The 72,089-nt window shown below is 36.1% G+C and overlaps 4 protein-coding genes and 1 pseudogene across 5 annotated transcripts in view; 2 read left to right on the top strand and 3 right to left on the bottom strand.

Annotated features, from left to right (window-relative positions):
• The window catches only part of LOC113322173 (protein LATERAL ROOT PRIMORDIUM 1-like), a 5,150-nt gene extending 1,642 nt beyond the window's left edge, over positions 1 to 3,508 (top strand). The window contains exons 1-3 of one of the 2 annotated variants that reach the window (XM_026570209.1): positions 1 to 94; positions 383 to 685; positions 3,099 to 3,508. The exon at positions 1 to 94 is cut by the window's left edge and continues 1,642 nt beyond it. In XM_026570209.1, coding sequence (XP_026425994.1) covers positions 1 to 94; positions 383 to 685; positions 3,099 to 3,121 — 420 coding nt within the window. In that variant the 3' untranslated portion in view covers positions 3,122 to 3,508. Of the gene's footprint in view, positions 95 to 382; positions 865 to 3,098 lie in introns of those variants that run through there. The other variant, XM_026570208.1, reaches the window with a different exon arrangement.
• Positions 3,509 to 25,449: 21,941 nt separating this feature from the next.
• LOC113322344 (phosphatidylinositol 4-phosphate 5-kinase 6-like) lies at positions 25,450 to 30,493 on the top strand. The gene is made up of 8 exons (XM_026570417.1): positions 25,450 to 27,083; positions 27,714 to 27,881; positions 27,987 to 28,152; positions 28,246 to 28,362; positions 28,479 to 28,672; positions 28,793 to 28,929; positions 29,022 to 29,097; positions 29,319 to 30,493. The coding sequence occupies exons 1-8, from the start codon at positions 25,849 to 25,851 to the stop codon at positions 29,605 to 29,607; spliced, it is 2,382 nt and encodes a 793-aa protein (XP_026426202.1). The 5' UTR covers positions 25,450 to 25,848; the 3' UTR covers positions 29,608 to 30,493.
• A 661-nt stretch (positions 30,494 to 31,154) lies between these two features.
• LOC113321482 (fructose-bisphosphate aldolase 3, chloroplastic-like) lies at positions 31,155 to 33,971 on the bottom strand. The gene is made up of 5 exons (XM_026569397.1): positions 33,666 to 33,971; positions 32,793 to 33,062; positions 32,556 to 32,665; positions 32,161 to 32,251; positions 31,155 to 32,021 (listed from the first exon to the last, which is right to left on the bottom strand). Exons 1-5 carry the CDS (start codon positions 33,828 to 33,830, stop codon positions 31,473 to 31,475), a joined length of 1,185 nt encoding a protein of 394 aa, XP_026425182.1. The 5' UTR covers positions 33,831 to 33,971; the 3' UTR covers positions 31,155 to 31,472.
• Positions 33,972 to 46,585: 12,614 nt separating this feature from the next.
• On the bottom strand, positions 46,586 to 46,685 carry LOC113325521 (annotated as a pseudogene).
• Positions 46,686 to 55,407: 8,722 nt separating this feature from the next.
• LOC113320688 (40S ribosomal protein S26-like) lies at positions 55,408 to 56,162 on the bottom strand. Its single transcript, XM_026568577.1, has 4 exons — positions 56,133 to 56,162; positions 55,923 to 56,015; positions 55,716 to 55,800; positions 55,408 to 55,602 (listed from the first exon to the last, which is right to left on the bottom strand). The coding sequence occupies exons 1-4, from the start codon at positions 56,133 to 56,135 to the stop codon at positions 55,439 to 55,441; spliced, it is 345 nt and encodes a 114-aa protein (XP_026424362.1). The 5' UTR covers positions 56,136 to 56,162; the 3' UTR covers positions 55,408 to 55,438.
• Positions 56,163 to 72,089: the final 15,927 nt, after the last annotated feature.

Below are 72,089 nucleotides of genomic sequence, written 5' to 3'. Positions count from 1 at the left end.
CCATCTCAGAATCAAACTGCATCTCATACTTCTACTTCTAATAATAATACTCCACCTAGAAGCTTTGATACCAGCTCTAGTCACCATCACCAAGGTCTGTCATTCTACATCTTCTTATTATCTGAATTTGCTTACTTTATTTATTTTTATTAACATTGTTTTATGTCATGTTAGTATCTTTTTATTTGAGTAGAAAAGTTGTTCATTTAGAAAATTCTCTCAAATATGAATTTGTTGTGTATTGCTCTAGTACTACTGATGATCATAAGCAAATGAATTTTCTACTGAATCAAGATTGGAATGTATTTTGCTTTTAAGTCTTTTATATAAGGTAGAATGTGAATGGAATCTGAATGAATTGGGTCATTAATTGTATGTGCAGATCCAAGCTTTCGAGAAGCATTGCCGAAGCAAGTCAAAGCACCGGCAGCGTTTAAGTGTGTACGTGTGTCACCAATTGGGGATGGGGAAGAAGAGATAGCGTACCAAGCTATTGTAAAGATTGGTGGGCATGTGTTCAAAGGATTTCTGTATAATAAAGGAATAGTGAGTGGTAATGAAGGTCTTCCAAACATATCCGAGTTGCATTTGGGGGGTAGTGGAAAAAATTGGCCTTCTTCATCACAAATTATAGATCATTCTGATGTATATGGTGGAGCTGCGACTGGATTGCTTGGATCTGGAGGTATGAGTTTCAGAATACCTGCCATAAATTAATATAAATTTTATATACAAGTCTGTAATTGATGTTTTCAATATTTAGGTTACGTTCTCTAAAATTGATAATGCCTAGAATTCCAGTTGTAAGTGAAGTGTTCTTGTAAAACATATATCTCTCTGATTTATAAAGCACTCTTGTTCTCATCTTTGTGGATCCTCATTTCTCAGTCCATAGTCGTTGTTTGACACCAACACAATTCATGTGGTATTCTAATAGCAAGACCTTATAGTTTTAAGGTGTACAGTAACTTTAGTTCTCTTTTTTAAGGTGTAGTTGCATTTATGTTCATCTGTCTCCACGCTAGAAAATGTCACTTAGTACCTAGCTAACTGTCCATGTTACTTATTTTTTACAGATGAATTATTTGTTTTTCGTAATAACTATGCTTCCATACAAATTAATTATCCTAGTCTGATCCCAAGTCGGTCTTGGTTCCCCAAAAATTAGCTGTAATAGTAATGCTAGAAATAAGAGAAAAACCTTTCTTAAAGAAATTCTTACAAATTTAACATGTAGTGTAACATTTCATTAATAGCATAGTAGTAGTTGTTATGAGGTCACTGTCGTTCAGAGAAATGAAAGAAAAGTATTATATGGATGCCTTTTTCCTGCCTACCTTTTGTGTTTCCACATTTTCCCCCCAATATAGAGATTGTGCCATGTACAGTTTTCAAATGAATGACGTTTTTATATTTGATTAATGCATTATCAGCAAAATCCAGCTCTAGATTTAATTTTAATCTATTTTGGTTGTTGTAAAAGTTTATATTCCCCTATTTTTCGGAATGGTGTATGATGATGCGTAAACTATGGTTCTTATGCATGACCTAATTTGAATACTTTGAATTATTCCCACCCTCCTGATTCTGTTGCCATTTCCCCATATTTTTAATGATATCATGATGTGTTCAACCATGCTTCACCTCATTGTTTTTAGCACCTAGTGTGATTGGTCACTTGGCTTAATGTCTTGGGGTACAATCAGCTTAACATCCTATTGAGCATCTGTACACTCATACTTAGGATAGGCAGGGATGGCTGCTTTTTCTGTGTTAGTATGCTTCATTGCTGTTAGTATAAGTCAGGACTTGGTCAAAATAGTTTGATGCTTATGGAATTTGTAAATCTTTAGTAACTCATGCTTTTCGTTTTTCATGCTTGTTCAAATGTTGCATGAATGTGGTGCTGTATGACATCATACTTGACAAAATGAACCATTTGGATCGTGTGAATAAACGTTATGCTAGGTGTACATTGATCTCTGAAATGATGTTTCACTTAGTTACACTACTTATCAAGAGCTGTATGTGCTCTTTATATTCCTATCCTTGATGGGAAGTTACACTTTGTGTTAATGCTAGGCTGTAAAAAGATTAGTTGTGTTATTTCTATTTTCTCTTATATGTTGGTAATCTAGTTGGGTCTCCCAAGTTTCTGCACACGTATATATTGTGTGTATAGGGCATTCTTATTGTTCTAAGAGATTGGAATGATTACCTTTGCCATGTCCGAACCCATTGTTTATATCTTCTGCCTGTGTTTGCTGCTATAATAGAACCACACTGACAATCATGACGCCGAGTGTCATTGGTAAAGTAATGAATTCGTGAGGCCTAGGTCACAGGAAATATATGTATATATTCAGTTGAATCCTTTTAAGTTGCAGGATAATGCTTCCAGTACTCTCATAGACTGCACTGGAGTATTTGTTATCAATTATTAGGCGTATATAATACTTTCGGACATGTTAATGTCAAAATTGAAAAGCCAGATATACCTTTTAGTATGTTTTTCATATTCTGAAGATTTTATGTGGAGAATTGCTAGATACACAAAGCTGTGGTCTTGGTACTCCATATGTTATGTAATCCTAGATTCTTGAAGTAAGTCCAAGACTCTAAACTTAGGTTTAGTTGAACTTCCCTGTCTCGGTTCCTTAAGTTTATAACAATGATGGTAGTTTGCCTCAAACCTTAGTTCTTAACTATGAGATCCATCTGTGTTAAACACATTTATCGAACTCCTACATGTATATATGTTAACAAGGTGCATAGAATGGATATATTGTGTGAATATTTCTGACTGACTGGTATGGTTTGCGAGATATTTTGGTGTTCACTGATATTGTTTGTATATGGGTGTTGATAAGCAAGTGTCCATTGATCTCGGAAATGATGTTTCTATTAATTACTTATCCAGCCTATGCACTCCATAAATGTTCTCCCGTGTCATCCTCTAAACCTGATTTCGCTGTCATCTTCATACTCGTATGAGGGTCCTGCACACCGATGTTTTCAAAGATTCAAGTTTTTAAAGACGGATTTTCAGTTCTATGCTTGGTCATTTAATATTGTGTTATGACTGTTACCTTTTTCAGTTAGAGTATGGGAGAGAGTTTAGGAAAAGGGAGAATAAAGTGTTAGATCACAAGATGACAACCGCTCACTGTTACTTTTATCTCCACTTTTGAGGAAGAATCATCTGATGCATGAGCAATGGATTTCAAGGTCTGCAAGCAAGCTTATGATTGATCCTAGTTCCGATTGGTGGCGGTTATGGATGATGATGTGCAAGAAATGTATCTACTTTGTTCAAATTCAGAAGTATGGTACAGCTTACAGGAAATGTAAAATGTTATTAATCTGTATGATTCAATATCTCTGTAAACCAGGTTGGTGATGAGGTGTATATTTAGTGAGCCATGCTGGATCAACTGCAAATTTGTTGGTTTAGATAAATTTGACCTGGTCTCAGTTGGCAATAGTTTGACCTGGTAAATTTTCTAGAGATGTCGCTGCAGCAACGAAAGCCAGAGATGCTTTTCCTGGGGCTACTGCATGCTTCAGCGCCTAAGGCCTACAGACGCTGGTTTAGTGGTTTATAAGCAGGAATTTTATACATGATACGGCTGTTCTTATGTCAAGCCCTTAACTTGGGCGAGAGATTGGATTATCACGTGCACACAAATTTAAAAGTACACAGAACAGAGAGTATATAAAAGTGGGAATTATATAAATGCCCATCCTTCTCGTGGACTTCAAAAATATCCTTGTCCACTATATTAATACCCATAATCTAAAAACAAGGAAATTCGATTAGAAGATACTTCCTTTAATACCCCTAATCTATCCGGTACTTCTTCTTCTTCTTTACTAAAAACCGAAAATCAACTTCTTTATCGTCATCTCCGCCAGTACATCTTCAAAATCGCCTCCGCCACCACCTCCACCATCATCACCACCTCTGCAACTACTATCAACTCCGCGCGCCGCCAACAAAGTGATGCCCTAGAAAATAACGATGTCAGATTTTAGCATTAGGTTTTGCTTCTTCTTCTTTAACGAGATCCCTCAACATCATTTGCAGAAGATTTATGCTGAATTGATGTAAAAAATGCGATGAAAATCATCCACAACAACTAAAACAAGATACATCAACAAAAAGTGATATTAAAAGATATGTATAATCTAAGTTCAGTTGAGTTGATTTTTAATTGATCAAAATCGTGATTTTTTAAATTCAATTGAGTTATGTTCGTATGTTAAAATGTTTTTTTAGAGTTTCTGTGTCTGAATCGGATTAAGATGTATTTTGTCTTTGTTTTTGGAATTGTTGATTTAGGAAGTTGTGTATCAGTTCTTGCGACTGTTTTATGTTGGTGGTGATGGAGTTTGAGATCAATTTTCCAATTAGTTAATCTAGAGAAATTAGGATAATCCAGGGTCATATACTGTTGTTATTGTAGATATAGTGTTAGTGGATGTTGTGGTGGTCATAGGTGTTGTTGCATCTGGAAGTAATTGTTGTGATTTGTTATTCTTGTTACGGTGGTGGTTGATGTGCTTTTAATAGTGCTGGTGGTAATGGATCTCGTGGTGGTGGCACTGGTGGTGATTTTTGTGTTTGCAATAACGATGTTGGTGGTGGATTTTGGTGCAGTGGAGGTGATGATGGTGGTCAACAACCAATGTTTGTGTATCAACAATGGAAAAATGGAATCAACAACCAATATTTGTGTATCAACAATAGAAATTGATCTTAGTGTAAGAAGTCAACAACAAATATTTGTGTATCAACAATAGAAATTGACCTTAGTTTAGGGAGTCAACAACCAATGTTTGTGTATCAACAACATAAAAATGGAATCAACAACCAAATTTGACAAATATTTTTGAACTTTTGATTTTTTGGATCAACTTCAGTTGTTGACACCTAATATTCATGGCGGCGGCGGCGACGGTGGTGGCAACAACAACAATGGTGGTGGCGTGTGGCGGTGGTGGAATATTATTGGTGGTTGTATTTAGTAAGTGGTGGTGGTGGAGTGGTGGTGGTGGTGAAATGGTGCTGCTGGTGGATATGAAATAATAGAAAAATCTATTTTTTAATGGATAAGATTTTTAAATGGAAAATAATATTGTAAGTGAGGGTATTAAGGTAATCTATTTTTTAATGGATAAGATATTTAAATGATAAGAGTATTTATATTGTTGTATAAGGGTATATTTATTGGGTATCAAAACTAAGGATATTTAATAAATATACCCTTAGACTGGCTCTGACTAGGTCTTAATAGACTCCAAATTCCAAAGTTGCACTCCAAAAAATGTTGCAAAATGCAATAATTCAAGTAACCTGTTATAGGGGATGATTCCATTGGAGGGGCTGAACCATAATAATAATGTCTAGCAAATTGGTTAGGGGGTGTCCTAGTTTATGTTAAAGGTCTAGATTACCCTTCCATTTTTAAAAGGACTAAATTGCCCTCCCATCTATTCAAACCTAATCATTAAAAAAAATGAAATCAAAATCAGTGTTTCTTTGATTATCGTCATCAAATATATTTAAACCTAAAAAAAACCTATGATTTCTGGAGTTACGGTTGGTTATTCTTCAATTACCAACCGTAAACTCGATTCTGAAGGTGTTACGGTTGGTTACTGAAGAACTACCAACCATAAATCTTAAAAACTATTTGGAATATCCAATTACGGATCATTTTTATAATTTTACGGTTGGTTTCGATTTTAACAGTACCAGCCGTAAAAATTCCTTAGTAAAAAATAAGTTAAGTTTTTGAGTTTGATTACGGTTGGCTTTGACTTGAATGTTATCAATCGTAAGTAGTTACGGTTGGATACTAACCACCGACAAACGAACCGTAACCTATTTGCGGCTCGTCTCGTAAGAGAACAATCCAACTGTAACTGGTTTATGATTGGGTTTTTCCAATTTTAACCAGTTACAGTTGGATGTTCATCAGATACTAACCGTAAATGGCACCTATGGTTGGATTCTATGGTTAATTCCAACCGTAAATGGCTCATACGGTTGGTTTTTATGGTTAATCCCATCGTGGGTTATCTGTAAAATACGGTTTCTCTATCATATAGAGATTCACCCACCTCCAATTTGCCACTGAAATCATTCATTTTGTTTGAGTAAATCTAAATCTAGGTTTTTGAAATAAATTTCTAAAAAAAAAACCTAAATCATTTATTTTATCTCTCCACTAAACCTAACTCTTAAACTGATTTAATTTTTTATTAAGTATAAAAAATGTTCATTAATCTAATGATTAGCTAATTAAATTAATAACACTAACTAAATAAGGCTTCTAGCCGTTATGAAAATTATATAGATAAGGGGTTTTGAAATTACTACATGGTGACCCTTTTTGTCCTATTATATCAGCCCCTCTAATGATTTCTTCCGCCCCTATAACAGTTTACTAATTCAAAGTTGAGTCTGTCTGGAATGGAAATTGAAGTGGTTATTTCCAGACGGAAACGGGTGTTTATTTCGTTTTCTTTTCTTTTAAACCTTAAAAAGGAAAGGGTACCTAGAAAATCATTAAATTTTTCGTTTACGAACACACAATCTTTATGTTCAGATATGAAATTCATATTAATGATTGTAGAACAAGGAATTCTTTGGATGATCAATTAATATACAAATCTTCAAGGCCAACTAAGTATGTACTTGAACCTTCGATTTCCGAATTTAATCAAAGACAAAATCTTGTATGATCCATATTCTAAGACCTGAATTCAACAAGAACAAGTCTTGTTAGATCTTTACCATCAAGATAAAAACTACTTGTGATATTTTAATTACATACATGGAAAAAACAATATAATGTGCAGAAGAAATAACACAAGACACCATAAATTGCAGTAAAATTCTGGAACCTCTTCCAGTTCAAACACCATACTATATTAAACTATTACAAAAACTAGACTCTTATATGACTTCGGACTAGATCGTAGTTGAGGCTGAATAAACCCTACGAGTCGTGCTCCTTACGTCTTTTGCATCTCACAAGACCCTACGCACTTGATTTCCTAGCAGCTAACTTCATTTATATTCTTAGGAGTTGCTCCCCAATACTTCGGGAAGGCTAAATCCCGTTTTATTCTGCACAATACGGTTTTTTTTGTTAACAAAATTTCTAGTGTTTTGTGTTATTTTTTATTAATATTATGTTATTTATCTTTATAATTGGAATATCAGAAGTAGTACATTAAACAACCTATATAATTTTTAAGCTCAAATTGTAGAGAACCTACAAGACTTTCTCTTGTGATTTCGTTTCTTGAAAAATATCTTCCAAGATTTGTTCTTATTAGATTTCGGTTTATATACATTTAGAGTAGTTGACTTTTGGATATTGATTTTTTAGTAAACTTTTTTACAATATTGATGGGTAAAAACGATTTACTGATTTTTGAGGAAAAGTGGAGGGATGTGCAACATGTAGATCCTCAATTGAGCAAATTTCCTAACCTTTAACAGATGCACTGCACGGGAGCGCTTTGAGTTCGAGAGACCAATCTGTAAGACTCCGGACTAAACCAAGATAATGGCCGTTCCAGAGTCAGCTCGGTCACAAAGAAGGATGAAGGTCGATTTGTAGGAGGGAAGCTGAGAGTTGTGTGAAATCAATGATGATTGAAGGATTATGGATGTGTTGGGGACTTCTGCAAGTTTGATCAACGTCAGTGAATTCTGATCAGATTGATTGAGTTCTGTTTAGATAAGATTCGACTAAAAAATTTGTGCTCAGATAAGTTAAGTTACCAAATCATAGATCAATGAATCTATTTATATGGAAGAAGTAATTAACATATTATTCTCCAGAAGTATGACGATTGCAGAGGAGTGGAAGAATGGGGAATTAGAATCGTGTTTAACCAGTTCTATATGCGTGGGAGAATTGGTTGATTGTCCATCTACTACTTTGCTAACTCCTTCAACTGCTTGGACGACTTACTCACATTTCTCATCGTGAATCTGCGCACGTGATGTAGGCCACCAGACCAAAACCCTAGTGAATATCCCCCTACGTGACATAATTGATGTCTCATGAATGCGAAGTCTGCAAGGCAGACGTGTATTTAATTGGTCAATTGTTGACTTGGATATACCATGAGTCTTAGTCTTGATGAATCGAGAATAATGGACGAATGTGATATACTTTGCGACTCATGGATTGAGCATAAGGTGTCTGCTGCAGCAATAATGCGTGGACGTTGAGTCTGATGAATTGTAATTATTATTCTGCCAGCTGAGGCACTCTGATGAATTTGGATCGACGAACGTCGGTTTAATGAGATTGCTCAATCATGGACCTATTCTGATATGTCGAGTATTCGACAGAAAATCTGCTGAGTTATTGTAGAGTGCTCATTCCTGGTCTAATATATCATGAGTTGCTGAATGACAAAGTAGGAATTAGAGTATCAGTAAGTATTGCACTCGATAGTCGTCCAATGAAATATTTATGGTCGTCCAAGTGGATGACCTCCCAAATCATGTTGTATCTCGGATAGTCGAGCAACAAAAATGCTGGTAGAAGGACCTAACTTTTAAATATTAATTAAAATATTGATAGATGGATCAACATGGAAATTATTGATGTTTATCATAATTGTCATAAATCTGAAACCCTAATTTGGAAGAACTCTAGATCCAGGAGATGAAGAGTTGTCCAATGTGGGTGGAGAAATATTGACCCACCAATGGGTGTGAGGACCGATCAACCGTTGTGGAGAGACCGGCTAGGCGGTGTATGGATAATTGTCCAACTGGTGGAAAAGGATTCACCAAAATATGGAGAAATATCCAAGATATGGAGGATTATCCAAAATAATGAAGGAGTGTGAGACCGGACGACCATGATGGCCAAGGGATCGTACAAGTCCGGCCATGGTGGTGCACATGACACTATGTCCCACGTGCGCCCACTCATGAAAGATTTAAGTATTTTGTTGGACACTCGTGCAATATTTTGTATTTTCAGAAGAGTTTGAATTTGACTGAAACTCTTGATTTTTTGCATGAATGAGCAAGTAGGAATTTGCTCGCACGTCCAACATTAAGATAATAATCTTTTAATATTTATCGGTGAAAAAGATCTAATAGGCGCGGGACTAAGCTTTTTTGGAGAATTGAGCAATATTTGAAGAAATATAGAAAACTAAGAGTTTTCAATAATGTGTGAGTTCAAGAGTTATGGAATAGTAATAATAATAACAATGACATGGAATGTAGAGTTAGTTTGCCCCCTTGTGACACAATCTCACCCCCCCCCCCCCCCCCCCCGCGGCTCCTTTGGCTAGGTTACCCATGAGGCTTGCTGGTAGACTTGCACAACAACCTGTTCAATTAATGTAGTAGTATGTTGTTGGAGCTTAGCTTGTTAGGCTTCCAACTAGTTTCATGTAATAATCGTTATCCAATAATATAATAATATTTTATAAAAAAATGATTATATAATACTCTTTAACTAATAATAATATTGCATAGATTAGGTATTATTATTCAAAAAGGTGTGGGTGCCCAGCTTGTTGCTAGGTTACCACCCAAAGTTTTGTACGAATCCTTACCGGATTAATTTTAAAGTTAATAATATAATAAAAATAAAAAAATTAATAAATTAATAAATTAATGTTGATTTTATGAATAATATTAATAATAAATAAATAAATAAAATATTAATAATAATAACTTTGTTCCTGGCCATGTCGTCGCTGCTGCTATTATTCGCAAAACAAGAAATACTTGGACATATGCTCTCCACGTGGCTATGGGTTTGGCGTGTTGGCCTTTTCCACTTTAGGAGAGCTCGGAGCGGATACAATTTCCTTTCTCAAAAGACTGAGGAATTGCATGGATAGACATGATGCCAATTTCAAGCTAGGCAATTCTCTTTTCCATAAGGTAGGGATTGTTATTCAAAAAGGTATTGGCGCACAGCCTGTTGCTAGGCTTCCCACCAACTCTTTGTAAATTTCCTTTGTTTGTATATTAAAAAAAATATAATAAATAATAATAATAAAGGCCCCTTGAGGCATCGTTAATAATAATAATAATAATAAAGGTGTTAGCGTCCAGCTTGTCGCTAGGTTTCCCACCATCTCTTGTAATGTTGATTTTGATTCTTAATAATATGCCCCTGGGGTGCCTTTTATAATAATAATAATAATAACGGGTACCTAGCTCAGCTGACCATCCCCGTTCCCCAAAGTTTCATGCGTTCCAGGAGGTCCTAGGTTCGAGTTCCCAATAGCGTAATATTGTAGAAATTAACATGGAAGGTAGAGTTAGTTTACCCCCCTTGTGACACAATCTCAGCCCCACGTCCGCTACGGCTCCCTTGGCTAGGTTATCCATGAGGCTCGCTGGTAGGCTAGCACAACAACCTGTTCAATTAATGTAGTAGCATGTTGTTGGAGCTTAGCTTGTTAGGCTTCCAACTAGTTAATGTAATACTCTTTATCCAATAATAAAAATAATAATTAAATAAAAATAGTGGAGAGGCGTGGGACCGACCACGCCGCGGCATGGCCGTTCGGCCGGTGGGCCCGGTCCCGTGCTCCTCTTTTAATATTTATTATAGTTTATTTTCCTTTCCTATTTTGCATAGGTCTCCATATATCCTCGTTCGTCCATATTTTGGATGCTCGTGCATCATTACTAAGTACACTCGCACCATTTTTTGGGGGGCTTACTCGTTGGTGGCCCATATGCCCGAAAAGTGAATATCTATTACTAATCCATGGAATTCAGTTGAGAAAAGCCGTGAATGGAAGTAATGAAATATTGTGATGAAAGTAGAATATTTTCAAGGAAATCAATTGATGAATATTGCACTAGAATTAATTAATTGATGGTTCTATACGAGCGTGCAATCTATCTAGGAGCATTACATTTATTCTAGAGTCGAGGTATGAGATAGTAAAAGCATCATACTCGTATTGAATATTAATTCTGCATAGTCAGGGAACATTTACGTCATCCTGAAAACGTTATTGCTCTATATTAGTGGTCAATTCATCTAGGAGTCGTCCAACCATTCTCTGTTTTATATAAAAGTGTGTACTAGAATTGCTCAGTATAAATGATGAATTATGTAAAAAAATTTGAAAGCTCAGCTGAGAGGTTTTAATAATTGCATATTCATATATGCTATGAAGAGGCTACACACTCAGTCAGAGATCATCGTGACATGAGCTTTCATGTCTAAATTCTAAAATATGAATTTCATACATTCGTCTTAAGCTAGGTCAGAAATACACAAAATTACGATTTACGATTTTAGCCTTCCTCCAAAATCCACCGTCAATAACAAACAATGTATAAGGATCTTTATTGTTGATCTATACTTAGTGATTGCAACAAGTTTGTCCATACAGGTTTCCGAACAAACAAGTTGGTGGTATGCTTGGTATCGTCTCCTTTTCAGTTACTCTTTGGGACAATGGCTTGTAGTTTCCTGATGCAAAACTGGATGCCAAAAAATAATAGCTTAGTTGATCACTGATTTGGTACTCTATTGTAGTTTGAATACATGATCACGTCAAACAAAAAACTACACCGATGGAAAGTACTCTCTTGATCAGATCACCATGCTGATTGTTTAGTTTTTTGTATTCAAACTTGTCTAAGAAAGAAAAGAAGAAGAACTATTGATAAAAAGTGGGTGTTGCGCTGAGCTGACACACCAAGTAATCCAATACCTTCATTTGCATAATAGTCCTGGGTTCTTGCACTTCCATCTGGAATCTATTAGCCCACCATCTAAGATTTATTAATCGCGTATAAGCACCTTATTAATGGTCTAAACCTCCCAACTCTATATGAAAAAACATATTCTTAAATATCTATTAACAGTCCGAAGATTTTGAACCTCATCATAATTTCTATATTTCCAGAATGAAACGGCAAAAGGAAAAAAAGAGACTTTTGTTTAAGTTTCCGGACTATTTAAAGGATTGTTAGTTTAAATTTTTAATAATCCATACGTATTGTTTCCATGTTTTTGTGGATTTTTTTTCCCTAAAAAAATTCTTAATTTTGTGTAAGGTTCCCCGAATTTATTCAAGAGTATTTTAGATAGTGAAATGTTTCTGTCATTTTAGTGATAAGGGAAAATTTGGTGTACTTATATCCAATCAACTGTTCATACATGATAGAGCCGTGCCCACTTGGTATGTACATGTTTTTGTTTGGTAACGACGGATGTCGGTTGGTTCATGTTCTTCTACTCAATGAACAAAGAGGTACGAAAGGCCTACCTTGCGTCTGTGTTTCTCTTTTTTTATTTTACCTTACCGCTCTTATGTTCAGTAACCTCTAACTACTTCGTATTTCTTACTAGAATATAGAGAGGAAAAAACAGCAACATATCTTTCAAAGTGCAATTGCAAGTACGTAGTACCTATCCACGTTAGATCATTAAATTAATAGCCTCCGATACGGCTCTTTTCTGCGTAGCAGTAGCAAACTAGTGGGCAATGTGTATAATTGAACCTCTTCGAATTTGCAAATTTGTGCAACTGTCTATGGGAGAAAAAAATAAAGGTAAGCAGTAAGTATGTCCGGTATCCAGATCGGCGGAATAACTAAAACAAATAATATGAAAAATAAAAAGAATGAATGCAAAATTTGACTCTTGGTTTGACATTCTCACTTAATTAATGGCAACCTAGGATAGGGAAACGACCTTTAATATGTGCACACAAGTTTCGTGAACTTAGTGATATTCACGTTCTACTTCTTTATCCCCACAAACTTACAGGTTTACCTCTTTCCGTTTTACTTTTGGTACTAATCCATTTTTAAATTTGTATCCATCCCATACTTCGTTTTCATGGCGTGTCACTGTGTCTATGTCTGTTAAAGAAGATTAGGGTTCTAGGTGCCGCAATAGGTGGTTAGTATAGGGCAAACTTAATATTTATTATGCAGTAGCAGCAGCTTTATTCATACTTGTACGCTGCATAATTGATTTTGTCTCTCTTTTAAGGATTGGGTAGTTAAGTAATAATATGTTGTTGGTTTCTCGGTTATCTGTTTCAATCAAAGATCTTTAAACACCACCTTTACATTATTTTGCGTTCTAGAGACAGACAGAGAGTTTTTGAACGTGGTTTACATATGGGTAGTGTACTCATGTGATGTGCAGAGGTGAGAAAGGGACTCATTGGAAGAGTCAAGTGACTCAAGTCTTGGGGAATTTGAGACTGTTACTATAGAGAAAATGACTGCATATGGGCTTGCTCCTCAAATTTAATGGTGAATAGATAGCTGTTGTCTCTCCGGCCAACACAATGTTCTCTGGCTCCTTCACCCTCTGTTGCACGCTAGGTAGTGCATGTGCCACCATCTGTCATTTTGCTTATATTAGGGGATATCCTTTTAGTAAAGCTTTGTACATGATGTGTTGGGGGATCAAGCACTGAGTATAATTTGGGTTAATAATGTAGGTAGTGTAAATACTACCTCCATGAATGATATGTTAATGAAATAACTTGGTAGTTGGTACTATGCATGTAGTAATGGGATGGTATCCCAATCCCAAAAGTAGGAAGTAGGGTTTTGTTAGTAAAAAGGGAAGCATGAACCAAACCAAAACAAACACCATGATCAACAAAAACCCTATTCTCATGTTGTTTCTTTCTCTTAGCCCTCGCTTTCCCTTAAGATGTGGGCTAATGTGTTCCCATCTGGCAGGCAAAGTTAGACGCCCACAGTCTATGCTGTGTGTGTGTGTTTTTATGGGGTTTATTGTATTACAAAATCAATATTGATGAGAAGAGGACATACTGGACCACTTTTATAGTGTTCATGGCATATTTTCTTCCTTTATAAAGTATAAACAATCACCATGATGCAAGGCTTATACTGCAAGCCACGGTTGAAAATTAATTAAATACCGTAAATTATAACTCTAATCACATCCACACTGTGTTGGCTTCTCCAAATCTCCCATCCTGTTTTACTTCTTTCAGGGGAGTTTAGTTTTTTTTTTTCCTTCGTTTCTAGCTATCAGATAAAATGGAAAAAGGGAAAAAAATACCGAGAAGGATTACGGTAGATAATGTTGTTCTCGATGCGCAGGGTTATATGCATTCGATGCGGTATCCGGATGTGAACACTTACACCACGAAAAAAATTAGAATTTACAGGATTAATTCTATGCACGTCCAATCCAATATATAACGGATTTATAATTTAACATCATCCAATCAAACATTGGATAAACGTGTCGAATATATGTAGATGAATAAATAAATTTTCATTTAATTGTGTGATCCACTTATATTTACAGCCTGTGTTTATGGCAGATTAAATGAAATCTATAAGGCTTACATATGCAGGAATATGTAAAGCAAATATTTGAAACCAATTTTTTGGCTAACTCGATGTTCGGAAGTCAAATAATTGACTCGTAGGAGAGGTTGGTTGGGTAAGGATCCGGCAAGAAAAGAGCACTACCAACTTCTTTTAACATATTATTGCTCGCATTTCAAAGATCACATATAAAATAAATAAATAACAAAGCACAAGCTATCCATGGGGCAATGAATTATTTGATTTTTTTGTAAGTCTTAAAATTTAAAGGTTATATTAAAGTTTAAATCTCTTCGATTACAAAGAGTCTACTACCTATAAGGCTATGTGGTTAAACGAAGAAAGACTGAAAGTAATACTCTCACTAGGTGGTTAAGCAAACAAAGGCAGAAGAAAAATCATCACACTTCAATGTTGACAAGTCTCAAACATGTTTACGAGTTTCGAACGCAGTTCCTTAGTATCGTCGCCCAACGACTTTACTGTTATACCATAGCGACATCATGAGAAGATAAAATCATTTATGGCTTGTTTAGTGAAGCGTAGAGTAATACCTACTAATCTTACAAATATTATTAACCAAATAGGTCTTGATGTCCAACGGATTTTTTGAGCCGGTAATCATATCCAATCCAAAATCCAACATCAGATCCATTAATGTATGGGTTGAACACCCGCCTGCAAGATATTGGATAGGCTAAATTGGATCGGCAAAGGCTAGAGGTCTGCCTCAATAGTTGGCAACATTCAGATTGGAGGTCTAGACTAAAAAAAAAGTTTCAGAGTTATCTTTGGCCCAAAATGCCAGAGAATGAGCACATTGGTACGTCTTCTTCGCTGAAAATAAAATATGCAAGCTACAAGACTTGAACTAAACATAGAAATATCTTCAAATAAAGCATCCTTCCGTTGATTGCTTTCAAAAAAAGATCCGAGAGAATTGGTCAATCAGGCTTTTGCGTCACTTTCCATGATGAAGTGAGTAATTTGTTGTTCCACTGTTTTCTTCAAAACTGTCCATATGGCCCTGGTTTCTACTTCATCTAGAGAATAGACTTCAAAGGTGATAACAACACAAAAATATGGTTTTCCAGCAAAGTCGCGCATTATATAACATGCACCATTATCCAGAGAGACATGATCGAAAGCGCCATCAGTATTGCCTTCCATCCAACCATATGGAGGAGGAATACATGTAGCGACACCAATGACATTAGTGTAAGGGGAAGGGGATACAGAGGGATTCCTAGAAAAAGTCATGGCTCTAGCTCTAGTAATAACTATAGAAGGATTCTCCCTTTTCTTATTGAACATCATATTATTCCTACAATTCCAGATGGACCACATAACAACAACAAAAACTTTTTTTGACTTGTCGTAAAGAGAGATAGTAGCATTAACAAGCTAATAATCAAGACAATCAAGCAAACTAGAGTTATGGAAGTTCTGAACAGGAAAATAAAAGGAAGAAGAAAGCCAAACTGAAGTAACAAAGGGGCATGAGATCAAAGCATGCATAACAATTTCATTATAGGATAAACATCTAAGACAAATTATAATATCAATATCATTCTAGTTCGCAGAACAATTCTAGCGTGTAAAACATTTCTAGTAGATTTTTAGATGAAAATCTGAATATCATGTGGGCTCTAAGTTTCCATATGAAATTCCAAAGAGTGTTGCTTGGTAAGGTCTAAGACCTCTGAGACCCAAGTAGACAGATTTAGAAAATCTACCATTCTTTGAAAGATTTCAAACCCTCCTATCAGGAGTACAAAAATGACTTAAGGGAATAGTAACAATCTTCTCCACATAATCATTGTCAAAATGGGTGTTCAATCTAGAGATATTCCAAAATCTAGAATCAGGGTCAATGAAATAAGACACTTTAAAATTGGGGGAATGATGGATAATAGGATTAGGTCTTGCAGAGCCTAAAGTAGGAATCCAATTATCACACCAGGGATCAATAAATTGACCATCACTCACAGTCCAAGAAATGAATGGTTTTATGAGCTCCTTAATGGTATGGAGACATTTCCAAGTCCAAGAGCAAGTAGAAGGGCAATTAGTATTCAAAAAATTAGTATTAGGAAAGTATTTAGCTTTAAGAATGGTTCCTAAAAGAAAGTTATGATTTTTTAACTAGTTTTTAATCATTCCTAGCTAGCATAGCAAGCTTATTCGACTCAGCATTTCTAAAACCCATGCCACCTTCACTCTTATGAGAGCATACAATATCTCAACCAAGAAAGTGGGGTTTTGTATCTTTGGGGTCTAGAGTTTTCCCCCACCAAAATTTACAGAGATGAGAGACCATTTTCCAAAAAGGTGCTTTAGGAATGAAAAAAGTTGTCATTTGGTAAATAGGAATGGCTTGGACAACATGTTTAACTAGAGAGGTTTTGGAAACTTCAGATAAGAATTTATGAAACCAAGAGGTAATTCTAGCATCAAAAGATTGTAGGATGCTCATATGAGTCTGGATTTTAGACTTCTGAAAACTAATGCGAATGGAATATTAAGGATATAAGAAAGTTGTTGGATCAAATGAGGAGGCAATTCCCTACTAAAAAGCATCCCAAAATCAAAGTTAATTTCCTGACCAGATGTTGAACGATATTTATACAAATAGTCTTTAATGGTAGTAAAATCATGAACAATGGCCTTTGAGAAAAGTAAAGAATCATCAGAAAACATCAAATGAGGATGTGTGTGTGTGGAAGTGGGAGGTGGTGGGTGGCGGGCAGGGGGTGAGGAGGGAGGTGGGGGGATTCCTACAAACCTTAATTCCTTGCACTAATTCTAGTCTGGTAAGTTTATCAATATAGGAAAATAAAGCTTCAAAACAAATAATATAAAGGTAAGGGGATAAGGGATTTCCTTGCCTAAGGTCTTTTTCAGGTTTAATCATGCAGTGGGGTCTCCATTGAGTAAAACAGAATAATAGGCAGCGGTCATGCATTGGATTATTGGAGATATCATACCAGTGGGGGTCTCCACTGAGTAAAACAGAATAAGAGGCAGCGACCATGCATTGGATTATTAAATATTTCCAGTGCTCACATAGACCCATTTTTCTGAGAACTTTCTCAATAAAATTCTATTCAAGCTTGTCATGAGCTTTGGACATATCAAGTTTGATAGCAGCTAAACCTTCTTTCGCATAATAATGGTTCTTTGTAAAAACCACCTCATTAGCAATGAGGATATTATCTGCAATGCTTCTCTTATGCACGAAAGCACTTTGGTTTTGAGAGATCAACCCATCCATGAGAGGTTTTAGTCTATTAGCAGAGTTTTGGAAAGAACTTTATAATCAAAATTACACATACCAATAGGTCTATACTGAGACACAACCTCAGCCATATGAGTTTTGAGGATAAGAGCAATATTGGTGTGACTTAGGAAATTTGCCACATGGCCAGTTCTAAAATAGATTTGCACCATATCAATGACAGAATCCCTAATAATATCTCGATATTTTTAATGAAAAAGACTTGTAAACCCATCTGGTCCTGGAGCTTTGTTTTTCCCCATTTGAAAAGCAACATGTTTTATTTCTTCAGGAGATAGAAGGATGTTTAAAAGATTTTTATCGTTCATCAAAGAAAATTTGGAAAGAAGGTCAACTAGGACTTCTTATTGAAAAGATTGAATATGCATCTCAGTCTCAATCTCGATCATTGAATTGGAGTCTTTCTTTTATCATATGTAAGTATGGTCTGTATAATAATAAAGAAACATATACAAAGCGGAATATCTGCTCCGACAACAGTTTACTTAAATTGGCCGTGATCTTAGAAGATTTTCTTTAGTTGATGCATTGCCAAGAAAATGGGAGATCTTGGTCTATTAAAAGTTCAGAAATGGAAGGTTGGAATAGTAGAGATTTTTAAAATATTCAACAAAAGAGTACCAATATTACTTATGTCAGATAATATATCTCCGGAATTATTTTTTATGCAACTAATAGATTTTTTTTTCTTTTTCTTGAACAAGATACAATTGATATATTAGCTGACAACAGCCGATAAAAGCTAACGTGGCAGTAGGTAATCTCCTAATTCGTCAAGACAAATTATAACAGTCCCTATTTTAGAAATTACATTCGATTTATTTAAAAGATGGAATCTAAAAGGGATGATTTTCGCACACGATGTAAGTGCATCTCCAACGGGTTTTGCCGTATTTCCAATTTCAACAATTACATAGGAGTTTTTAGGTTTTATCTAGAAATAAAATGGTCTCAAATGCAGAAATAAAGACAGAAATGTAAAATTGTGTAGTAGACAATAATTTTCATATCTTCAAAGAGGTTTTCTAATTTTAGAATATTTTTTAGAAAATATGAAACTCCTAATCATTCTTCGACTAAATTTAATTGTTACCATTAGTTTTAAAGTTTTAATTACACAAATATTACAATTTTAAAATTGTTATAATAATTAAATTCTTACTAATAAGCACATTATTTTGTTCAAAATATACACTTATTTCAAGATACATGCCTTGATGTCACGGGAGTCTCACCTTTTGCAGGAGATGGTCTTCGTAGCTTCGTTCCGGAACATGCTATTGCTGCTGCGATTAGCTGTAAATGCACTAAATATTTAGACAAATGCACGGCTCATGGATATGGCTTTGGTGTTTTAGCTTTCTCGATATCAGGTGAATTAGGAAGTGATTTTGTTTTTTTTCTGAACAAATTGAGGAACTGCCTAGCCAACTATGATGTTAACTATAAGGTAGGTAGTTCTCTCTTTCAACGTATTGGAGTAGCTATACAAAAAGGCGTTGGGGCGCAATTTGTTGCTAGGCTCCCAACCCTTCCAAACAATTCTGTGTAGTTTCTTTTCTCAATTTTCTAAAAATAAAATAATCCAAAAATCCCCTGCGACTCTCCTCTTTTTTTTTTTATAAAAATAAAATAAAATAATAATAGTTACATTAACAATTTAAAATAAGAATAAAAATAACAATAACAATTATTAAATTTTTTTAGATGTATTGTTTTAGAATTAAATTTATTAATAATACTTTAAAATTAAATCATTTTTAAACCAATAAGTTAGAATACCACCATTTTGGATGGTATACATATGTTTGTCACTCGCTACAACAACTTCGGTTTAGTTAAAAAGTATTCACTAGGTTGAAGCAATTCATAGGCATGTAAAGGATGTCACCTAGGGGAATCATGTTGCGCAGGATCTTGCGAGATCCAAGAGATGTAATGGAGCACAACAAACGATAAACTACTCGTATGTTCGATTCGGTCCCAACTATATTCCTGTCTGAAGTATGATAGTAGGTTAGTGTTTGTAGCGGCTTAATAGAGTGCGTTGTTCAAGTTTTGTACTAGTACCGGGGGTCTTCTACACATTGCAGTTTTCCTCGTTAACAAAATTTATGGTATCTTTTGTTATTTCTTTTCGCATTATATTGTTTATCTTTATAATAGAAATTCACAAGTAGTACGTTAACACAAACAATATTTAAGCCTAAAAGACTATACATAACCTATAAGATTTATTCTTGATAATTCGTATCTTGAAAGATAGATTACAAGATTCGTTCTTGTTGGAAATCGGTTGATTTATGAGATTGTCCAACAAAACTTGTTTACATATCATGTATCAGATCTTTACTGTTGATCTGTACTACAGATTTTGACGAGTTTGTCCATACATGTTTCCGAACAAAAAATTTGGTGGTGTACGTGGTACCCTCTCATTTTCAATTCTTAGATTTTGTTTACGTTTGAATCAAACACAATCTTCTTTTGGGTACTTGAGTTATCCATTATAGTTAACAATGCATCACTGCATGAGGAACAAATTCAGTCTTTTTGCTATAATTTTGCCCGACTGACAACAAAAAACCACAAGTTAATTTGTAGTTTTTTTTTTGTTTTTGTTTTTTCGAAAAATAATGATTGTATTGAAAGAAACAAAAAGGTGTACAAAAGATACGACAAGAATTATGATATCAAGAGAGCTCGGATAATAAAATCCAAAAGTCTTCAATAACAAAGTCGCACAAGGTGGCACCCAGTCGAAAAGTCAATTCCAATTAAAGATCCACAAACTAAAAGGAATAATATTTTCAAGATGAAAAACTTTCACCATGAGAAAATTGTAGCTTTGATGTTGCATGTCAATTGATGGGAGTTCTGAGCTTTATCACTGAAAATTGGACTATTGCGTTCTTTTCGAACAAGCCAAAGTGCAGCATGCAATAATAAATAAATAACACCACTAGTGTCCCTCAATTTAGTCTTCTTCTGATTTTCTACTAGTTGAACAATGTTATTTGACATAGTCCATCACTAAACAATACGATTGAGGTACTAATCCTTCCAACACTTTTAAAGTATAGTTGCAATTAAGAAAAGAATTGAGAAACGGATTTGTCAGTTAAATTACAAAGCACACACAATCCAGACGTATTTATTTTTTTCTTCCCAAATTGTCCCTCGTTTCTATTTTATTAAGAATGGCATGGCTTCGAAAGATACAAACCTTCATAGGTATTGTAGAATACCAAAAAGATTTACTATGAAAGAAAAACGAGGCTTTAATTGTTACTTTATCCTCCAGACACAAAAGATAACAATTCTTCGCAGAACATCCTCCAATTGGTGTAGATTTCCATAGAATATTTGCTTGGTTGGACAAGAATTTATAGGGGCCATTATTCATTAATAATACCAAATTGCAGATTTTGTTTACCTCCGTTGTCAGTAAGACTCTTTTAAAGATTATGTTTTTAATATCATAGGAAGTGTAACAAAATCACCGTCAACGGGAAAAAAAAAAAGCATAAATATATAAGTGGCAATACACTTGTATTAATTTATTGGGAAAAAAACTTATTTTTTGTAAAATTAGAAAAAAAATCTCAAGTTAAAAAAAATACTAACACAAGATTATGGTGGTATAGATTGCTTAGTCGTATATGAGATCCTTTGAAACAATTTTAGGACGGGTTAGTGGGTGTAAGTCTAATTGTCAGTCACATAATCATTACATTCTCTATTTAATTCTCGTAAGAGAAGAAATTTTCAAGTTAAATCAACGTGATTATAGAAATGGAAAATACAACATGAAACGTTGGGATGCCCGAATCTATTTATATGCACGGTCCTTTAAAGAGTATCAGTTTGACTCTTTCATTTTACCGGTTAGGCTCTTTCATTTTACCGGTTAGGAAGTAACTAACTACAACTCTCGTTCTGGATAAATACAACCTAATCTTAAAATCGAAAATACCAGTAACTTAATATTTTCTGGGTAACCAAAACCCACTTTCCTATTCGCCTCTTGTTTTCACCAGACGGGACAAACCCTCCGGTTGGAGTTTGGATTTGAGATGGACTTAATTTTACAGAACCCTTCGGTAAGAGTTTTGGAATTGAGACGGACGGAATTTTCCAGATCACATAACATGATTTTGAAATTTATTCTTCACCTCTCAATGCTAATTATCAATCTCAATCAATTTACGATGTACTACCAAAGACTTTTACAATTGATGCTTCCAAGATGGAAAAATTGGACATGGATCTAACCGATCGAATCCTTCTTCTCCACTAATCACCATCTTTATCATTATTACTTTATATTTATTCACGTTCAAAATTGAATAGTACGAAAAAGCTGGCAAAATCTATTTTTATTTAACAGATAGGGTTTGAGATTAAGAACTAACTTTGACTTTTTGTTATTTAAATAAAAACTCTTTCAAATTTCAAGTTGTAGAAATTATTATAAATTTATTTCGGCGAAAGATATTAATCAGTCACAAAATATTGAAGTATATTAAAGGGAAGATTTTTATAAAATCAAAGGAGATAAATGATCAATTTATGTTTTGATTTGGTGGTTATTTTTCTCAAGATTTCCGTGGGTTCTGTTTACTTATATTAGTGTGGTTATATAACTTTTAAAAATTTAAAGCAGGTTGTATTTAGTTACTCCCTTAATCAACTAACAAATGGTCACACTATGAGGCTGAGGCATATGCTAAAAATCACGTCCCTCGTTATACAACTCAATATTAAATTAAAAGACAAAAGTAACATGTTAGGTACAATGCACACTCGTTAGAAAACATGCTCAGAATCAGACTCAAAATGTGTTTTTACAGTAAAACTATGATTATTGTCAAGATATTATGACTTTATTCCGAACATTAATGAATTTCCAAGTGTATGTTTGGACAATGAAAAAAGAATCTCCATCCTGGAATCATACATACTCTTGTGAAGAAAAAATCCTAAATCCACCATTCTAGGAATCATATATACTCTTGAGAGCAATTGCAGCGGTGCGAGTATAACCAAAGACCAAAGAGGGAAAAAAAGACCAAATTTTGGGTTTAATCTGGTGTGTGACGCTACGGTGGAAAAACTAAATTTGGTCAGACGTACATTATACTTTCGTCTGGTGTGGGGCGTGGACTATACCAACGCCTGGTGTGGGACGGGGACTATACGTTCGCCCGGGTAAGAAAGATTCAAAAAAAATAAAAATAAAAAAGAAATAGAAAAAATGGGGCGGAGGTATTAAGCCCGCCCCATGCAATTTGAATTTGTAAAGAATGGGGCGGGGGTATAATGCCCGCCCCATAAAAAAAAATGGAGCGTAGACTTTGCGTACGCCCCATATGGAGCGTAGACTATACCAACACCTGATGTGGGGCGTGGACTATACGTCCGCCTGGTGTGGGACGTGTACTATACGTCCGCCTGGTGGTGGGGCGTGGACTATACCAACGCTTGACTATATTTGGGTTTAGTCTTGGTCCCAGACCAAATATACTCTGGGTTTTAGTCGTCGATCAAAATTTGATCGATAGTACGTTCCACTACGTCTGTTCAAAAGACCAAATATTTGGGTTTAGTCGCCCACTGTGGACGCTCTGAGAAGGAGAATCCTAAATCCATTATTCCACATAATTAAATTATGATGCCTCGAAGGAATCTTATTCCATTTTTTCTTTTATTCCTATTTATCATCGTGGGATTGGAAATAATATTTTCTGGATATCTATTTACTCTTCCAGCTAAACACATTTTAAAGGTAAAAATTTGCTCACGCACTGCTCCAACATATTTTGATGTAGGAACCAGTTATTTGATAACGGTGAACCGCATTTAGCCAATTCATCTAATTTACACAAAAAAATTTCTTATCAAATATTTTTAGTAAGTATCTTCATAATTATTCATATGTTTAATAATTGGTTGTATTTCTGCTACATCAAATACCCGGTAGTTAAGGATTGTTTTTAGGTTTCAATACAGATTTATAGGTTACACGTGCCATCGACGAAGATGATTAGGAATCGTTAAAAGAAAGAAAGAAGAAAAGATTAGGAATACTTGTGATAATTGATGATACAGTACCAAATAGCCAAGGGTGCGACATATTCCTGAAAAATCATGAATATGAAGTAGGTAAGCCTCAACACTCGAATCATTCCAAACTTTATATTCTTGGAATTTATTATTATTTCGTTCACTGGAATCTTTGCTACAGAAGCATGATCTTTTTTAACTGGAGATATCCAATAATCGAGGGCACTAGTTTTACTTTGATTCCTACGCTATGAATAAAATGCCCACTTTTCTAGTTAGGGATGTGGAGAGAATCAGATCGGATCATTATGCTGATACATACTTAAACAGTTCAGCCATTTTGGAGAACGAATCATAATATTTTAGTGTTAGATTTCGGCTCCAAACAAATCTTTGAACGCTTATATTAAATTAATCAAAACCAAAAGGCATTTTGAATGGGATTTGAATGATAGTAGAGACCTAGATGGAGACAATGTATGAATCTATGTGGATGATAAATGATAACTAGCATATACTAGTTTAATATTATCGTTACTAATCGATAATTATTGTGTTTTTACAAATCTGCAGCTCTAAGATTACTTTTCCATCAAACATACTTAAGAGTCCAATAACCCATCATTAGCCTTTTGGGTCGCCTTTGCTTTCTGCGGGGTCAGAACTAGAAGACGAAGAAGATCACCAAAAATTTGTACAGAACCGTTGCTATTTTTCTGTACAGGTCAATTTGCACGACCCAGAATTTTTATATCCAGTCAAACATAACAGTATTACAGTTAGTTAGTCACTTGGAAGCTGGAACTACCATGAACCAGTGAGACTGGGGGACCTTGTAGCAGCCATGTTTTCTATGTGGAAATTTAGGGTGCTTTGTTGTGACCCAGTTCTCTTCTCAAGTTAAAGTTTAAAACCCAGAAGAAGTTTGTTTTTGAACGAAATTCAATAAATTTAAATAGTTGAGACAGAACTGAAAACTGTAACAGAGAAAACGTAGAATCAAATCTGAATTTTGATATTCCTATCCTCCCAATAACAGAAACAGATTGTTTTATTCATTCGATGACAAGAGAACAAGTGCACAACCTTTGTTCTTCAATCCTAGTTGACTGGTGTCTTAAATATATACTATTTAAATAGCTCTGTCTGATTCACTGAAATATAAGCTCCACATCAGAAGAAACAGTGAGATTAGAAGCCTTAATTATACAGTAGAGAATGAGATTAACCGGAAAAAAAGAAAAAAGAAAAAAACAAATAAAATTAGAAGATAAGTGGTCTCCCATTCAGAATCAGAAATATGTATCTGTCAAGAGAGAGACAAAGTCAAACCCCCTGATAGACCTAAAAAAGAGCAGCTAGAGAGAGAGAAGGCAGCACGACCATAGCAATAGACGCGGGGTTTACACTTATTAATTAAACTTATTAGTGCGTGGTGGGAGTCGGCAACTGTTTTGCCTTGGTGTTAAAATTATAAAAAAAAAAAAAAAGAGGTCGTTGTAATTTTCATTTATTGTTGTTGTTAAATGTTAATCCTGAATCTAAAATCCTAGAAATGGTTACATCACCATTAATTCGTTTTTCCTTACAAATGTTAGGTTTGTTATTGTTCCTAGGAAAATGGGTCAACTAAATAAAGTAATTTCCTCAGAAAAGAAGAAAAAATTACCAATCCTCAAAAATAGGGTAAAAAAATTAAAAACAAAAAAAAACAATGATTTTGGGTTTGTTGTTGTTTGATGCAGTTGTGGTTGTCTTTGAGTAAGAAAAGAAAAAGCAAGTCCTTGGTTTCATTCCCACGAATCCCACCTTTTGCTTTTTCCCGTTAATCAAAATACACATTTCAACCCCTCCATCTCTCTCTCTTTCTTTCTTTCATCAGAAACTCAAACAGAGAAAACCCAAATCAAAAAAATACAAACTCATCATAATCCTTAATTTAATCAAACTCAGAGAAAACCCACACACCCAATATAGACTTCCTTTATATCATCATTGAGCATTTTGATGATGGTCAAGATGGTGGTGGTGGAGGAGGAAGAGGAAGGGAGGAATATGGGTTTGATATAAGGAGGAGGAGGAGGAAGATAGGCTAGGTGACTTATTTTCGATCTCTAGAGAGAGAATGAGCAGTGAACAAGTGGGTTCTAAAGCCTGGGAAACAACAGTAAGAAAATCACAAGCAGCAGTTAAGAGACGTGGGAACAGTTTATTTACAACAATGTCAGTAGCTCATGTAGATGATGATGAAAATATTATTAACACAGCAGCAGATGGTGGTGGTATTAATGGTGGTGCTGGAGGAGGAGGAGAGACTTATCGCGGAGAAAGGCTATTGTCTAATGGAGATTATTATACAGGACAATGGGCTGAACATTTGCCTCATGGTAATGGTAAGTATCTCTGGACTGATGGTTGTATGTATGTAGGTGAATGGTTTAGAGGGAAAACAATGGGTAAGGGTAAATTTTGTTGGCCATCTGGTGCTACTTATGAAGGTGATTTCAAAACTGGTTTTATGGATGGGAAAGGTACTTATACAGGTTCTAATGGTGATACATATAGAGGTACTTGGGTTATGAATTTGAAACATGGACAAGGTATTAAACATTACTCTAATGGCGATTGTTACGAAGGCGAATGGAGGAGAGGATCACAAGATGGTCATGGCAGGTATCAATGGAAGAATGGGAATCATTATATTGGGCAATGGAAAAATGGTATTATTAATGGAAATGGAACATTGATTTGGTCAAATGGGAATAGATATGATGGGTTCTGGGAAGATGGATTTCCTAAAGGGAATGGGACTTTCAGATGGTCAGATGGGAGTTTTTATGTAGGTACATGGAGTAAAGATCCTAGGGAGCAAAATGGTACTTATTATCCTTCTGGTTCATCTCCTGCCGGTAACCTTGATTGGAATCCACAGGATGTTTTTTCTGTTGATTTGAATGATTGTAAGGTTTGTCCTAGTGAGAAAGTTTCGATTATGCCTTCACAAAAGATATTAAATCTGTCTAGAATGGATGGGGATCAACATAAAAGGAGAACATCAAAGGTTAATGATTCAACTGGGAGGTTGAGGAGAACATCAGTTGATGGTAAGGTAGGATTTGATAAAATTTGTATTTGGGAGTCTGAAGGGGATATTACTTGCGATATTGTTGATGGGAATTCGATTATTGGAAACAATGAAGATGATGGTTTGGTCAGTCTCCAGCTTGAAGATACGGATCCGCGAGGTCCAAAGCAGCAGCTTATGAGATTTCAGCCTAAGGAAATGAAGAGACAGGGAGTCACTATTTCTAAAGGGCATAAAAATTATGAGCTTATGCTTAATCTGCAGTTGGGTATCAGGTATAACTGAAATTTATTGATTTCTAATTCTGTTTTTCATGTTTCCTAATTGACTACTTGGTGATTTTTTTTTTTTTTTTTTGTTCTCTTTTGAGGTCTTTGCATTCTTGATAGTGCCTTCTTGGACTTATTGTTAGTGTTAAAATTGTTGTTGATTGTAGGAAGTTGAAAGAATGGCTTTGACTTCATCCAAAAAAAAGAACTTTGTTTGTTTGTTAGTTTCTGTTTTTTGTTCATCTAGAATGGATCTCTTGTAACTCCACATTCAACCATGGCTTCATGCCCCAATTATCTGACAACTATTTTGGCTGAGGAATATTGTTTTGCTTTGATCTATTTAGTCAGACTGAATTAGGAGCCGGATGCCTCTTGTGATTCTATTACCTTTCCATTTGTGCTTTCATTTACCAAATTGAAAATTTGATTGTCATAGTCACACTTGTATGTAAAACTGGCTAAATTGGAAAAACATGCAAACCAGTGCATTTAAGCAATTCAGCTCTCCTTGCTGATTTGTTTTCTTTCTCATTATATTTGTCTGTTTATGATATAACATGAGCTATGTGCTACCAAATTTGAGCAGGTTATCTTTGTTACTCACTATTGACATACGATACAACGCTTGTGCAGGCATTCTGTAGGAAGACCTGCTCCATCTTCATCTCTTGATCTGAAATCCTCCGCTTTTGATCCCAAGGAAAAAGTTTGGACAAAGTTTCCCCCTGAAGGAAGCAAATATACTCCACCACATCAGTCCTGCGACTTCAGGTGGAAGGATTACTGTCCGTTAGTTTTCAGGTCAGGATTTATGTATGCGTACCTGCTGGGATAGGTTTGTTCCTGTTGTTGTGCATGTATATTGCCTTCGTCTCCTCCTGACTGTTTATATTGACTTGCATTCAGGACTCTACGGAAGTTGTTCAAGGTGGATCCAGCTGATTATATGATATCTATTTGTGGAAACGATGCACTTCGAGAACTCTCTTCTCCAGGAAAAAGTGGAAGTTTCTTTTACTTGACAAATGATGACCGCTACATGATTAAAACGATGAAGAAGTCTGAAGTAAAGGTGGGTTCCTCGTTTTCTTTTTGCTCGCAAAATAGTGAAAGCAAAAATGAATTCCAAGGATCTAAGGTAGTCTGTTTTCATTGATTTGAGCAGGTACTATTAAGGATGCTACCAGCTTATTATAATCATGTTCGTGCATTTGAAAATACTTTAGTGACCAAATTTTACGGTCTCCATTGCGTAAAGTTAACTGGAGCTGCCCAGAAAAAGGTAAGGATGAGGCTACGACGTGGTCCACACCATAAAACTTCCTGCAGAAATTTCTAAATTTGACAATTCAGTTTCCAGTTGTCCTAAAATTGAAATTTTTTGATTGGTGAACCCAGGTTCGGTTCGTCATCATGGGGAATTTATTTTGTACAGAATACACCATTCACAGACGCTTCGACCTAAAAGGGTCGTCACATGGGCGTACAACAGATAAGCCTGATTCAGAAGTTGATGCAAATACAACCCTTAAAGACCTTGATCTTAATTTTATATTTCGATTACAGAGAGCATGGTTTCAAGAGCTGCAGAGGTAGTTGAAACCACCTCCATTGATTTGTATATCTATCAAAAAGAGGAAATAAGACACAAATACGAATTTTGTTTTTCATTAGCTATGTTGTCTTCTAAAGTGATTGTTGTTTAATTACAGGCAAGTTGATAGGGACTGCGAGCTTCTGGAGCAGGAAAGAATTATGGATTATAGTCTTTTGGTGGGAATTCACTTTAGAGAAGCATCATATAGTCGAGATTTACCTATGAATCCCACTGGTTGCCGAACTCCAACAGGTTTGTACTCATCTTTTCTAGAATTACTCATCCTGCTAAATTCAGCTTGAGTTTCTTACCATGTTTGAGTTTGTTTTGATCCTTTCTTATAGGTAAAGGTGACTCTGAAAATGGAGCTGTCCGACTTTCTAGAGTGGACATGGATCAGCTTCTTTTTGATCCTACACGGTAATTTCATATAGTAACAGTATGCTGTTACTTCAAAATAAACATAAATCGCGTAGAATGTACTTCTGCTCATTGAAACTAGTAAGCATGGTAATATACATAGTTTACATAAACGGCTTCTCTGCATCTTCAAGTATATTGGTGTTGCATGCTAGTGATGTTGTTTCATCCTGATGATTTTTCCCGTGTATACTTAAAACTTCACTGTAAAACTGCTTCAGGTGGGAAGCTATTAGACTGGGCATCAATATGCCAGCAAGAGTCGAACAGACAATAAGAAAAACTGACTGTGAAACTCAGTTGATTGGAGAACCAACAGGGGAATGTTACAATGTTGTTCTGTTCTTTGGCATCATTGATATACTTCAAGACTATGACATTAGCAAGAAACTTGAACATGCTTATAAATCATTTCAATATGACCCAACTTCAATATCAGCAGTTGATCCGAAGCAATATTCAAAACGCTTCCGTGATTTTGTGTACAAAGTTTTTACGGAAGACACGTGAAGAGTGATGGTGGTCAGAAATTACCTCCGAATTTCGACGAAGAATTCAGTGACTGCATCCTTCGCCAGCTCATACAGCCGAACATTTCTAGCGGCTGGTAGACGTGTCAAATGTATAGTTATAGTGAAGATCACAATCTGCTGAAAGCTGAATGGTTCTTTATGCGGATAGGGCGTTGAAAGAACCAGTTACGACGGCTGAGGTTAAACACTGGTAATGCAGAAGTCGCTCTTCTTTTCTAACTCTCCTCGTTATATATAAATTATGAAGTATATAATTCAGTACCGTTGTTAAGGCAACCACGCGAATTGTAAAATGAATTTACCCAAGGTAAATCTGTATCGAAAATCTATTCTTTTTGTACTCCGATATTTTTTATTCGTTCAACCCAGAAGATGATTTAGGATTCTGGGGTATTTCAGCGTTGAATATGAATGAGCATGTACAGAGAGGAATTAAAATTGGTTAAAGTTCATTATGTTAACATTACTCTTTCAGTGTATCCTTGATTGGTCTTCTTGATACAAATTTCCATTCTTCGCTCCTGTTTAACTAAAGATAGAACAAACGGCACAACAGCAAGGAGAATAAGGATAGTCTACGTTCATGGTTCTCAGTACTGAATGTAAGGATTAAAGTTATGGAGATCACGTTGAGGAAATATGTGTTCGGGACCTATCCAACTCCGCACTCATTTTAAGGCATGCCAATTATTGCACCTGAAGGAAATATCTGTTGGGGGTCCTATGACTCCTACCTAACTCAATCGAGTAAAGGCGTGTACTAGAGACAGACGTGGCTGGAGAGTGAAGACAGTTCTAGCATGGTTTACAAGATGGTTGTAATGTTAGTGTGTGGAATATAATCTCATAAACTCTAACCTGTTCGATGACATCGCATAAACTCTGATCTAAGTGACCAAGTCCAGGGTTTTTAATATTGAATTTAAGCATTGAAATTTTTTGCGCCACGCATCCGACTCCTAATACTAGCTTAACCAAGGCTTCCCGGACCATCTCTGAACTTCTGAAGCACTAGCAAACATGCGTTCTTCATGTGCAGCACGTTATCCCTGGCCTTTACTTAATTGATAGAGAGTACAGTATACGAAAACCAATCGAATTTTTTTTCTATTGAAATAATCGAAGGGTGAGCATTAATACTGACTACCATTTGAACGGGCTCTTGTTAAAAGGTTTTGAGATTAAGATGCAAGGATTACAGGTAAGAAAGGCCAAGTTCAGGTCTGTCATGTTAACTTCAGCGGGACACTGATCTAGAACTGCGCCACTGACCTGAAAATACTAAAGGCAATAATACTTGGAGTGGAAGCAGTAGGCACAATTAGGACCATAACTGACGTGATACTTCTAAGCTCACTGTGTGAAGAAGCTATACATTGAAGCCACGGTATATAACCAAAAATCTTATGTACTGGATTCTCAAACCGTTAAAGATCCTCCTGTGTGCAGTTAGAATACAACATAATAACTGAGAGGAATTTTCCTCCCAGTACTTTACCTTCATATGAGAATTCTTTCATGTGGTACTACAACTGAACTTTCGGCAGTTATTGTTCACCGGTTGGCATTGCTATAATTATTATCATCCAAAACACTACATAAGAGGGGGAACATACAAAAAGACGGGAACCTTTTCTAAGGAAAGTAACGGATTCAGCAAGCATCCCTAGGAATCCAACTAGCAGCATAGCACCCAAGAACAATGGGGAAAAAAACAATCTGAAGAAAAACTAATACACATAAACCAATAGAAAAGGCAAATCCCAATAGATAGTGTTTGGTGTGAGGAGGTGGAATCAGCAGATTCGAAGCGGAAAAGAGAGAAGAAACTATTCTCTTGCCTTAGTAGGTGTAACCTTTAACAAACATTCCTTTCTTAGCTTCCTCATTTTCGCCTGCAGCAGAGTACCTGCCGAGCTGAGCAAGGGAATTGGCTTTAGCTCGGATGAGTAGTGCTTTCTGTGCAGCTTCGATATTCTCAGGGCGTCCTTGCCATGCCTTCAGCACAGAGTTCTGAAGTGCACGAGCATATGAGAATGACACGTGCCATGGGTTAGGGCTCTGGTTCATTGCATTCAAGTTTAGGGTTGCTTCGACTTCAGACTGTCCACCAGATAAGAACATAATTCCAGGAACAGAAGGAGGCACTCTCCTCCTAAGCATTGTAAGGGTGTTTCTGGCAACAGTGTCTGGGGAAGCCTTGTTTTTGTGTTCGGCACCTGGGGTTACCATGCTGGGTTTAAGCAAAATGCCTTCAAACACAACGTTGTTTTGTGCCAAGTAATAGAACACTTCTGCCCACACCTGCTCGGCTACCTCCAATGACCTTTCAATAGGGTGGTCTCCGTCGAGTAGAATTTCAGGTTCTACTATTGGCACCAAACCGTTATCCTGCATCATGTTTTCAAGAGTAAAGTCTTTAGGGTTAATTCCAACATTGATGAAACCTAATCCCCGCAGCTAAAAGTTAAAAACTAATCACAGACTCCACAATACCTAAACTTTCTTATTAGAGAAAGATCAATTATACCTGAGCAATGGCAGCATAACGAGCAAGTCCCCATGCGGCTTCTTTAACAGCTAGTGCAGAAGGGCCACAAGGAATACTAACCACTGTCCTCCTGAAAGTTTTCAATGTGGGCTAAATGAAATGTGATGGAAAAATAAAATAACAATCATACAGAAGATTCTAACTAATAAACATGCACATATCACTCATTCAAAGTATATCGAGCAGAGGGTTTGGTGATGCAGGAAATCAAATAAATATTGCAACTACATAGCAGAGAAAAAAGAGGTAAAATAGATAATTACCTAGCTATAATAAAAGATAATGGACGAAATAAGGAATCTATAGACCGAAAAAGATTGTAGCTATGAGACTAACATGCAAAACCTGTTTAAGCATGATCTAGAATGACTCACCACTTGGCAAAACGAGCTCCTTGCTTGTAGTATTCAGCACATCTTGAAGCCAGTCCATCCAAACCTTGGCACCAGGACTCATTGTTGGATCCAGGTAGAGGAACCAAACCCTTTCAAATGACAACAAATGAAATATTAGCATCACAGTTACATTTTGAACCAAGCCACATGCCAGTGGGTAACTAGTAAAGACAGTTAACTAAGCATCACAGTATTATTTGATAATATAGTTTTTACCTTATCCACTTTGATTCCAGGCATAATTTTGGCTTCACGCATGACGTCTACAAATGACTTTCCATCTGTTGTTGACTGGTATAGAGTTTCCTCGAAGAGAATGGAACCAGAGATGTACTCGCCTAGACCAGGAGTTGTCAGTAAAAGTTGTCTATACGCCTGTCTGTTGGGTTCTGTATTGTCCAACCCAATTGATGCAAGTCTCTTCCCGACTGTTGCACTAGACTCATCAATGGCAAGAATACCACGTCCAGGAGAAGCAATGGTTTTCTGAACATAAGAAGAAAAAAAACATTTACAAAACAATATATCCACTCACTGAAATGACAACGAAAAATGAATATTTTACCACACTAATACAAAATGTAAAGACCAAGACATCCTAGCTTTCCACCATTAGATTCATGATTGCCTGAATTAATTTATATTCACTACAGTCTACAGTTAAATTCAATCAGAATACTACTTGTTAAGGTATGAATTGACATAAAACATATTCATAAAGGACAATCTGGGTAACTAATATAAAAAACAAAAACTAAAAGGAAAATATCCTACCAACAACAACAACAACAACAAAAAAAAAAAAACTCACGGGGTAATTCCAATTTACTAATATTCATTCCACTGATCAGTCAATTCTCGGAACACACCAAATCTAGGTTTCCAAAACGGGGGAAATTCAACGATCTAGATTATACAAGCTAAAAATTCAAACCCTAGCTCAAATCTTAACCCAGGATCACTAAAAATGAAAATCAGGAGAGATGATTAATCCCAGGGCATAAACAACCCAAAACACAGATCAGATCAGGTGAACAATAAACACAAAACATATAAATATAAATCAATACAAATTAAGAATTCACTTACAGCGGTTTGAACGAGTTCATCAGTGTAAGAACCAGCTCGGATCGGCATGGAAACTCGGCGTGCAGACCGAGAAAATAATGATCCATTATTTTTTTGATTGAAAGATTGTTGTCCGATCCATTGTGATGATGATGCGTTTAACTTAACGAAACTCATAGACGCCATTACTGAAAGGATTTTTTTACTTTCTCTTTCGCTCTGTTTTTATTTTTCGTTTTTAGGTCGAAAGAGTTTGCACGAACTCTCTCTCTTTATTTCTTCTTCCTATTTAAATGGCGGAAGTTTCTGAAAAGTTAGTTCTTTCTCGTTGAGTCCGTCATGGTTAGCCAAGACCGAAGTGGATTAGCTGTGTACACACGTATTAAGGTAGGTTAATGAGACCCTAGTTAATATATGTTGTTGGGATGTGTCTGGTAAAGCTTTAGTTAGGTACTGTATGTGAACTGTTATCAGCAGGGGTTATCTTGATCTACGTTTAATGAGGTTACTGGTGGTAAGAATTCAATATCAAAACAACTTGGGTTGGTAGGTAGTGTAATGGAGAGTACTTGACAATTGTCCTTTCATAGATACCAAGAAACACAGCCTCGATGATACTAACGATTTCCATGTTCACATCGTGATCATTTTTAGTTTTTTCATTTCTTTTCATTAGGGGGGAGTGTGTTAACTTCTTTCTTCTTTCTTTTTTTTTTCTTTTCGTTGATAGCATAGAATATTTATCCCTAAACTACTTAGAGCGTCCACAGTGGTGCGAGCATAACTAAAGACCAAAGACTAAAAAAAAAGATCAAATTTGGGTTTAGTCCGTCCTGTGGCGTAGCGGGTGACGAGTAAATTTGGTCGCGCGTTGATATAAAGTCCGCTTCATCGTCTAGCGTAGATAAAGATTACGCCTGGTATGGGGCATTGATAAAGATAACGCCTGGTATGGGGCGTTGATAAAGATAACGCCTGTATGGGGCGTTAACTATAGCAACGCCTGGTGTGTGGGACGGAGATTATACGTTCGCTGACAATTCAAAAAAAAAAAAAAATGGGGCGTTGATAAAGACAACGCCCCAAGCAAAGTTTTCAAAACTTTGTGAACAACAGTATATGACTATATCAACGCCTGGGTGTCGGGCGTTAACTTTACGTACGCCCCATCCAGGCGGACATTATACCAACGCTCCATGCCAGGTGGACATTATACCAACGCCCCATTCAGGCGGACATTATACCAACGCCCCATCCAGACGGACATTATACCAACGCCCTGCATCAGGCGTTAACTTTACGAACGCGCGGCTACAGGCGGACATTATACCAACGCCCGTCTGGTAGGCGGACATTATATAAACGCCCGACTATATTTGGATTTGGTCTTAATCGCCGACCAAATTTGGTCCGAGTTTTACTCTTTGATCAAATTTTGATCGATGGTCCGTCCCACTACGCCAGCCCACTCGACACCAAATTTGGGTTTAGTCGTCCACTGCAGTTGCTCTTAGTAAGAGCAAATCCAACAACAAATTTGTCAGTTTTACACCTATAATGTAACTGGCAAACCCGGATGGACAAACCTCTAACTAAATGTTTTGTTCATTGCAGTTCAAAGTGAGTCGAACGAATTAAACAGAGACGATCGGGGTGATCTGGACCGAACGGCTCACATTGAGTCGGTCGGTTGAGATTGAGCCGACAACGGCTAGTCCATCCAACGACTACCAATACCCTTTCTATAAATTAATTTGATTTCAACTCCAAAATCACATCTCTCCACCTTCTACACCTATAAATTCTTCAGAGTTTGTGCTCCTAGTTTTTTTCTATAAGAAAATTTAGCAATTTCCACAGTTTATGTTTTTCAAACAAGAGATAATATCAATGGCGTTACGAGTTTTACGCAAACGACTTTCTGACAACAAGTTTTTGCAATGTTCGCTACAGAAACGGGAAACCTGAGAAACCGTGATACTCATGGATTGTCTCATCGTTTTGCTTTAATTGCTCATGTTGTCAACCAATTTCTTGGTATGGTAATGGAAGTCAACCGAAATAGGTTTAACGGTGAAACTGAAGTTGAATTTATCCAAGGACCTGCAGCGCAGTGGTGGGAAACCAACGGGAGACCTTTTCAATATTTAGCTTGTTTTAATATCCTTAGAGAATTTCAAAGGTTCAACCCCTTCTGCCTTCTAGATACTCCACCAGCCACTCCCCAAGTTGTTTCACCAGCCGCTCCATGAAGCAGGATGTTTTATTACCTTGTTTTTATACTTTAGTAATTAAGTCTAAATGTAACGCTTAATGAAAGCTAACGTGAGACTAATATAACGTTTAATGGAATCTAATGTTGTTTGATATAAATATAAGAGTGGTGCAAATACAAAGACATTTCCATTAATTAAGCTAATGATAACATAACGATGGTGGAATCAGTTCATACACTTAATCAGTACACTCCAACTTAAAACACGAAATACATTCCTAAAAGTGTTTTCCGTATGTGTCTTCTTCTGTAGAAGTATGCAAATGCATAAAAATTTTACAACCAGGGCTTGAGCATTGACTAATCATTTGTTTTGTGAACTCTACTTCTCCGCAGTGGTCGTGTTGTGGCTTCTTCAACCTGGCTTTAAGTTTCAATTTTTCCACGATTCTGCTACCTTTTCATCTTCTTGCTCCTTCATAACATCAGCTAATATTCGTGCTTCTTCACGACAGTTAGCATCCTGAGATTGCAAATGTTAGAGCATTGCTCGGTCGAACTCACAAGTGTTGCTATATCAAGCTTGTTGTCAAATTAAGTTGCCAAAACTATATCTTGATTTTTAATCTACAATTAGTTAACTCTCGGTCTAGGATAGTGGAGTTGAGAAACGAACCAATCATCATTTCCGTTCTACCGTTTGAAGACGAAGATCAACCGAGACTTTTGGATAACTTCATCAACAAAAGGTAAGTTAAGACTAAACCACCTATTTCTCAAGTTATATTCACCTTTTTATCCTTGAGACAATTGTCGCATAACTAATTAGACTAGCTTGCATAGACAAGAATTTCGAGTTGAGAACTAATTATTTAGTTTACGAATTTCTCGAAATATAATGACTACACTTAATGAATATTTGTTCATACTTGATCAAATTCGGTGGAGAACAATTTATTGTTCGAAATCAAATCATGATTCAAGTTCATCATTCGAAAATAGCCTGGAAAAGTGATATGTGTCATTGATGTTATTCAGGAATGTTTCGAATTTATTTTAGAGAAATATAAAACTACTATATTCGGAATACAGGACAGTGTTATCAATCTTACAAACTGAGAAAACTGTTATATGTCTGAAGCTGTATTACATGTATTCGTACACATAACGGAGTAGCAATATATCGATTTCAGATTTGTTTCGAATTGATTTTAGAGAAATATAAAACTACTATATTCGGAATACAGGACAGTGTTATCAATCTTACAAACTGAGAAAACTGTTATATGTCTGAAGCTGTATTACATGTATTCGTACACATAACGGAGTAGCAATATATCGATTTCAGATTTGTGTGATGTACATCATGGAAAAATCTGCTTGTTTTGTGATCTGGATAGGAATGTATATTCGTATACAAACCATTTTGGAACTGTGGAAAGGGAACCAGGTTAAATAATCAAACCGGTACGCGAGTCAAAATAATTCTATGTTCTAGAAACAGTTTAGTACGCAAACCGATACGCAAGCTGAATGTTTTGTGAACTCCGGATCCGGAAAAGGTCTTAAGTTTGCAAACCGGTACGTGAAAATAAAAAGTTCTGAAGACTCCGGAACTTTAAGTTGGTTCAAAGTTTGCCAACCGGTACGTGAACTGAAAAGTTTTGAAGAGTCCGGAACTTGGTAATTACATAAGTTTGCAAACCAGTTTATGAACTAAAAAAGTTTTGTAGACTCCGGAACTCGGTAATTGCATATAGGTTTGCAAACCGGTCCGCATACTGTGACTCATCCGATTCACGAACGGTTCAAGTAATTGTACTTTGTGCATTTACAAACTATGTTGATTATGATTCAATTGGAATTAAATTATTTCTATGAAGTAATTTGCATTTGATCAATTCTCTAATTAACACTAGACTCATTTGATCACATAATTGTGACTCAATATTAATGTCTTAGTGAACATGAAAATGAGTGTTAAGCTTTTAAAGTTCAAATCGGCTAGTTTCGGCTAACCATGTTGAACATAGTCTTTATACACGGTTCGGTTACGGTTTACCAAACCATAGTGTATATCTTGTATATGTGATAAGATTCAAAGCTTTCATATAATGGTGAATATTGATTGCTTGGTTCCAAAGCTTTCTTAGCTTAAACCTAAAGCAACCTAGGCTTTGAAGTCTATATACGGGAAACTCTTGGCAACTGGGATCTTTGAATCCGGACACTACTTTTTGGTGTGTCCTAGTTGTATCTATAGTCGTCCTCTCCGGAAACCCTTTTAAGGTTTAGCAACTACAAGGACTTCATTGGTATTCGTGAAGTCAGGTCCAGTTATCTTTTATCTTGATAACTTGAGTATCCTGAACTTGATTGTTTGTAGATCCTTGCTCTATAAATCAAGATAGATATTAATCAACAAAGTCTCTTCCTCTCGTACTTTGTTGATTCCGCAAGTTTTATACTTGTGAGGTGAATAATAATCTAGGTTGCACTTCGGGTTGCATAAGTCAGGATTTTTTAGGATAGCCTGCAGACATTTGTTTAAGTTGCTATCGATTATCATCACCTCGATCTATCGTTTGATCTGATCATCCGTTTAGATCGTAAATCAGGAAATCAATTATAAGCTTAATCTGTGGGAGGACGATTTGGTTCAAAGTCTTCAGTTAAGTTGAAGCAACTCTTAGTTGGTGTGAGACCGTCTAAGGATGCGCAGAGTCCTGTTGGGATTCAATAGGCGTAAGGAGCGCGAATCAGTGGGAGACTGAGTTCAGGCTCAAATACATTCCAGGCCGGAGTTAATTGGTAGTAGGCTAGTGTCTGTAGCTGCTTAATACCGTTTGGTGTTCAATCTGGACTAAGTCCCAGGGTTTTTCTGTATTTGCGTTCCTCGTTAACAAAATTTCTGGTGTCTGTGTTATTTATTTTTTCGCATTATATTGTTTATCTTTATAATTAAAATATCGCTGGTTGTGCAGTGATCCATAACAGTATCTTGGTCCAACCTTGCTAGTTGGATAAAACTTTATTGATCCTTGGACATTGGTCTTTGGTACCGTCCAAGAACTCTCTTTGTAGTTAAGTTCACGGATTCAATTCTGTAAACGTTCTAACAACAATAGAGAGAGAGAGAGAGAGAGAGAGAGAGAGAGAGAGAGAGAACTATAAACACTTTCCTTGATTGAGTTTTTACTCTCGGAGCTGTGTTGAGTTTGTCCATACATATTACCTAAGAAAAAGTTGGTGGTGTATTTTGGTAATCCCAGCACTTTCAGTTGGTATCAGAGCAGGCAAACACGTTAAGACCCAATAAGTCTGTGTTTGAAGCAGTCTGACTATATGGATATAGACGAAATCTCTACAGACGCACAACAGAATTCCTTAGCGATTCTTCAGGATCTATTCTCCTCGAGACTTTGTGTCTCACCGGATGATCTCAGTTCACTTAATATTTCTAATATCTTGAGTGATTGTAAAGAATCGACGAGAAAAATTAAAGAATCATCTGCAATTGTTAAAAACAAGAAACGTCATGTTAAGAGTAAGAAGCTTCGATATCTTAAAAATTTGTTAAACAGTTTGTTTAAGAAATGCAACATAAGGGGATCCGTTGACGAAGATCTTTTTATGGCTTTTGAAAAAACATTTAAGTTCTTAGAATACATTGATGTAATCATAAGTAAGGATGTGTCCCTTCATAGTTCAATCTATGAAAAGAATTGCTATCAGTGTGGAAAACCTGGGCATGTCAGAAAAGCTTGTACAACTGCTACATTTTTTACTACTTCAGATGATATTGGTAAATCATCTCTTGATCACCATGAGGATGAAGAAACTACTTCATAAAACTATCACGCTAGGTTTGTTTGTGATTTGGTTGCTTATCAACCTCTTGTTAGCAAGATTCTGGCTCACCCCATCATGTATCAATTTAAGATGAGGAAAGTTGTTATAAACGATTGTTTCTGTTTTTTTAAGTTCCATATTTTATCTATCATGTGTTTAAGATCCCTGACCACATAACTAAAAGAAGTTTGTAACAAATTATGATCATAACATCACGAGTTGTTAAGTTGGCTCCGATTTCACGATGTCATAAGATCGATGTAATTTACGGGTCTTCTATTTTTTGTGATTTTCAATCTGTTTTCTTGTGCTTTGGAATTTTTCCATAGAGTTAAGAATAAGATTAATTACTTGGTAAAATTGATAATCTTATTAATTTTTGGTTGATCTGGAATTCAAAAACATGGTATGATTGTTTCTCCTGACGGAATATTTTTTTTAAAAAGGGGGGGGGGATGATTGAACTTGAAGACCCACACTCACACCCGACCAAGCCCATTAAGGCTTTATTAAAAGAGTACGCGTACTCCCATACTCCTTATTCTTCTGTGAGTTCACGAACGGTATTAAAAATTGAGGTTAGGGTTTCCGAACCGGTGTGATGTCTTCATAAATTGAGTTGTTAATTCACAACCTTTGGGTCTTTCTCTTTGTTACAAGGAAGTACATCAATAAGGACCAAATCAAGCAATCATCTTTAAAGGAGCTATTCAAGTAAGATCAAATCTTTTCTATTTGTATTTTTATGGCAAGAACAAAAGGAGTTAGTAAAAAACCCAAGCATAAGAAAATTTATGAAGATCCTAGGATCCGTTTTATTAACATGGATTGTAATGAGACCTTTGAAAGAATTGCAACTAGAGTAATTATTCTAGAAAAGAAATTAGAATAAGGGTATGTTAAAACAGAAGATCTTGTCTGTTTTGATGAATATGATCTAGGAAACAGTTTTAGCGGGCTTGGGAGAGGGTTTGATCTTCTTACTAGAATGTTTTATGCGAACATGTATGATGTTAATCTCGATAAGATGAGCTTTAAATCAATGATTGTGGGAGGAAAAATTGTTCTTAATCGAGATTTTATCTCAGAACACACAAATATTCCTCTTGGTAATTTTCAACTTCCAAGACCTAAAGAAGGGAAACCATCCCTTGAAACCATTTCTCTTGAGCTTTGTGGAAACAATGTTGGCTGGAAAGCTGGGAAGCTTCCTACTTCGGAGCTTAGCATGCCTTTTAGAGTTTTTGGTAAGTTGGGTATCCCCAACATTTGTCCATCCACAACTGGGGATGCAAATTGGAGTCATGATTTTGCAGAGTTAGTTTATTTCCTTAAAGCGGGAACCAAAAATATTGACATATGTAGGTTGATCATTTATCAAATGGTATCAATGACAGTATTTAAGAAAATATTAGGGTTTCCTAGTTTGATTGGACGCATCTATGAATAACTTGATATTGATCCAATTGGAAATTTCATTGGAGCTCCCACTTTAGTTCGTGAAAGTACGTTCAAACGTATGAGAACAAAAGAAAAAGGGCCTCTATTTCACCTTTTGACGGTTCTTGTGATTCAACAACCTTGAGTCTTCTTCAACGAATTTACAAGGATGTTTTCAAGATAAACTCCAAGTTAAAAGGTATGTAAAAATAATTTTGTATGATTGCTACAAAATTTCCCGATATCAAGGACGAAATAGACGAGATTCAAGCTTCTATTGGTGATTCCGACGATGAAGAACATGGATAATCCTTTTACTTTTTTTCCCTTTTGTTATCTAGAAAACTTATTTTGAAGATTATGATTACACATAGCTATTTCCAACATTCTTCATCTTGCATGTTTTTATATTTATTTATTATAATTCTAGAATTGTTGGAAGATGAACTTGCAGCATGTAATCATTATTGGTTTAATTATTGCAAAATTCTTATGAAATATTTGTGCTTTTATGTTCTCGTGAATCGAGCTAATATTTCATAAATGCTCAGAAGTTAAATCTATTATGTTTTTATAAATGAAAAACACAAACTCTTTGAGATTTTTCTCGCAGTATTGATCTTTTTGTGATCACACTTTTGTCTTTTGCTGCTTGACACACTCCTTAAGATTCTCTTATGTTGATTAAAATCGAGTAAAATTATCTCGTTGTTCGTAACTGGCCTTGGGATTAGTTTATGTCGATACTATGGATACAAATCCTTGTGATTTGTTAATGTCCAAAATCCTTCTTTTTCACGAAAGTGCGCTCATGTTGTTCTCTCGAGAATGACATTTTATGGGGGGAGAGATCTTAAATGAATTTGTGCTTAATTGCTATATATTTCTGGGGAGTGTAGCTGTGGAATTATAAAGGGGATGCTTGTATCTTTTTAATCTCCTAGGATGAGCGCTAAGTGATTATTACTATGTGATATCATCTAAATAAGTTGATATGGGGAGTTTCATTTTAACTATGTTATTATGTAGTATCTCCATCTTCCTTAAAACTTGAGATATCTTTTGGTTGTGGTCATTATGATCCCGCGATTTTCGTACCTTTGTTAATTTTATTGACAAAAAGGGGGAGAATTATTTAGTAGTTTCATACTACATACATATTATTTACAGATCATTATGTAAGGGGGAGTGGATCATTTAAGCAGTAGGTTTACCTATTAAACAAAAGATGTAAGTATTGATTAAGGGGGAGAAACATATCACCGAAGTATTACTTTAAAGTTGAAATACAATTGAACTTTGGAGAGAAGATAATAATACTATGTTTCTGCATAACAACGATTGAGAATATTTGTTTTCAAAAAGTTGTTATCGCTATGGAATCGATTCTTCAACAACAACGGTACTGAGTTGAACACGTTTGGGATTATTGCAACTTGAAATAACGAAGAGTTCAAGGAAAGTTGGATAAACCAAGGAAATCAAGAAGAAATGATGGATCGAGGAGTTTTTCGAAAACTTTATTTTTGTTATCCATATGTATTAAATAGTTTTGTCACTAAAATTGAAAAAGAGGGAGATTGTTAGAGTGTTGTTCGGTCGAACTCACAAGTGTTGCTATATCAATATTGTTGTCAAATTTAGTTGTCAAAATTATATCTTGATTTATAGTCTAGAATTAGTTAAGTCTCGGTCTAGGATAGTGGAATTGAGAAACGAACCAATTATCGTTTGTGTTCTACAGTTTGAAGGCGAACATCAACCAAAACTTTTGGAGAACTTCATCAACAAAAGGTAAGTGAAGACTGAACCACCTATGTCTCAAGTTATATTCACCTTTCTATCCTTGAGACGATTGTTGCATAACTAATTAGACTAGCTTGCATAGACAAGAATTTCGAGTCGAGAACTAATTATTTAGTTTACGAATTTCTCGAAATATAATGACTAAGATTAATGAACATTTGTTCATACTTGATCAAATTCGGTGGAGAACAATTTATTATTCGAAACCAAATCATGATTCAAGTTTATCATTCGAAATAACATGGAGCAGTGATATGTGTCACTGATGTTATTCGGGAATGTTTCGAATTGATTTAGAAAAATATAGAACTACTATATTTTGAATACAAGACAGTGCTATCAGTCTTACAAACTGAGAAAACTGTTATATGACTAAAGCTGTATTACATGTATTCGTACATGTATCGGAGTAGTTGTATACCGACTTTCAAATTTGTCTGATTTACATATTCGTATGTACATCATGGGAAAATCTGTTTGTTTCGTGATCCGGATAGGAATGTATATTTGTATATGATAGACACATTTTTGTGTCCGATTTGTCTCGATTCTATATATTGTTAAGGCTCATTTTCGTACTTATTATGGTGTTTTATTTATTTGTAGGTATTTTTGGCTAATAAACATCTTTGGAAAAAATTGGCTCAAAAAGTTGTCGGAAAGCACCCGGAGGACATTTGCTATTCGGACTCTCACTTTGGATAAGGGGTAACCTAATTACTAAGGGGCATCCCATTTCCAGGCAGTTGTTAATCGCACCCCTACTCTGGATAAGGGGCAACCATCTTCAACATTAAAAAGGTTTTGGCGAAAAAAATGGTAAAGAGCAGTTTTGGCAATCGTGATTTGAGGAGTTTGAGGTCGATTAAACCTCTGATTTTCATAGGATAGACTCCTTATGGGTCTAGGAATCTGATATGGGTGTTTAAATCGATTAGATGGGCTCAATCGACGGATTTTTCTCACAACAAGAAAATATGGAAAGTCACGTGTGTGACCTGTTTTAGGGAATTTTAGAGAGATTAAACGCTGTAAACCTTCCCAAAGATTTGTATCTATCTAAGGAAGAGTTTAGAATAAAAAGGAAAGCTCAGAAACGCGTAGAAATCCTAAAACAAGAAATTGCCGCAACTTGGCCGTGAAGAGAAGGAAAGAGATTTTGGAAGATTTGGGAGAGATTTAATCGGTATTTTTGATATAAATAGATGTCTTGGGTCATATAAGAGGTGTCGAGAGTTTGGGAACCTAAGGAGAGCCAGAGAAGAAGAAATCAGAGCTTTACCAAACTCTGTTTCTGCTGCTGCTGCTGCTGCTGAAGAAGAAGAAACGAAGAACATTGACTCGGTAAACAGTCGCAGAACAGTGTCGTTGTTTAACAGCTGAAGAACATTAAGCTGTTCAGGGCAGTCTTATTTAGGGTCTTAAAATCAGCGACAAAGCAACAGTTTTTCTGTAACAGTTCCATTGTAACAGCTGTTTTGCAACACCAATACACTGTTGCAAACAGTCTGTGTTATTACTTTTCACTCTTTTAATCATCTTTTGAGCAACAAACACATATTTTGAGATCATGATTAATATGAGGAGCTAAACCCCATTGCTGAGGCGATAGAGGAAGCTATTTTTCCAACAAAAAGTGGTATATTCTATTTTATCTTTTTATTTGCAATAATTATATGATTATTTTGCCTTGAACTATTATTGAATATGATTTTTATTTGAGTGATTGTGATCTATTTTGATGGAGTATGCTTAGTTTTAAGACTTTTGATGCTTCATACTTGGTATTTACAATTATTACTTTTGAAAATCTACTTGTTGCAATATTTTAGAATCAAATTAAACAAGAAAATTGCATAAATATAAGTATTGGTTTAATCACTTTGAACTTGGAAAATAGTGGAATCTTAGCCTCAGTGTTTCTTTTAGTATTGATATCATCTTTGATTGAGTTTGCTATAATTTTTAGTGAGTTTTCTATTTTAATATTAGAATTTAAGTCTAATTAATATCCTTCACAAGTCTGAGAATCGAACCACTTTTACCACTATCTACAAATCACATCAATTTTTGGCGCCGCCGACGCGGACTTGTTTTTAGGGTTTTAGTTTATTTTTTTTTTTTGTCCTTTTTTATGTTTTTGGGTATTTATCTTGTGTCTACAGGTTCTGGATCATAAAGAAAATTGAGCCAAGGAGTTTGGTGATTTCATAAAGACTTGGAGCTAAAGATTAAAGCAAAAAGAAAAAGAAGACAATTTTAGTTTAGGGTTTGTTTATTTTATTTAAAAAAAAAACTGTATTAGGGTTTATTATTTTTGTAATTTTTTTTTTGGACTTTGGGTATTTTTTTTATTACCCTACGGAAGGGTACTTTAAATATAAACTGTTTGCAGAGAAGGAGGACAATTACGATATTGTCTCTGCACCTTGGGTTCGTACACTAGACATCGGAGTCAGTGGCCCGAGTCGACTACAACCGATTCATCCCCCGTCTGGAACGGGAGGTAAGATTCTAAACACTCGCGAATCCCCTGTCAGCGAGTTACTGGACTCCTTCGTATGCATATATGTTGAGGACTGAATACGGACATTTATTTTTCTAGTAAAGGGCAAGGCCTGGCCATACAAGATAAGGGTTCGGATTTCATCACCGTTCTCTTCTTGCCCGCTTTAGGAACACGTAACCTACGCGAACCTAAGCCTAAAATTTTGACTAGAACGAGACCGATAGGGTAACGAGCTTAACAGGAAAGTCATTCGAAAAATATTGGTTACTCTTTTAAGCATACTTCGAAGTTCTTGACGGTTTCTGTAAGTTGAATGCGTGACTGCGCCGCCTTGTAATACCGGTGAGGCCTTGGGTATCAAAGCTCCACCGAGCTTCCCTCGCCTCTATTCAACTTACGTTAACTCGGATTGATTCCAGAGGGGTTTGCTTAAATTGTAACGAATTCCCGTTCGAAGGATTAGAAGCTGGTCTAGAAACAATCTAAGTGGAGCCATCATGCTTTTTGTTTGCTAGAAATCAATAGGTTTGATTTGGTTGAGTCGGCCTTGATCTGTGTTTGCTTACCCTTCCAATTTAGAAAATTCTATTGTATGCCTGAACGTAAAAGAGACGCACTAGGTAGATTTGTTAAAGAAAACCTAGTAGTTCGAAGCGTCTCGATTACCTTAATCTAGAAAGTCCGGCTTTTGAAGAGTCTGTTTTTGAACGTTCTTTGACTGAGGAGAGAATCCTGTTGCTCCGATAGCGCCAGAAATGGCAACTTTGAAAGCTTTGTTGAATCCAACTAGGACTACCCGTCCTTCGTGTATTAAGTTAGCTGAAACGGAGGCACCCTATGAACTGAAACCTGGGACCTTACAGATGCTCCCAATCTTTTTAGGGAAAGAAAATGAAAACCCTTATTACCATGTTAGGGATTTTGAGGAAATTTGTAGTACTCTAAGAATTAGAGGCTTAGATGATGATGCTTTGAAACTTAGGTTATTCCCATTTTCCCTGAAAGATAAGGCCAAGTCGTGGCTGTATAGTTTGGACTCCGAGTCAATTGAGACATATGAACAACTTACATCTGCCTTTTTCAATAAGTTTTTCCCTAGGCACAAAACATCGTCTATTAGGACGCAAATATGCACATTTTCACAACAAGAGGGAGAATCTTTATATAGGTATTTGGAAAGGTTCAATGATTTATTATCCCAGTGTCCTCATCATGGTTTAGAAAAGGTTAGGCTAGTTCAGATCCTTTATGAGGGTTTAGATTATTCCACAACGACCATGGTTGAGTCTCTATGCACTGGTGGATTTGAAAACCAAACTGTTGATGCGGCGATGGAATTTTTTAATGAAATCGCCGAAAAAACCCAGCAATGGGAAAATAGTAGGGCACCCCAGAAAACAATTCTTTTAAGTAGAGGAAACGTTAATAGGGTAGAAGGAGGCTATGAATCAGATGCCAAAATTGTGCTATAGCAAAAAGGTTAGAAGCCTTAGAAGTGGGCCAGACTAGTGGTAGAGTGGAGCCTTTTTGGGAAGGCCAGAATATTGAAGAGCAGGCCAATGCTCTTTATAATAACACTAGATTTGATAACCGTCAAAAGATTGACCCATATTCAGAAACCTATAATCCTGGTTGGAGAAACCATCCGAACCTTTCGTGGTCTAAGGGCCAAAGTCAAGGTCAGTTTAGTAATTCTAATGCTCCCCCAGGTTTTGGCTATACTAAGAATCCTTCAGGACTAGCTCAGTTTCAGAATCAGTCAGATAAGAAAATCCTAAGTTTAGAGGAATCTCTCGCCTTGTTAACTCAGCAAACTGCAAAATTCCAGTTATCCGTAGAACAAGTCTACAAGCTAGTAACAGGATAGGACAAGAAAATAGTCAGGCTATTTCCGAGTTAAAAACCCAGGTTGGTCTGATAAGTGATTCTTTGAGAGAAAAAGGTAAGTTTCCTAGTCAAACACAACCCAACCCTAGAGGAGTTCATGAATTAGGTGCAAAACCATCGAATCAATTGAATGCTGTTAGAACCCTTAGAAGTGGTAGAGTTGTAGACAATAAGGTAACCATGCCCGATAGTGAACATACTGTAGTTCACCCCTCAGGATCTCACCTCTCAGGACCAGTAGCTGAAGAGACTGATAAAGTTTCTGATGATGTGAATTCGGTTCCTGAAAGGTCTGATTTTAGGCCTAGAGCCCCATTTCCTCAGCTATTAGTACCAACAAAGAAGGAATCGAACTTTAATGACATAGTGGAGGTTTTTAAGCAAGTTACCATAAACCTTCCCTTATTAGATGCAATTAGGCAAATTCCTGCTTATGCCAAGTTCCTTAAGGATATGTGTACGCGAAAGCGAAAACTTAGCGTCCATAAGAAAGCCTTTTTAGCTAGTCACGTAAGTTCAATCATTCAGAACACCACAACTCCAAAGTACAAAGACCCAGGTTCTCCTACCATTGCTTGCACAATAGGTAACTTCCGGGTAGAAAAAGCTTTACTTGACTTAGGAGCCAGTGTGAACTTACTGCCATTCCATGTATACTTACAGCTAGGACTTGGTGAAATGAAACCTACTCAGATGACACTGCAGTTAGCTGATAGGTCTGTTAAAATCCCTCGAGGTGTTATCGAGGATGTTCTTATTGAGGTCGACAAGTTTATTTATCCAGTGGATTTCGTGGTCCTAGATACCCAACCTGTCCCTGACCCAGAGAACCAGATACCTGTGATTTTAGGTCGCCCATTTTTAGCTACGTCTAATGCGATCATTAACTGTCGAAATGGTGTGATGAGTTTATCTTTTGGTAATATGACTATGGAGATGAACATTTTTAATGTCAGTAAGCAACCTCATGAGCTAGATGACACATGTGTTGAGGAGGTGAACATGATAGAAGCCTTAGTTCAGGAGTCATTACCAAACATCTTGTCTGAAGACCCATTAGAAAGTTGTCTATCCCATTTTGGTTTAGATTTTGACGACGATAGCACTATTGAACAGGTGAATGCTCTATTAGATTCTACCCCTGTGTTAGACACTGATAGATGGAAAGCTAGGTTCGAACCGTTACCAGTTTCTGAGACTACCCTAATTCCTTCTTGAAGAGCCCCCAAAGTTGGACCTTAAACCACTACCCGATACTCTAAAGTATGTGTTTTTAGGCCCATCTGAGACTTTACCTGTGATTGTAGCTTCCAATTTGGATAGTGATCAGGAAAGTAGGCTAGTAAATGTACTTCAAGACAATAAGGAAGCTTTAGGGTGGACTATAGCAGACATTAAGGGTATAAGTCCTACTGTGTGTATGCATCAGATTCATTTAGAGGAAGACTCCAAACCTTCTAGGGAGATGCAACGTCGACTGAACCCTAACATGAAAGAGGTAGTTCGAAAAGAGGTGCTTAAGTTGTTAGATGCGGGTATTATTTACCCAATTTCAGACAGTAAGTGGGTCAGCCCTGTTCAGGTTGTCCCCAAGAAATCAGGTATCACTGTAGTCCAGAATGATAATAATGAATTAATCCCAACCCGAGTGACCACGGGATGGCGTGTGTGTATTGACTATAGGAAATTGAACAAGGTCACAAGGAAGGATCACTTTCCCCTTCCTTTTATCGACCAAATGCTAGAGCGATTAGCTGGACATAGTCACTATTGCTTCTTAGATGGCTACTCCGGTTATAATCAGATCGTTATTGCCCCAGAAGACCAAGAGAAAACCACTTTTACCTGTCCCTTTGGTACCTTTGCGTATAGACGCATGCCTTTCGGGCTATGTAATGCCCCTGCAACTTTTCAGCGTTGTATGATGAGCATATTTTCTGATATGGTAGAACGGTTCTTAGAGGTCTTTATGGATGATTTTTCAGTGTTTGGTTCATCTTTCGATGAGTGCTTGCATCATTTGACATTAGTGTTGACTAGGTGTAAGGAAAAAAATTTAGTGCTTAATTGGGAAAAATGCCATTTCATGGTTAAATCAGGAATTGTATTAGGGCACATCGTCTCTTCAAAGGGTATAGAGGTAGACAAAGCCAAAGTTGACCTTATTAAGACTTTACAGGTCCCAAAAACCGTAAAAGATATTAGGTCATTCCTAGGGCATGCAGGTTTTTACCGTCGATTCATTAAGGATTTTAACTTGATTTCTAGACCTCTTTGCAATTTGCTTGCAAAATATGTTAAGTTTGTCTTTGATGATGCTTGTTTAGAGGCTTTTGAGAAGATTAAAACTTTACTCACTACTGCCCCGATAGTCCAGGCACCTAACTTGAACTTACCCTTTGAGATTATGTGTGATTCTTCAGATTATGCTATAGGCGTCGTTTTAGGATAACGAGAAAACAAATTACTTCATGTGATTTATTATGCTAGAAAAACTCTGAATGATGCCCAAATGAACTACACAACTACCGAGAAGGAACTTTTAGCCATCGTGTTTGCCTTGGATAAGTTTAGGTCTTACCTATTAGGTTCTAAGATCATAATCTATACATATCATGCTGCTTTGAAATACCTTTTATCTAAGAAGGATACCAAACATAGATTGATTAGATGGATCCTATTGTTACAGGAATTTTCCCCAGACATTAGAGACAAAAAGGGTGCAGAAAATGTAGTAGCAGATCACTTGTCTAGGCTAGTTGTTAGTTCCTCTAGTGATTCCCTTCCTATAAGGGATAACTTTCCTGATGAACAATTGTTCCCTGTTTCCCAATCACCTTGGTATGCAAATATAGTGAATTATCTTGTTACTGGTCGAACCCCTCAACATTGGGGTAAGCAAGATCGTTCTAGGTTTTTAGCCGAGGTTAAACATTTCTTTTGGGACGATCCTTATCTGTTTAAGTATTGTCCAAACCAGATTATTAGGAGATGTGTATCTGAGAGTGACCAGTCTAGTATTATCTCCTTTTGTCATGAACATGCATGTGGGGGTCATTTTAGTGCTAAAAATACTGCTGCTAAGATTTTGCAGTGTGGATTTTACTGTCCTTCGTTGTTTAAAGATTCTCATAGTCATTGTGTTTCTTTTGAGCGTTGCCAGAAGTTAGGAACCATTTCCCGTAGAAATATGATGCCTTTGGACCCTATTTTAGTGATTGAGGTCTTTGATGTGTGGGGCATTGATTTTATGGGTCCATTTCCTATTTCGTTTGGTTATCTTTACATACTTGTCGTTGTAGACTATGTGTCTAAGTGGGTTGAGGCGGTTTCGTGTAGAACGAATGACCACAAGGTCGTAGTCCAGTTTTTGAAAGAGAATATACTTACACGTTTTGGTACGCCGCGAGCTATAATTAGTGATGGAGGTTCACACTTTTGTAATAGACCGTTTTCTCTTTTAATGAAACAATACGGTATTACCCATAAAGTAGCAACCCCATATCACCCTCAGACTAATGGTCAGGTAGATGTTTCCAATAGGGAAATTAAACGTATCCTAGAGAAAACAGTTAATCCAAATAGGAAAGACTGGTCGTCGAGGCTTACTGATGCCTTATGGGCTTACCGTACTGTGTTTAAGACACCCATTGGAATGTCACCTTATCGTTTAGTGTTTGGCAAGGCATGTCACCTGCCTGTTGAGTTAGACCATCGAGCCTATTGGGCTATTGAGAACTTAAACTTTTCACTTGACAAGGCAGGAGCTCAAAGAAAGCTCCAGCTCAATGAGTTGGACGAGATTCGTAGATATGCATACGATAGTGCTAAAGAGTATAAGAACAAAATGAAACTTGTGCATGATATGAATATTTTACGAAAGTCATTTTCTCCAGGTCAAAAAGTTCTTCTGTATGACACTCGTTTGCATCTGTTCCCCGGGAAGTTGCGCTCTCGGTGGACCGGTCCTTTTATGGTCCGTACTGTTTTTCCTCATGACGCTGTTGAGATTGAGACACCAGATGGTAGTAGTTCTTCAAAGGTTAACGGTCAGCGATTAAAGCCCTTTTTAGAGCCTTTTCCTATAGGTGATGTTGAGGAGGTCCCTCTGGAGGACCCTGTTTACCTTGATTGACCATCGAGGCGATTTTGTATGTTGTATAATATTTTTGTAGGTTTTTGGTTACACTTCACCCAGTTACTATCTTTCCGACTTCTCTCTTTACTATTTCCTCATGTTACTTATATTTTTGGTACTGTTCTTTGATTAGAAACATTGAGGACAATGTTAGATTTAAGTTTGGGGGTGGGGTAGAACTTTTTGTTACCTTTTCGTTGCAATAATTAAACGCCAGAGCCTAGAAATTTATCCCTATTAAGGATGGCACTAACCAATCTAAGTGGATGGAAGCATTTTGGTTGTAGGAGTTGAGGAACCAATCTGACTAGATGGCAACATCTAAAGAGTCTATTCATAAAAGCACATAGCTCAGGTGTTAGAAATAACATGATAGTTTCGCCATATCTCGTTGAGTCATTTTCACTTCTGTTTTTATTTTGTTTTGTTTTTAAACTATGTTTCTCTAAGTGATTAGGTGGGGCTCACGATTCAAGTTGTTACCAATGTTAGGGTGAATTAGAGTGATTGAGATACCAAAAAAAAATGTAGAAAAAAAAAGAGTTAAAAAAAGAAGAAGAAGAGACCAGACCATCAGACCAACTGGAATAAATTCAATAAAGTCGACCACTAGAACCCTTGTATATGCCAGTTGTGTTGACCTAGAGTTAGGACTATCAATCACTGGTTCCCTTGTATATGCCAGTGTGTTGATATTAGTCAGACTAGTATCTCAATCCATTAGGATAGGTTCATTTTGGCGGAGACCTTCAGACAGATATGAGAAACATCGTTCACCTAGTAAACATCAAAGCCATCTATGTTTTTATATATCCATCTTCTTGATCTATCCATGTGATTAGTTTTGACTCCGGATATTGATGTCCATAGTGCGACTATCTGAGTAGAGCTCTGTCACTTCATATGAATTTTAGTATGCTTGAGTGCAAACTCGTGTACAAAAATTGGAATTTCGCATCAAGGTACTTCCTCCTGTAGTCAATAAGTATGCCAACCAAGGAGATTCTTTAGTGCCTTCCAAGGTTCTGTGTAGATAGCTAGAGTCTGGAGTAAAAAGGTTTTGTGTGTATACCTTTGGTAAGCCCTCCGGAGACAACACTCCTCCACTAGGGACACCTAGGGATTTAAAGGCTTATTGCATACGCTAAATGCAATCGACTATGCCTGCGACAGTGAGTTAGGATTTTATTTCTATTTTATTTTTGCTCGATGACTAGCAAATAATAGGTTTGGGGGTATTTGATAGACACATTTTTATGTCCGATTTGTCTCGATTATATATATTGTTAGGGCTCATTTTCGTACTTATTATGGTGTTTTATTTATTTGTAGGCATTTTTGGCTAATAAACATTTTTGGAAAAAATTGGCTCGAAAAGTTGTCGGAAAGCACCCGGAGGACATTTGCTATTCGAACTCTCACTTTGGATAAGGGGTAACCTAATTACTAAGGGGAATCCCATTTCCAGGCAGTTGCTAATCGCACCCCTACTCTGGATAAGGGGCAACCATCTTCAACATTAAAAAAAAAAAGGATTTTGGCGGGAAAAAAAATGCAGTTAAAGAGCAGTTTTGGCAATCGTGATTTGAAGGAGTTTGAGGTCGATTAAACCTCTGATTTTCATAGGATATACTCCTTATGGGTCAAGGAATCTGATATGGGTGTTTAAATCGATTAGAATGGACTCAAACGACGGATTTTTCCCACAACAAGAAAATATGGAAAGTCACGTGTGTGACCTGTTTTAGGGAATTTTAGAGTGATTAAAATGCTGTAAACCTTCCCAAAAATTTGTATCTATCTAAGGAAGAGTTTAGAATAAAAAGGAAAGCTCAGAAACGCGTAGAAATCCTAAAACAAGAAATTGTCGCAACTTGGCCGTGAAGAGAAGGAAAGAGATTTTGGAAGATTTGGGAGAGATTTAATCGGTATTTTTGATATAAATAGATGTATTGGGTCATATAGAAGAGGTGTCGAGAGTTTGGGAACCTAAGGAGAGATAGAGAAGAAGAAATCAGAGCTTTACCAAACTCTGTTTCTGCTGCTGCTGCTGTTGAAGAAGAAGAACACGAAGAACATTAACCCTCGGTGGAAAGTCGTAGAAAAGTGTCGTTGTTTAAAAGCTGAAGAACATTAAGCTGTTCAGGGCAGTCTTATTCTAGATTCTTAAAATCAGCGACAAAGCAACAGTTTTTCTGTAACAGTTCTATTGTAACAGCTGTTTTGCAACACCAATACACTGTTGCAAACAGTCTGTGTTATTACTTTTCACTCTTTTAATCATCTTTTGAGCAACAAACACATATTTTGAGATCATGATTAATATGAGGAGCTAAACCCCATTGCTGAGGCGATTAGAGCTGGCAAACGGGCGGGACGGGGTTGGCTTGTGACCAACCCGCGGGTTACGAGTTAATATAAGCCTAAGCTTGCGGGTTGAAATTCTTCACGTGTGGCCATTTATCCAACCCGTGCCCGTCCCGGGTAAAGCTCGCGGGTTCACGGGTGCTCACGGGTTACGTGGTTTTTGTTGAGTCAACTCGCCAGAAATCGATTTCTGGGCTATTTCCTTCCACATTCAGGCCATCTAAAGTTCCTTAACCTACAAGCTACAACCTAAGTATCTAACATTCATCCAATTCATTTGGAATATCAATTCAAAAACTCAAAATTGCAAAACTAAACTAATTTTGCATTTAAAGAAACATAGACACAGATACTATCATACTAGTCATTAGTAGTTTACTTTAGTACTTAAGTACTTTAGTTACAGTTACACAGTACTTCATCAGTTCATGATGATAATTGATAAATAATGAAAATAAACTTCCGAGACCGAGACTGTAGATACCATTGTTTCTAATTTGTATCACCAAGTGCGACAATATTAATAACCACTTCCTGCACAAAATATATATTGTGTGGTTAATCAAAAAAAATGTTAACTATCAAAAAAACATCTCCAATCTCTTTTCTATGCAATATTTGGAGATACTGGTAAGTGATAAATAACTTTATGTCGAACAAAAATTCTCATATTCCATGTTTATCTTTGAGTTGCTCCAAAAAACATCTCCAATCCTTTCATCCTTTATCCGCAGTGATGGTACGATTTCCATCAACAAAAGTTTATACTAAACCAGCAACAAAAGTTTGAATTACATTTCCATCACAACAAACTCATTGTCACATTGCATGATGCTAAAAACCAAAATGGACATTTCACGTAAACAATTCACCATGGACCTCTAACTTCAAACTACAACCACATACAATTTCATGATAATTAACAGTTGTTTAAGTTGCAAGTCATTGAAAAGAACAGGGTGAAGGGAAGGTACACACTACCATAAATGAACCTAACTATAGAGCACTATGATGTGTGTATGATAAACAGAAGCAGCGTAAAAGAACAAAACAGAGGAATGGTTACAAGAATGCCTGTAATATACCTCTTCGGCAGTTAATACTTACACTAAACCAATTATAAAAGTTGGAATTACATTTCCATCACAACAAATCCATTGTCACATTGCATAATGCTAAAAACCAAATTGGACACTTCACATAAAAAAAAATTCACAATAGTCCACAACTGTGGCTACTAACTGGCTAAACCACTAATACACAAAGCATAGAGATCCTAATAGTATGCATGATCAATGGAAGCAGTTTAAGTTTAATGTACATCATGAACGAATAGCTACAAGGATTCTCAGATGCACCTCTTTGGCATTTACCAATTACTTCAGAACAAACCCAATGCCGCATTCCAAAAACCAAAATCGGCATTACACATTAAAAAAATTTACCAGAGTCCACAACATTGGTTACTAACTAGTTAACTCACAAAATCACCCAAAACTATGAGACAAACTCTTCGTTACCGACACAAGAAAGTACAGCTACACAGGTAAAAAATAAAGTAAACAAAACCATCCAATCATTCATAATGAGAAACAAAAGTGCAGGGCACATACCCGACGCTTGAAACGTTGAGGTGGGTCACGGTTCCTCCTCTTCTCTCTAGAACGAACTCTCACCACATGAGAATGAATAGCACATGACACACAGTAAAGCATCTTGGCGTACAATTTAGGCAAAGTGTATCCTACACATAAAGAATCAATCACCCACCCAAAATCAAAATCAATCTATAAATCACAGTAAACACCCAAAATAAATCCAAAAAACAAAAAAAAATCATTTCCGAAAAACACATACCATCATTGACACAAGCTTCCTGAACATCTCTAACAGCAGCTTGTTCAACGATGTTCCTCACCAAAAATCTCTTGATTGCCTTATCCTATTCCAAATCACCACCACCACCACAAAAAGCAACTACCGAATCAGAAAATCTACATCCATTCATATCAGATCCCAAGTAAAAATCAAATCAAATCTGTGAAAATGAAATCAATTAGTTACCTTAGGGCAACACTTTCCACAGTTTGAACAACGGATGAAGTTAACATGACCACGACCATGTTTGTTACGACCACCATTCCTTCGCTTAAACGTCTACAGAAATCAAAACAAAATCACCAGAAATTCAAAATCATAAACTTGTATAAATCAACATCTATCATGAAGATTGAAACATGATTTAGGGTTCATTTGATTGAAAGAGGGACTTACCATGTTGTGATTTGCAGCCGCTTCTTCTTCTTCCTCATGAAATTAAGAAAATTAAAGATTACCGATCTTCACAGAATCACAATCACAACAATAATAAGAATATTAAAGATTTGTTGGGATTCCTATGTAAAACCCTAGATTCCTAGAAGAAGAAAATAAAGAAGAAAACAAAAATTAAAATCTGATTACATGCTAGCCTTGAATCTTTAGATCAAAGTAACTGCCTTTGATATCTAGATCTAATAGTTCTTGAATTTGTTGTTCTGTCCGTCAGGACTCAGGAGGCTCTCTCTGAGTCAGGGAAGAAGAAAAAAAGAGGAAGAACCGAAGAAGATAGATAGAAAAGCTTAGGGTTTTTCCGATTTATACGATGGAAATTTGGGTGACACGTAACAAGCTACGTGTTTCAGTTTCAGCAGGGTATGAAATTACGGGTTACGGGCCAGACCGCGGGTTTCACGGTACGGGCCGGGTTAACCCGTTTCTTCACAAGCCACTAATTGTACAACCCGCGCCCGTCTTGTTTAGTTACCATCCGGGACGGGTGCGGGTTTTCACGGGACGGGACGGGACGGGCCAACCTGCGGGTTTTGGCTTGCTTTGCCAGCTCTAGAGGCGATAGAGGAAGCTATTTTCCAACATAAAGTGGTATATTCTATTTTATCTTTTTATTTGCAATAATTATATGATTATTTGCCTTGAAATATTATTGAATATGATTTTTATTTGAGTGATTGTGATCTATTTTGATGGAGTATGCTTAGTTTTAAGACTTTTGATGCTTCATACTTGGTATTTACAATTATTACTTTTGAAAATCTACTTGTTGCAATATTATAGAATCAAATTAAACAAGAAAATTGCATAAATATAAGTATTGGTTTAATCACTTTGAACTTGGAAAATAGTGGAATCTTAGCCTCGGTGTTTCTTTTAGTATTGATATCATCTTTGATTGAGTTTGCTATAATTTTTAGTGAGTTTTCTATTTTAATATTAGGATTTAAGTCTAATTAATATCCTTCACAAGTCTGAGAATCGAACCACTTTTACCACTATCTACAAATCACATCAGTATACAAACTATTTTGGAACTGTGATAAGGGAACCATGTTAAATAATCAAACCGATATGCGAGCCAAAACATTTCTATGTTCTAGATACAGTTTAGTGCCCAAACCGGTACGCAACTGAATGTTTTATGAACTCTAGAACCGGAAAAGGTCTTAAGTCTGCAAACCGGTACATGAACTAAAAAGTTCTGTAGACTCCAGAACTTTGAGTTAGTTCAAAGTTTGCAAACCGGTACGTGAACTGAATGCTCTGTACAGTCCGGAACTTGGTAATGGCATAAGTTTGCAAACCGGTTTACAAACTAAATTTTTTTGTAGACTTCGGAACTCGGTAATTGCATATAAGTTTGCAAACCGGTCTGCGTATTGTGACTCAGCCGATTCACGAACGATTCAAGTAATTGTACTTTGTGCATTTACAAACTATGTCGATTATGATTCAATTGCGATTAATTTATTTTTATGAAGTAATTTTCATTTGATAAATTCTCTAATTAACACTAGACTCATTTGATCACATAGTTGTGACTCAATACTAATGTCTTAGTGAACATTAAAATGAGTGTTAATCTTTTAAAGTTCAAATCGGCTAGTTTCGGCTAACCATGTTGAACATAATCTTTATACACGGTTCAATTACGGTTTACCTAACCATAGTGTATATTTTGTATATGTGAATAAGATTCAAAGGTTTCATCTAACGGTGAATATTGATTGCTTGGTTCGAAGCTATCTTAGCTTAAACCTAAAGCAACTTATGCTTTGAAGTCTATATAAGGGGAACTCTTGGCAACTGAGATCTTTGAATCCTGACACTACTTTTTGGTGTGTCCAAGTTGTATCGAGAGTCTTCCTCTCCAGAAACCCTTTTAGGGTTTAGCGACTACAAAGACTTCATCGGGATTCGTGAAGCTAGATCTAGTTATCTTTTATCTTGATAATTTGAGTATCATAATATTGATTGTTTGTAGAGCCTAGCTCCATCAATCGAGATACATAATAATCAACAAAGTCTCTTCGTCTCATACTTTGTTGATTCCGCAAGTTTTATACTTGTGGGGTGAATAATAATCTAGGATGCACTTTGGATTGCATAAGTCCGAATTTTGAGAATAGCCAGACTTTTGTCTAAGTTGCTATCAATTTACATCACCTGGATCGATCGTTTGATCTGATCATCCGTTTAGATCCTAAATCAGGAAATCAATTATAGGCTTAATCTGTGGGAGGAAGATTTGGTTTAAAGTCTTCAATTGAGTTGAAGCAACTCTTAGTTAGTGTGAGACCGTTTAAGGGAATCAATTGCGCGGAGGCCTGCTGGGATAACAAGGCGTAAGGAGCGTGATTGTACCTGAATCAGTGAGAGACTGAGTTCGGTCTCAACAACATTCCAGAGTGAAGTTAATTGGTAGTAGTCTAGTATCTGAAGCGGCTTAATAGAGTTTGGTGTTCAATCTGGACTAGGTCCCGGGGTATTACTGCATTTGCGGTTTTCTCGTTAACAAAATTTCTGGTGTGTCTGTGTTATTTATTTTTTCGCATTATATTGTTTATCTTTATAATTGAAATATCACAGGTTGTGCGTTGATTAATCAAAGTATCTAGGTCCAACCTTGTTAGTTGTATAAGACTTGATTGATCCTTGGACATTGATCTTTGATATCGTCAAAGAAATATCTTTGTAGTTAGGTTCACGGATTCAATTCTGTAAACGTTCTAACAACAAGAGAGAGAGAGAGAGAGAGAGAACTCTAGGCACTTTCCTTGATTGAGTTTTTACTCTCGGAGTTGTGTTGAGTTTGTCCATACATATTGCCTAAGAAAAATTTGGTGGTGTATTTTGGTACCCCCAGCACTTTCAGCAAATACCCGAGATTTTCTGATTGTGATTCAATGACCACTATGTTAGTTGAACAACCAAATTGTGTGTTAGAGAATTGCTCGGTCGAACTCGCAAGCGTTGCTATCTCAAGCTTGTTGTCAAGTTTAGTTGCCAAAACTATAAGTCTTGATTTCTAGTCTACTTATAGCTAAGTCTCGGACTAGGATAGAAAGTGTAGTTGAGCTTTAGACACCATGGCGATCATCATACAAATACGAAGAACTACTCAAGGAACTGGTGGAACTTCATCGAATAAAAGTTATGTGGAGACTTGAACTTATCTATCACTCAGAAGTCTATTTACTCTATCTTGAGACAAAAGTCGTATTGCTATATAGACTTTGATTATACACATTTGCTATTTCGAGCCGAGTTTATCTCGCTTATCTATTTCTCGAAATATGTGTTTGTAAGATTTCGCTTTGGCCAAGTTCATCTTTACTAGTGATGAAAATCATATTGAGTTTCAATTACTTGAAAATTGTTTTGACGAAAAACGGTTTGTGAAAAAAAACAATATAACGTCCTCTAAGAATGTTTAAATGATTGAAATGAGAGTTTAGAATATACAACCATGGTTGGATATAAGCATTGTGTGGTAACTCATACGTGTGTAAGTCCTTATTCCTTGAACCAAAGTATGCGTACTTTGCTTCTCAGGAAAACCGGAACTAAAATCCGCGTACCAGTACGCGTACTGTCGGAAGTTCACATCCCGTGAATTTCTACTGGAGTTTGTGAACTGAAAACAAACTTATCCTGGGTACTTACCGGTATGCGTACTTAAGTTGGTTATTTTCTAAAAAACGATTATTCGTGAACTTAAACTTATATAAACTAAGGAATGCATATTTGCAAACCGTGTCTATAAAGTTCATGAATCGATTCAAGTGAATCGAATCTTTTTTGCTTCGATTTTGTATTGTATACTTCTATAAGATCTAAGCAATTGATCAACTCTCTAACTAGTTCATTTGACTCATTTGAACTAGTTATGGTAAAGAAGAATATTGGTTGATATGAAAGTTCTCATATGGCTAACCATTTGGTTAACTAATGTTGAACCAACTAAGTGTACATGTTTGGGTACGGTTACACAAACCTAAATAAACGTGCATTTCATTTGTGTGCAACAATCTAAGTTTCGATCTAACGGTTGAAATATATTAGCTTGAATCTAATCAGGTTTTCATCTAACGGTGAATATTGAATACTTTGTTACTAAGCTAACATTGATTGCAAACCCTGATTTGAAAGACTATATAAAGGAGAACTCTAACAACTGGGAAACCTAATCCCCACACCTCCTGTGTGATACTAGTTGTATTAGATAGAGTCGATTCTCCTTTAACCTTAGGTTTCTATCGAGACCCTGTAGGTTAACGACTTGAAGACTTCATTGGGATTGTGAAGCCAGACCGATACTACTTTTCTTGTAGTTGTGTGATCTGATCTTGTTGTTTCTATCGTACAAAGTACAATCGTAAGATTGGCTTGAGATTTATTTCTCCGACAGGCAAGATATAAAAGAAGTCACAAACATCTTCGTCTCATCATTTGTGATTCCGCAATATCTTCTTTCGCTAGTCGATTAAGATTATTGTGAGGTGTTTTATAATTCTAGGCTGTTCTTTGGGAATATAATTCCGGGTTATCGATTGGTTCATGTTCACCTTGATTTATCAAAAGACGGAACATAAAATCGTAGGTATTTCTGTGGGAGATAGATTTATCTATTACCATAGACTTTTCTGTGTGATACAGATTTGTTTATTAAAGTCTTCGACTTTGGGTCGTAGCAGCTCTTAGTTGTGGGTGAGATCATCTAAGGGAATCAAGTGCATAGTATCCTTCTGGTATCAGAGGCGTAAGGAGCGCAACTGTACCTTGGATCAGTGTCAGATTGATTGGGGTTCAACTACAGTCCAGGCCGAAGTTAGTTTTTAGTAGGCTAGTGTCTGTAGCGGCTTAATACAGTGTGTGTTCAATCTGGACTAGGTCCCGAGGTTTTTCTGCATTTGCGGTTTCCTCGTTAACAAAACTTCTGGTGTATGTGTTATTTCTTTTCCGCATTATATTTTGTTATATAATTGAAATATCACTGGTTGCGCGTTGAATCAATCAATTGGGAAATCCAAACTTTGGTTGTTGATTGAAATTGATTGATCCTCGAACATTGATCTTTGGTACCGTTCAAGTGATTTCTCTTATATTCAATTAGACTCGCAGATTTGTATTTTCTTGAGTAAGAATTGAATCGAGAAAGTGAGATATAACTCTTTGATATACTTTTACTAAGATTAAGTCTGACTGTCTAGTTGATTCTCTTAAAAGTATATTGGAGTTAGTCCATACAGATTGCTAAGAGAAATATTGGGTGTGGTTGTTAGACCCCCGCTTTTTCAATTGGTATCAGAACAGGCAAACACGTTTAAAGACCTTACAAGTCTGTATTTGTAGCGATATGACTCTATGGACTATAAGAATATCTCAGATAACGCAACATCAGCTCAGAGTCACCCTTGTGAGTTTCAAAATCCCGAAGCTTCCAAGAAAAACTTTGTTTCTGGTCCTTTGACTAAATCTGCATTTAACTGGGAAAAATCTCTTGATGAAGAGTATGGATGATCTTTCAGATGACAGTGATTCAGAAGAAGGACAAAGTAGTGATGAGGAAGTCTCTCAATATATCAAGATTTTTGACCATGCTTTGAAAGAAAAGAAGTCAACTACTTGCTTGAGTAAATACATGGCACCTCTCTGTCAAGAAAACAGAAAACTGAGAAAACTCTTTAAAGGTTATGATTGTGGATATAAACTTTTACAATCTATCGTTAAAGATCCGGAAGAGGAAATACTCTCAAAAGGGTCTGAATGTAATAATCTTCTTCGAAATCACTTTGTGTTGAAAGAAAGACCTGCAGAATCTGAAGCAAGATATGACTCTCAACAAAAATGTTTTAATGACAGAGAACTCAGTCTTCTCGCCAAAGAAAAATCCTTGGAGACTGACCTTGTTGCTGGTCTTGATAAAGTGAAATCACTGGAAGAGAGTCTGAGTAGATTCAATTCTAGCTCTACAAAATTATCTTCTATGCTTGGAGCATGTAAAAAACATCGTGATACATGTGGTCTGGGCTATAAAGGAATAGACGCTCCAAAAACTAGTAAGATCAATTTTATTAGAGCTAATGATAACTATTCATGTGAAATACATATTGCATCTTGTAATATTCATGGAAACAAGGATTATGCTCCTTCTAAATACACTCACACAAGAATAGTCAAGAACAATTCCTTTAGCTGCTATTATTGCGGAAATAAAGGACATCCTGAAAGATGTCGTTTTCGATTAAGGAATGAAAAACTTCACAACATTCTTGCATGGATGTCTAAAGAAGTTATTAAACATGTCTCTCATGTTGTTGGAGTAAAAGGCATTATCGGCAATCAAGAAAAATACTGTGACGAGTGTTTTCTTAATTGTGTTTTTGAGACGAAAAATGCCTACAATGGTAGAAGGAAGAACGGCAGAAGGGTAACTGACTTCTCAAATAACTCTGAGAAGAGAAAAAGGCATATGAGAAAGAAAGAAAGGTTAAATTCCTTTTATCTCTCTAAAGAAGGATGCAAATCCAAGATGCCTTCTCCAGATTTCATACATATCAATAATCGAGTCTCAGAGCTTAAGGTAAGCATAAACGGACTCAAACCGAGCATAAAAAAGACAAGGAAAGCAGCCGGTTCATGTACTCCTTGTTCCCCTATTGTTAAAACTCTTTCAACTAATTCTAGTGGTTTTTCTATAAATCCTTATGAAGGAAAGAGAGAAGAAGTCAATGTTGTAGATGAAAAAATGCTCATCCAAATACAACATGACTGCTCAATGTAGCATCCTTCGTATAATTGTAGAATAATGCTCATAATTCTCAAGAAGTGTGTCTTGAGAAAGCAGTCGAGGTTGTATATTACTTTTCTTCTTTTTAGATGATTTTAAAAACTAGTGATCCTCGCTCAGTTCTTTTCTTAAGAAAATAATTCTGATCATCCTCTCTTGAGAAAAAATCCCTGGTTGATTGTCCTTCCTTTGAGTAGTTGTTGTCTATCAGTAATTATTCTCTTGGTGTAAGAATATCATCCTTTATTTAGAATGACTCTTGAGTTTCTCAAGACTTAGTCTAAAATTTCTCCACATTTCTCTTGGTCTCATACCAGGATTGTGATAAGTGCACGTACACCTGACCCACACGGACGTATACGAGTTTCCCTGGGGTTTTCTATGAAACTCTCTTAAATATAGATATGTGTCATGACTACTGCTTGATACATATTTGTTCCGTAAGGTCAAAACGTTCTTCTGAATTTTGGTGTGCACAATGGATGGATGCAACAAGGATGATGAAGTCAAGAAGGACAAGACTACTGAGTTTCACAAGAACCCTGTTTTCGTAACATGCTATCATGCTATTGATCATGAAAGCAAACTACCAGTTCAAATGTCATCACAACTGGTAGGAAATCTTCTTCGATATTTTGAGGTCGTTCGTGAACAACTCGGAATTGCAACAAGGAATCTTGATTTTCTAAAAACGAACTAAAGAAAACAACTGATGAGCTCGTCCATGTCCAATCTCTAGTTGTTGACCGCGTTTAATGTTTTTAAAATCATGTTCTCTAAAGAGTTATTTTTCTAGTAAATCTTCTGATGAGAATTTTATTTTTTGTTTTGTTTAAAAGAATAACTAGAGTTTGGAATAGCCATTATTGTGATTACACATAGCTATGTCCAACGTTTTCATCTTCATTGTTTTTTAGGTTTATTTTTTTAAATTCTAAAATTGTTTGGGAGATGATTTTTGCAATATTAATCTTTATGGTTTTATATATTGTAATTTGTTATGAGATATGTGTGTTTGCGTCCGTGAACTATGATTGTCCCATACCTTGTCAAAAGTTAAGTCTTTCACATGTCGATATGCATGTATTGATAAAAGAGTGAATGAACTTTTGACATTACAAAAGTTTTAAGCCTATTGTATGTCATTATGCAAATATTGATGGAAGATAGGATGAACTTTTGTTGACGAAGATTATATCTATTATATGTCATTGTGCAAATAGTGATGGAAAATACAATGAGTCCTTGTCTATTCCGCAGTATTGATCTTCCCTGGTCCATATTTTATGTATTTACTGTGCGGATCTGTAAGTTCTCTTATGTTGAGCATTTCCGATTAAATTAATCATAGGTTTTCTTGTGGTTAATTTAATTGAGTATTTTTGGATTCAAATTCATATCCGTATGTGATTTGTTATGTCCAAAGAAATCCTTCTTTTCTTGTGAAAGTAAGGTCTCTCTTGTTGTTCTTTCGGGAATGACATTTTATGGGGGTGAGTTTTTAATTGAACTTGTGCTTAATTTCCAAATCTTTGTGGGGAGTGTGGCTGTGGAATATTATAGGGGTTATCTTGTAGCTTTATAAACTCCTTGATGAAAGCATTTAGCTTCGGCTATATGCTTGCATCTAAAAATTTGATATGTGCTTTCTTTTGGTCATGAAATGTCTCTATGGAAATTTCATTAGGATCCCACTAGTTTTAGTACCTTTTCCAATTTTATTGACAAAAAGGGGGAGAATTAATGTGTAGTTCACACTACAAATACATATGGTTTTCGGATCATTATGTAAGGTGGAGTGGTTTCCATGTGAGATGGAGTATTGACTAAGGGGGAGTGATACATATCACCATAGTATTATTGTCGAAGTTGTGATACAATTGAACTTTGATGCTGTGTAATAATACTATGACACTGTGTAACAATGATTGAGAATTCTTGTTTTCTCATTGTTATAGCTACGAATTTTCAACAACGATGAAGCTAAACTTACAACCTTTGGAATCATTGGAGTACTTGGAAGTGGCGAAGATTTCGAGTAATGTTGAAGAACCAAGGAGATCATGCATATGGAAGAGAAGCTACAAAATTTTATTTAGTTATTTTGTATTCCATATGTATTGATAGTTTTGTCACTAAAATTGACAAAGGGGGAGATTGTTAGAGCACTACTCGGTCGAACTCGCAAGCGTTTCTATCTCAAGCTTGTTGTCAAGTTTAGTTACAAAAAATATAAGTATTTATTTCTACTCTACTTATAGCTAAGTCTCAGACTAGGACAAAGTGTAGTTGAGATCTAGACTCCATGGAGATCATCCTACGAATACGAAGAACTACTCAAGGAACTGGTGGAACTTCATCGACTAAAAGGTATGTGGAGACTTGAACTTATCAATCACTCAAAAGTCTATTTACTCTATCTCCTATCTTGAGATAAAAGTCGTATTGCTATATAGACTTTTATTATACACATTTGCTATTTCGAGCCGAGTTTATCTCGCTTATCTATAAATATGTGTTGATAGGCTTTCGCTTTGGCCAAGTTCTAGTGACGAAAGTCATATTAAGTTTCAATTACTTGAAAATTTCTTTGACGAAAAATGGTTTGCGAACAACAACTATATAACGTCCTTTAAGAATGTTTCAATTATTTAAATGAGAGTTTAAAATATATAGCCATGGTTGTATATAAACATTGTGTGGTAACTCATACGTATGTAAGTCCTTATTCCTTGAACCAAAGTATGCGTATTTTGCTGCTCAGGAAAACCGGAACTAAAGTCCGCGTACCAGTACGCGTACCGTCGGAAGTTCACATCTCGTGAATTTTTGCTGGAGTTTGTGAACTGAAAACAAACTCATTCCGTGTACTTAAGTCCGCGTAACACTATGCGTACTTAAGTTGGTTATTTTCTAAAAAACGATTATTCGTGAACTTAAACTTATATAAACTAAGGAATTCATATTTGCAAACCGTGGCTATAAAGTTCATGAATCGATTCGAGCGAATCAAATCCTTTTTGCTTCGATTGTGTCTTGTGTACTTTTATAAGATCTAAGCAATTGAACAACTCTCTAACTAGTTCATTTGAGTCATTTGAACTAGTTAAGGTAAAGAAGAATATTGTTGATATGAAAGTGCTCATATGGCTAACCATTTGTTTAACTATTGTTGAACCAACTAAGTGTACATGGTTGGGTACGGTTGCACAAACCTAAATAAACATGCATTTCATTTGTGTGTAACAAGCTAAGTTTCGATCTAACGGTTGAAATATATTAGCTTGAATCTAATCAGGTTTTCATCTAACGGTGAATATTGAATGCTTTGTTACTAAGCTAACATTGATTGCAAACCATGATTTGAAAGACTATATAAAGGAGAAATCTAGTAACTGGGAAACCTAATACCCACACCTCTCATGTGATACTAGTTGTATTAGCTAGATTCGATTCTCCTTTACCCTTAAGTTTCTACCGAGACCCTGTAGGTTAACGACTTGGAGACTTCATTAGGATTGTAAAACCAGACCGATACTACTTCTTTTGCAGTTGTGTCATCTGATCTTGTTGTTTCTATCGTACTAAGTACAATCGTAAGGTTGGATTGAGATTGATTTTTCCGATAGGAAAGATATAAAAGAAGTCACAATTGAAAAAGCGGGGTCTAATAACCACACCCAATATTTTGCTTAGCAATCTGTATGGACAAACTCCAATATACTTTCTAGAGAATCAACTATACATTCAGACTCAATCTAGATAAAAGTATATCAAAGAGTTAATATCTCAATCTCTCGATTTGATATATACTCAAGCAAATAGAAATCTGCGAGTCTTTATCAAATACTAGAGAGATAATTTGGATGGTACCAAAGACCAATATCCAAGTGTCAATCAATATAAATCAACAACCAAAGGTTGGATATTCTAATTGATTGAACCTAACACATAACCTGTGATATTTCAATTATAAAGATAAACAATATAATGCGAAAATAAAAATAACACAAACACCAGAATTTTGTTAACGAGGAAACCGCAAATGCAGAAAAACCCCGGTACCTAGCCTAGATTGAACACACACTGTAATAAGCCGCTACAGACACTAGCCTACTACAAACTAACTTCGGTATGGACTGTAGTTGAACCCCAATCAATCTCACACTGATCCAAGGTACAGTTGCGCTCCTTACGTCTCTGATCCCAGCAGAATACTACACACTTGATTCCCTTAGCTGATCTCACCCACAATTAAGAGTTGCTACGACCCAAAGTCAAAGACTTTAATAAACAAATCTGTATCACACAGAAAAGTCTATAGTAATAGATAAATCTGTCTCCCACAGAAATACCCACGAGTTTTGTTCCGTCTTTTGATAAATCAAGGTGAACAGGAAACAATTGATAATCAAGACTTATATTCCCGAAGAACAGCCTAGTATTATCAATCACCCCACAACAATCTTAATCGACGCGGTGAAAGAAGATGTTGTGGAATCACAAACGATGAGACGAATATGTTTGTGATTATTTTTATATCTTTCCTATCGGAGATATTAATCTCAAGCCAATCTTTGCGATTGTACTCGTACGATAGAATATGCAAGATCAGATCACACAACTATGAGAAAGTAGTATCGGTATGGCTTCACAATCCCAATGAAGTCTTTAAGTCGTTAACCTGGTCTAGAAGAAGAAACCAAAGGTTAAAGGAGAATCGAATCTATCTATGCAACTAGTATCACACAGAAGGTGTGGGCATTAGGTTTTTCAGTTGCTAGAGTTCTCCCTATATAGTCTTTCAAATCAGGGTTTGCAATCAATGTTAGCTTGGTAACAAAGCATTCAATATTCACCATTAGATAAAAACTTGATTTAGATTCAAGCTAATATCTTTCAACCGTTACATCGAAAACCTAGCTTGTTACACACAAATGGAATATACGATTTTAGGTTTGTGTAACCGTACCCAAACTTTTACATTTGTTGGTTCAACAGTAGTTAACCAAATGGTTAGCCATATGAGCACTTTCATATCAACCAATCTCTTCTTCACTATAACTAATTCAAATGACTCAAATAAACTAGTTAGAGAGTTGTTCAATTACAAGGAAATCTTATGTAACTACACAAGACACAATTGAAGCAAAAACGATTTGATTCTCTCGAATCGGTTTATGAACTTTATAACCACGGTTTGCAAACTTACATTCCTTAGTTTATATAAACATGAGTTCACATACAATCGTCTTTAGATATAACCTAACTCAAGTTCGCGGACTTAAGTTCCCGGAAGGAGTTCTCAAACTCCAGCAGATTTTCTCGGGTCGAGAACTTCCGCCAGTTCGCGGACTGAGTTCACGGCTCTTGTTCTGGTTCTCTTGGTCAACAAAGTTCGCAAACTTCGGTTAGAGGAATAAGGACTTATACATATATGTGTTTCCACAACAATTCTTATATCCAACAATGGTTATATAATCTAAACTCTCATTTCAATCATTGAAACATTCTTCTATAATGTTATAATAGTCGTTAGACATAAAGAATCGACTATCGTCATCAAAACCATTTTCAAAGTGATTGAAACATAACATGACTTTCTTCACTAGGTAAAGATAAGCTTGGCCAAAGCGAAAACTTACCAACACATATTTCGAGAAATAAATAAGCGAGATAATCTCGGCTCGAAATAGCAGATGTGTATAATCAAAGTCTATGTAGCACAACGACTTTTGTCTCAAGATATGAGATAGAGTAGATAAACTCTTGAGTGATAGATAAGTTCAAGTCTCCACATACCTTTTAGTCGATGAAGATCCACCAGTTCCTTGAGCAGTCCTTCGTTTTGTATGATGATCGACATGGAGTTCTTGAGCTCAACTACACTTTCTATCCTAGTCCGAGACATTATCTATAGTAGACTAGAAATCAAGACTTATAGTTTTGATCACTAACATTGATAAACATGCTTGAGATAGCAACGCATGCGAGGTTGACCGAGCAATGCTCTAACAATCTCCCCCTTTGTCAATTTTAGTGACAAAACTATTAATACATATGGAATACAAAAATAAATACATAAAATTTTGTATCTCCTATTCCACATGCCTAATATCAGCATTACTCGAAATCTTCGTCACTTCCAAGTACTCTAATGATCCCAAAGGTTGTAAGTTCAGCATCATCGTTGTTGAAAATCCGTAGCTATAACAATGAGAAAACAAGTTTCTCGATCATTGTTATACAGTGTCATAGTATCGTTACACAGTATCAAAGTTCAATTATATTACAACTTTGACAACAATACTATAATGATATTATCACTCCCCCTTAGTCAATACTCCATCTCACATGGAAACCACTCCCCCTTACATAATGATCCAAAAACCATATGTATTTGTAGTGTGAACTACATATTAATTCTCCCCCTTTTTGTCAATAAAATTGGTAAAGGTACAAGAACGGGATCCTAATGAAATTTCCAAAAGAGAAATTTCATGACCGAAGGAAGCACATATCAACTTGTTTAGATGCAATCATAAAGCCGAAGCTAAATGCTTTCATCAAGGAGTTTATAAAGATACAAGATAACCCCTATAATATTCCACAGCCGCACTCCCCACAAGGATTTTGCAATTAAGCACAAGTTCAAAAGAACTCTCCCCCATTTGATGTCATTCCCTAAATAACAACAAGAGCGAACTTAATTTCGAAAGAAAAGAAGAATTTCTTTGGACATAACAAATTACATACGAGTATGAATTTAAATCCAAAAATACTCAATTAAATTAACCAAAAGAGAACCTATGATTAATTTAATTGGTAGTGCTCAACATAAGTGAACTTATGGAGACTCAAAGGATACTCAATTAGATTAATCACAAGAAAACCCATAATTAATTTAATCGAAATACACAACCAAACTAATCACAAAAGTAATCAATTTAATTGGTCATGCTCGACATAAGAAAACTTACGGAGCAACAACTAAATAACCAGCCAAGATGATTAATTTAGTTGAAAATGCTCGACATAAAGTACCTCACGGAGCAACAACTAAGCTAATAATAAGAAAATAATCAACTCAGTCGATAGTGCTCAACATAAGACACCTTATGGAACAACACAATACATACACAAAAATTGTGGATCGAAGATCGACCTAATACCGTGGAATAAGCAAGCACTCATTATATTTTCCATCACCATTTGCACAATGACATACAATAGACATAATCCTTATAAACAAAATATTTTAACCCATCTTCCATCAATAATTGACATAATAGGCTTAACTTTTGTATTTGTCAAAAGTCCATTCATTCTTTTATCAATACGTGAATATCGACTTGCGAAAGACTTTACTTTTAACAAAGTATGGGACAATCATAGTTCACGGACGCAAACACACATATCCCATAACACATTGCAATATATAAAACCATAACGATTAATACTGCAAAAATCATCTTCCAAGCAATTTTTTATAATTTAAACAGAAAATATGAAGATGAAAATGTTGGACATAGCTATGTGTAATCACAATAATGGCTATTCCAAACTCTAGTTATTATTCTAAATAAAACAAGAAGAATAGAAGATTTACTAGGCAATAAGACCTTTGAAGAATTCTTTATCGTCCCCGAACTCCTTGTCATCAACAACCATTGGGACATAAGGTTCATTAAGGTAGGAGTTGATATCAATAAACCTTCTTGACTGATGTCGAACCAGGGCCTTCTGAATCTCATGAGTCTTATACACAAAAGCCTTTATTTGTTGAATCTCCTTTTGAATCTCCTTCATCACTTCAAGAACATCAGAAAACTTCTGAGAGTTTGAAGGAATGTCTCTTGGCTTCCTCACATTCCTTCTTTTTATTTTCAATGTCGGAGCTAAGGGAGATTTCTCTTTTTCCTTCATGATTGATGGCTTGACAATCATGTTAACATCCTTTCCATCAGAAGACATGGTACTTGGAGCATCCATAAGCGTATGGGTTTGTGAGAGGAAATCACAATCTCAACAAGTAGTCTTGAGATAAAAAGAAGTTTCAAGGAAGGAAAAAGTAATGTAGGGATTCGAACCTTTAAACAGGTTCGTACACGTCCAACTCTTAACCCTATAAAGAGTAGAATTATTTATAATAACCCTCCTTTATTGATAGACAAAACTAAAAAATGAAGAAGAAAAAAAAAACTTTTCCTAAAGCCTGAGAGGTACAAAATATTACCTCTTTTGATCAGGAACATGAGACAAAAATTTCCAAATCAGCACAATCAAGTTGCGTTGTGGTGAACAATGATTTATCCACCATTTTTCTCTTGAGAGGAATCCACAGACCTCTGTCTATCAAAACGACTCGACCATACTTTCTTAACTAATGATCTTGGTTTATCCTTGGAAACTAACATCTTAGATGAAGATAAAATCCTACATACCTCAACGGTCTTCTGAGCGAGTTTAAGCTTATTTGCCAATTGATTTTCCCTTTGTTGAAGTTTGTTGACGTGCCTCAATTGGTGTTTGTACTTGTAACACTTTGAAAGTTCATGACCCTTTAGAGAACAATACGATCAAGTTAAACTAGGATAAAAGTCAGGCTTGTGAGATGTGCACGCAGCTAGACACATAGTGGAACCTGCAACATTACATATAGAGTTTCCAGAGAACGGGTCAATATTTTCTTCCAGATTAGTTGGGTTTTCTTCTGAAAGAATATCGAGATTGATGTATTTATTGCTACAGTTATCAAAATCAATATTTTCACCGAGAAGTGCAACACTTTATTTCTCGTCTTCATTAGACTCATAGCTGTCAGACATTTCATCAAGAGTTGCAGCAACACCTTTGTTCCCAGTGTATTTTCTACGATTTGGGCACTCTTTTGCAAAATGACCAAATCCTTTACACTTAAAGCACCGAGGCATATCCTCGTCATCAGTTTCATCAATATCCCTATTTTTAGGAGGAACACGATTATGAGGTTTGACTGATGCCTTAGGCTTATCTCTGGAAAACCGTTTACTTCTCTTCAGCAGAAGATCCCTAAACTGTCTTGTGATCATCGAGACCGATTTTTCAAGATCTTCATCTGATGA

The sequence above is a fragment of the Papaver somniferum genome, chromosome 11 (assembly GCF_003573695.1).
Source record: "Papaver somniferum cultivar HN1 chromosome 11, ASM357369v1, whole genome shotgun sequence".
Taxonomy (NCBI): domain Eukaryota; kingdom Viridiplantae; phylum Streptophyta; class Magnoliopsida; order Ranunculales; family Papaveraceae; genus Papaver; species Papaver somniferum.
Note: the sequence above shows the minus strand (reverse complement) of the source record. Positions and strands in the feature narration are given on the sequence as shown.

What these genes read in the sequence shown, in the direction of transcription:
- LOC113322344 (XM_026570417.1), top strand. Translation starts at nt 25,849, where the DNA reads ATGAGCAGTGAACAAGTGGGTTCTAAAGCCTGGGAAACAACAGTAAGA. An exon ending in TACTGTCCGTTAGTTTTCAG is followed by an intron (nt 27,882 to 27,986) that starts GTCAGGATTTAT and finishes ACTTGCATTCAG; the next exon opens with GACTCTACGGAAGTTGTTCA. An exon ending in CTTCTTTTTGATCCTACACG is followed by an intron (nt 29,098 to 29,318) that starts GTAATTTCATAT and finishes AAACTGCTTCAG; the next exon opens with GTGGGAAGCTATTAGACTGG.
- LOC113321482 (XM_026569397.1), bottom strand. Translation starts at nt 33,830, where the DNA reads ATGGCGTCTATGAGTTTCGTTAAGTTAAACGCATCATCATCACAATGG. An exon ending in CTGGAATCAAAGTGGATAAG is followed by an intron (nt 32,666 to 32,792) that starts GTAAAAACTATA and finishes GTCATTTGAAAG; the next exon opens with GGTTTGGTTCCTCTACCTGG. An exon ending in GTTATGCTGCCATTGCTCAG is followed by an intron (nt 32,022 to 32,160) that starts GTATAATTGATC and finishes AACATGATGCAG; the next exon opens with GATAACGGTTTGGTGCCAAT.
- LOC113320688 (XM_026568577.1), bottom strand. An exon ending in GTGGAAAGTGTTGCCCTAAG is followed by an intron (nt 55,801 to 55,922) that starts GTAACTAATTGA and finishes GATTTGGAATAG; the next exon opens with GATAAGGCAATCAAGAGATT. An exon ending in GGAAGCTTGTGTCAATGATG is followed by an intron (nt 55,603 to 55,715) that starts GTATGTGTTTTT and finishes CTTTATGTGTAG; the next exon opens with GATACACTTTGCCTAAATTG.